The sequence below is a fragment of the Papio anubis genome, chromosome 5 (assembly GCF_008728515.1).
Source record: "Papio anubis isolate 15944 chromosome 5, Panubis1.0, whole genome shotgun sequence".
Classification (NCBI taxonomy): domain Eukaryota; kingdom Metazoa; phylum Chordata; class Mammalia; order Primates; family Cercopithecidae; genus Papio; species Papio anubis.
Window position 1 is genome coordinate 53,004,655 of NC_044980.1, and position 72,089 is coordinate 53,076,743.

The window sequence follows — 72,089 nt, forward strand, 5'->3', positions numbered from 1 at the left end:
CTTTCTTATCTTTTCAATTTCTCAGGGAGACCATCTTGCCCAGAGACCACATGTTGAAACTCCTGGTCAGAGGTTAGATTAATAATGACAGGGCCCAACCAGGTATAAGTTCGAGCCTTGCCAGTTTGATATTGGGTGCTAAGTGGAGTGGCTAATGTCTATGTTTGTCACACATATTTGCTCTGGTCAGCATGGCAAAAGATAATTTTCCTTTGTGTTGCAGCCTGGCCCCCGGGGCTACAGGGCAGTGAGCCAGGTCACTAGGGTCACTCAGGGAAAGGGAACCCAGAAGCCTGGAATGCTGGCAAAAGGGTAAGAATTTAACAGTCAGACTTCTGATCTCTCTCTTCTCTCTCTCTCTCTGTGTGTGTGTGTGTGTGTGTGTGTGTGTGTGCAAACCATTTGTATGAATGGTAAATATCACTGCTTATCTCCTGTAAAGTTTTGATTAATGGGAAAAAGGATTTGTGAGTCTAGTCTTAAGCTGCAGTAAATCTCATGTGCTTTGTGTGCCTTTCCTTATTGTTCTGTCATAAAAAGGGGTACATTAGGGTAGGATGTGGGCCTAGGAGACCTGTAAGCTTGCTGTTCAAGATGGCCCAGCAAATTTGTCAGTTATAAACTTTGCTGAGGTACCTGAAGGAAAAAAAAAAACAAAAAAAAAACACTTGGATGAAGTTTGCCTTTCATCTTGTATTATATCCTTGGGAGACTGACCTTGTAACGACGTGGCGGTAATTTCTCTCGGTTTCCACCATCCAGTAGGCAGAAATTTTCGGGTTCATGTCACAGTTAGCCCTAAAAATTATCTTGAGTAGTTAAAAGCTTTTGCAAGCTCAAAAATTGGCTGCTCTAGGCTCCTTCTGGAAAGGGCAATTGAAATTGCCCAATACAGTAGCTCAGCAGGTAAGGCTTTGCCATTTAGCTAACAGCAACCTGGATTCAATTCCCAGTTTAGGGAGTGAGTCCTTTCTGGTTTTATATCTGCGTGACTTTTTACCATTTGTTGATTCACTTCCCCTCCATGAATAGTCTTGAATTTTCCTTTCTCTTAGCCCAGAAATATGGGCAGTTTGGCACGGCTAACCTCAGGTAATAAAATATTTAAAATGACTTTTTTTTTAAAGAGCACTATAGTTAAACGTCAGCTTAATTAAAAGTAGATAGTCAAGCTCTAACAGCCTGAGACTCCTTAGTTAAAACAGGGGAGGCACCACAGACCCTGTTTTGGGGTAAAATAATGCTATTTTCCTCATGAAACCCCAGGAATTAAAAGTGGATAGGTCCGTCTCAAAATCTAAGGCTTTGTTCTGGTTTGCATTGCATTACATAAAATGGAACCCTTAATTTTGGGGAATCTGTTTTGCCTTTCAACTGTGCTTGCTTATTAGGCTGTAGAAACTCCATGCTTCCCTGGCCCTGTTCCTCCAAGGACTCTGCTCTGAAGTCAGTAATCCAATTAAAAAACTGACAAATGAAAAACCTTACAAACTACTGGATCTTCTGTCTGTCTGTGTATTTATATGTGTTTTATGTATAATGTTTATATATAAAAGAGCTCTGATTAAATGGTTTAAAAATAAGAGTTGCTAAGAGTTAAGATTGTAACATGCAATTGAGACTAGAGGAGAAATAGTTTTATATACAGTGTTGCAAGGTATAGAAGGAAAGTAGAATGAGTTTTTGGTGGGAGATTATAAGAAGGCATGGGAATGTGGTTTTTGATAAAGGGAGTGTTATTTTGTCTAGTTCAGAGGGTTTTAAAGATTGCCTTAACCTAAAAGAGTAGTGAAACAAAACTGAAGGTTTATGTTGAAAAGGGTTTGTGAAGGATTAATCTTGTAAAAAAGATTTTGTGCATATAACTGAGTTAACCAAGATTTAAAGAGGATTATTTAGTTTGTTTTTTCTCCCCATAAATTAAAACATTAAAATAAAAGCGTACTAATTTGGGGCCAGAATCTGGGCCCATGTGTCCAAATAACAGAGCTTTCTTAGAAAATTAATCTGTTTAACAAAAATTTTAAAGGGTTATAAAAGGTTTACAAGAATCTTACCTTATGGTCAAACTGATTAAGATTGAATAGATTTATCTAAAAGGTTTTATTAAAAATTGGGTTTAACATTAATAGTACACTAATGCAAAGGTGAAATTCAGCTTAGTAGGTATAAAAATCATATAGGAAGCATTGTCAAATATGAAATACTGTTTGACTTCCTTTGGGCTTTATTCACATAAATATATTGTTGGTATGTGTTCCAAAATTATGGGAAATTCCTACAATTCTGATATGACTTAGTAGATATTATTAATAATTACAATTTTAAGTAAAATTGTTGTATGCCACAGCAGTAACCAAAACTTTCTAGCCAATTGTGGCTTTAATAGATGCTGCCCTAATGCATTTTGACATCCATCAACAATTGTCGTCTTGTTTTGATCCTTTTTAAAAGTTGGTTTATAATCAGCTATAGGACTCTAACAGGTGTTCTTGAATGCAGATTTCTGATAACTTTGGAAAATGTGACATTAGAATAGAGGAAAAAACTTTCAGGATTCATGGATGGCTGAAAGGTTCATGAATATCAAGCAGGGCAGGAATTAACTGCATGGACTGAACTAATAGAAGAGTGAAGTTGTCTTTCTGACCTTGCTTAAAATGTTACTGATCCTTTGTTTTTCAGAGTCAAGAAAACTTTTCTTTTGAGCTATTTATAGCTTTTAACAATTGAGTAAAGTATACTCTTGTGAACAAAATTTGAAATATACTTGTTTCTCTCTCCCTTATTTCTTCAGAATTTGGAGACTATTTGTGAGTATTATTAACTAATGGCAATATAGTTATCTGCATAAGTGCAATAAGAATCTGTTTTCATTTGTTGAGGGACACAATTGGAGAAACTGATTATTTTACCAAAGTTTTAACTGGAATGGCATGTTTTCCTTTAAGGAATCAAATTTGACTCGTAGAGCCCATCCCATTCCCCTTGGGAAAACTGTCCACATATCTTGTCTACACAGCCCTTGTATAGGGTTCTTGACCTGTAGTAAGTAAAGAATGCCACTTTCTGACAGGCCCAGGAGCCTCAAGTTATCTTGAGACCTTGAGAGGAGAGGAATTAACCCTGTTCATAGGTATTTGAGGGTACAAACCCATGGCTGGGCTTGGCTTTAAAAAAGTCTTATCTAAGATTCCTTATGGAACAGAGTTCCATCAAAGCCAATTTAAAAAGCCTGTGTGAAAAATAATTATTCTTGCTGTACTTTATACAAATAATCAGGCCAAGTATAATAAAGCAAATCAGTCATACCATGATTTGCCTTTAGTAAAAATGGGAAACTGGAGAGAGAAAAATTATGTACTATGTACTATATACTATGGTATACCTGTTTTTAAACTCTAGTCTCACTGGTTGTTTTTGAATTTTTTTCTTGCCATTTAGACAGATCCAGCTTATTCCTATTAAGCAACCAGTGATCTCTGGCTGCAACTCAGAAAAACAAGAGGGATGAGTAATGTAAAAACAAAAATCTGAATCAAAATTCTAATTCTGGGCACATATTGGAATCAGCTAGCAACCCCACATCAGCTTGGTTCCAAGAATTGCCTAGCTCATGGGAAGCCTTCTTATTTAGTTTACTTGGGATAATTTTGCTATTTTGCTTCACTGTTGTTGAATATATTGCTGTTGTACTCTCTGTGTAGGAATACAGAATAAGTTTACTCAATATTCTCTTAAATTGAACACTTATTAATCTTCCAGATATCACCTTTCATTGGAACTCAGACCTCAACATACTGACACTTTCTGACTGAGCTCCTCACCGCTCCAAATACAAGAGACCCTAATGGTTAGGCAGGAATATCATCGCCCCTATTCAGCCAGAAGAAGTGACAGAAGATGGATCTTCCTGACTCTACAACCTTTAGGATTAAGGGTTCTCTTTTAAAAGGGAAGAGGAAAATATGTTAATTGTGTTTGAACCAGAGTGAATCCATCTTGAATTGGGGCTGGATAAAATAAGGCTGAGAACTACCGGCTGCATTCCCAGATAGTTAGGCATTCTACAACACAGGATGAGACAGGAGGTTGGCACAAGATATAGGTCATAAAAACCTTGCTGATAAAACAGGTTGGGAAAAGAAGCTGGCTAAAACCCAGCAAAAGCAAGGTGATGATAAGAGTGACCTCTGGTTGTCCTCACTGCTGTACTCCCACCAGTACCATGACAGTTTACAAATGCCATGACAAGGTCAGGAAGTTACCCTATATGGTCTAAAAAGGGGAGGAGCCCTCAGTTATGGGAATTGCCCACCCTTTTGCAGAAAATTCATAAATAATTCACCCCTTATTTAACATATAATCAAGAAATAACCATAAAAATGGGCAACCAGCAGCCCTGAGGGAATAGCCATTCTTCATTCCTTTACTTTCTTAAAAAACTTGCTTTCACTTTACTATATGGACTCCTCCCAAATTCTTTCTTGTGCAAGATCCAAGAACCCTCTCTTGGAGTTTGGATTGAGACCCCTTTCTGGTAACAGTACCACCTGGATATTTTAGTTGTTGATTGAGTTTACATAAGAAATAGGATTAATTCCCATGAAACTGAAATGTAGTAGAGACAATGTGGTAAAGTCATTTTCCCCTTCTCTGAGAAGTTGGGATTTGGGTTATTCAAATTATTTGTCTCATGCCAAGAAACTTGAAAGTACAGTGTAGAAAAAAAAAAAGATGACAAAAATGGAGAAATCACAGGGGTCAACCTATTGGGTATTCCAGGATGCTACATCTTTCTACTTTCAACTAACTCCAACATAAAAACAAGAAACAACCCAGAATGCAAAAATCTCATCAATAGATTTTTATTGAGAAAATCCTATCATCATGGGGCTAAATGCTGTGTAAAATATGACATTTGTGTAGCACCACAAAATATTTTATATGAACTATTATATTCTCATGAAATTCCTATGAAGTAATTAAAGCAAATAGAAAGTCTCAATCACAAATCAGTAAATAAAGTTTAAAGAATCTGTTAATTTATCCTGGACCCCAGAGTCAGTATGCTGTGGTAGGACTTCCAACTAGATATTCTTTACTTTTCTCTGTAGAACACACTATATCCCAAGGCAAGCTTAAGGTTAAGCCTCGAGAAAAGGAGTTCATATGTTAGTTTGGTATTCAAGATTGAGACGTAGGAAGCAGAGGAATAAGAAAAAAAGTAAGCCCAAATGTTGGCAGTGGGAAAACGTTAATGCAGTTGTTTGATTCTACCTTGCTCTAAAACCTACCGCACTTAGTCTACAGCACCCTGATCAAACCTAGGATTATAATCTTGGCTTCTCTTTCACCTAATTACATCACTCATCATATTCAACCATATTTTGGTGTGCCCATGGTATTGTCCCCTGCCAGACCTTAGGATTATTATGGAAGGGATGACTAAGTGACTTGCCTAGGTTCGCATGGGTGTATATGGCAGTACAAGGATTTGAAGCTAAGCTGGCAGAATTAAAAAAAAATAAAAAATATAAAATATAAAAAACATATTTTAACCACTATGCAATGCTATCATTTGTATGATAATCAATAATTAGGCAAGTATGCATGCAATTTATATACATACAAGACAGAGAGGAAAAGGTTATTACATTTTTCTTACTGACTCTTATTCAAAAATGAATAAATCCCTGCTGGCTTCTTTAATAAAGATTGAGTAAATATATTTAGTTATCTTAAATTATTAATCTATAAATCAGCTCATACTCAGATATATGAAATACTTTCTACTTTTACCTCATTGTAAAGATTATGCCAACTGTTTGCCTTTAAAACTTAATTTTAAAAACATAACTTTAAAATATGCTTTCTATTATTGGCCTCCAGAAGTAATTAAGACCCAGCCAATGCAGAAAGAGAACAAAACAAACACATAAAAACAAAAAACGCCAGGACAGAATAAAGTAAATGAAAGCTAACAAATTCAAGGTTTGTTTGTCTGGCTATCTATTTTAAACCTCATGTAGAGACTTAACCAAATGTGAGTTTATTTTTCTCACATAAGAAGATGTTCAGAAGTGGGTAGTAGGCCTTTACAGAGGTTTGGAATGTCACTAGGCATCTCTTATCTTCCCGTGCTGTTATCCTCAGTGTGGGGCTTTCATCTTCATGCTCACAAAATGGCTGCTGCACTCCTAGGCATCACATACACATTCCAAGCAGGAAGAAAGAAAAGGGCAAAAGGCAAAGGGAAGGATGCCTAGTGCATCTGTCCCTCTCAAAACACCCCCAGACCACCAGCAGATTTCTGTTTACGATGAGTTGATCAGAACTTTGTACTCTTGGCTCATTTACTTACAAAGGAATTTAGAAAATTTAGTTCAATATCTGGCTTTAGTGAACAAAATTAGGAGCTATCATAAGGATCATGAAAATGGATATAGAGGCAAGTCTCATTATTCACCATGGAAAGATATTATTTACAGACAATTGGTTTGTGGAATAATCTAAAAGAACCTCTGGAGGAATTACTAGCACTAAAAATACTAGATGTATAGATATAGATAAACATACAATTGAATTCCTATATACCAGTGACAGAAAATAAATAAAAAGGATTGCTACAATAGAGACAAATTTTATTTTTTTTGTTATTATTTTTTTCAGAGATAACCTCTCTCTTGGTTGCCCAGGCTGGAGTGCAGTGGTGCAATCATTGCTCAATGAAGCCCTGAATTCGTGGGCTCAAAAGATCCTCCTGGCTCAGCCTTGCTGAGCAGGTGGGACTACAGGCATGTGCCATCACACCCAGCTACTTTTTTATTTTTATTTTGCAGAGATGGGGTTCTCAATATGTTGCCCAGACTGGTCTCAAATCCCTGACTCTCCTGCTTTGGCCTCCCAAAGTGCTTGAATTATAGGCATGAGCCACCACACCTGGCCCCCAAAATTTATTATATACCTAGGAATAAATACATCTAATAAAACATGCAAGAGCTTATTAAGAATAATCTTAAGCTTTTAAAAATGTAAACAAATACCTATGTAAAGGAAGAGCTGTATCATGTTCATGGATGTAAAGAGTCAATATTATTGACATAGTAATTCCAACTTAATTTATAAATTCCATGCAACAAGATATTTTGCAGAGCTAAGTTTTATAATGCTATTTTCTGCCAAAGCTGATCATAAAATTGAATTTTGTAATGTACTTTCTTTTACAAATATTACTGTTTTTAATGTAGTCATTCTTTTCATCTATGGTTTGTGATTTCTATATTGTTTAATATACCTTTCCCTATCCTGAGGTCATAAAAATAGTCTCTACGTCCTTTTTAGAAGGACTTCCCTTTTCTTCCTTTCAGTATAAACCATAAGCTCATGAAACTTACTGAACAGGTTTCAGGTTACAAGGTGGAATTCTACAGAGCACATTGATGGAATGTATCTGCTAAATCCTCTTCAAGACCTTATGATTAGAAGAAAATACAAGCTGTTTCTAATCAAGTTCTCAGGAAGGCCATTTGCTTAGTTCAGGCAGCCAACATCAGCCTATGCGTGGATAACAAGAGAACCTCGTGTGTTGTGTTTTTGTCGTTAGACAGGAAGCTTGGACTCACGGAGACACACTGGCCACTCCTCCACACCCCTCCAACTCTCCTTCAAAACTCTGTCTTTGCCATGAGTATTCCCAAATTGGGGCTATATTATGTCAGCTCCCATTTTCATTTTTAACAAATAATCTCTTTCTCCTTAGGCTCCACAGTGCTTTTTAAAAAGAAATCCTTTAATAGTTCTCTAAACATCAAGTTTTAGTCACCCTCTTCAGCAATTGTTTCTTTAATTGCTCCTTAAGAAATCAGATATTTTGGCCGGGCGTGGTGGCTCACGCCTGTAATCCCAGCACTTTGGGAGGCCGAGGTGGGTGGATCATTTGAGGTCAGGAGTTTAAGACCAGCCTGGTCAACATGGCGAAACCCCGTCTCTACTGAAAACACAAAAACTAGCTGGGAGTGATGGTGCATGCCTGTAATCCCAACTACTTGGGATTAAAACAAAAACAAAAAGAAAAACAAAACAGAAAGACAGAGTGTTAAAAAGGATATCCAGGAATTCAACTCAGCTCTGCACCAAGCAGACCTAATAGACATCTACAGAACTCTCCACCCCAAATCAACAGAATATACATTCTTCTCAGCACCACATTGCACTTATTCCAAAATTGACCACATAGTTGGAAGTAAAGCACTCCTCAGCAAATGTACAAGAACAGAAATTATAACAAACTGTCTCTCAGACCACAGTGCAATCAAACTAGAACTCAGGATTAAGAAACTCAATCAAAACCACTCAACTGCGTGGAAACTGAACAACCTACTCCTGAATGACTACTGGGTACATAACGAAATGAAGGCAGAAATAAAGATGTTCTTTGAAACCAATAAGAACAAAGACACAACATACCAGAATCTCTGGAACACATTTAAAGCAGGGTGTAGAGGGAAATGTATAGCATGAAATGCCCACAAGAGAAAGCAGGAAAGATCTAAAATTGACACCCTAACATCATAATTAAAAGAACTAGAGAAGCAAGAGCAAACACATTGAAAAACTAGCAGAAGGCAAGAAATAACTAAGATCAGAGCAGAATGGAAAGAGACAGAGACAAAAAAAACCCTTCAAAAAATCAATGAATGGCCGGGCGTGGTGGCTCAAGCCTGTAATCCCAGCACTTTGGGAGGCCGAGGCGGGCGGATCACGAGGTCAGGAGATCGAGACCATCCTGGCTAATATGGTGAAACCCTGTCTCTACTAAAAATACAAAAAACTAGCCGGGCGTGGTGGCGGGCGCCTGTAGTCCCAGCTACTGGGAGGCTGAGGCAGGAGAATGGCGTGAACCTGGGAGGCGGAGCTTGGAGTGAGCCGAGATCGCGCCACTGCACTCCAGCCTGGGTGACACAGCGCGAGACTCCGTCTCAAAAAAAAAAAAAAAAAAAAAAAAAAAATCAATGAATCCAGGAGCTGGTTTTTTGAAAAGATCAACAAAATGGAAAGACTGCTAGCAAGACTAATAAAGAAGAAAAGAGAGAAGAATCAAATAGATGCAATAAAAAATGATAAAGGGGATATCACCACCAATCCCATAGAAATACAAACTACCATCAGAGAATACTATAAACACCTCTACGCAAATAAACTAGAAAATCTAGAAGAAATGGATAAATTCCTGGACACATATACCCTCCCAAGACTAAACCAGGAAGAAGTTGAATCCCTGAATAAACCAATAACAGGTTCTGAATTTGAGGTAACAATTAATAGCCTACCAACCAAAAAAAGTACAGGACCAGACGGATTCACAGCCAAATTCTACTAGAGGTACAAGGAGGAGCTGGTACCATTTCTTCTGAAAATATTCCAATCAACAGAAAAAGAGGGAATCCAGCGTAACTCATTTTATGAGGCCAGCATCATCCTGATACCAAAGCCTGGCAGAGCCACAACAAAAAAGGAGAATTTTAGACCAATATACCCAATGAACATCTATGCAAAAATCCTCAATAAAATACTGGCAAACCGAATCCAGAAGCGCATCAAAAAGCTTATTCACCATGATCAAGTGGGCTTCATCCCTGGGATGCAAGTCGGGTTCAACATACACAAATCAATAAATGTAATCCAGCATATAAACAGAACCAAGGACAAAAATCACATGATTATCTCAATAGATGCAGAAAAGGCCTTTGACAAAATTCAACAGCCCTTCATGCTAAAAACTCTCAATAAATTCGGTATTGATGGGATGTATCTCAAAATAATAAGAGCTATTTAAGACAAACCGACAGCCAATGTCATACTGAATGGGCAAAACCTGGAAGCGTTCCTTTTGAAAACTGGCACAAGACAGGGATGCCCTGTCTCACCACTCCTATTCAACATAGTGTTGGAAGTTATGGCCAGGGCAATCAGGCAAGAGAAAGAAATAAAGGGTATTCAATTAGGAAAAGAGGAAGTCAAATTGTCCCTGTTTGCAGATGACATGATTGTATATTTAGAAAACCCCATCGTCTCAGTCCAAAATGTCCTTAAGCTGATAAGCAACTTCAGCAAAGTCTCAGGATAAAAAATCAAGGTGCAAAAATCACAAGCATTCTTATACACCAATAACAGACAAACAGAGAGCCAAATCATGAGTGAACTCCCATTCACAATAGCTTCGAAGAGAATAAAATACCTAGGAATTCAATTGACAAGGGATGTGAAGGACCTCTTCAAGGAGAACTACAAACCACTGCTCAACAAAATAAAAGAAGACACAAACAAATGGAAGAACATTCCACACTCATAGATAGGAAGAATCAATATCGTGAAAATGACCATACTGCCCAAGGTAATTTATAGATTCAATACCAATGACTTTCTTCACAGAATTGGAAAAAACCATTTTAAAGTTCATGTGGAACCAAAAAAGAGCCTGCAATGCCAAGACAATCCTAAGCCAAAAGAACAAAGCTGGAGGCATCACACTACCTGACTTCAAACTATACTACATGGCTACAGTATCCAAAACAGCATGGTACTGGTACCAAAACAAAGATGTAGACCAATGGAACAGAACAGAGTCCTCAGAAATGATACCACACATCTACAACCATCTGATCTTTGACAAACCTAACAAAAACAAGAAAGGGGAAAGGATTCCCTATTTAATAAATGGTGCTGGGAAAACTCACTAGCCATATGTAGAAAGCTGAAACTGGATCCCTTCCTTACACCTTATACAAAAATTAATTCAATATGGATTAAGGACTTAAATGTTAGACCTAAAACAAGAAAAACCCTAGAAGAAAACCTAGGCAATACCATTCAGGACATAGGCATGGGCAAGGACTTCATGTCGAAAACACCAAAAGCAATAGTAACAAAAGCCAAAATTGACAAATGGGATCTAATTAAACTAAAGAGCTTCTGCACAGCAAAAGAAACTACCATCAAAGTGAACAGGCAACCTACAGAATGGGAGAAAATGTTTGCAATCTACTCATCTGACAAAGGGGTATTATCCAGAATCTACAAAGAACTCAAACAAATGTACAAGGAAAAAACAAACAACACCATCAAAAAGTGGGCAAAGGATATGAACAGACACTTCTCAAAAGAAGACATTTATGCAGCCAATAGACACATGAAAAAATGCTCATCATCACTGGCAATCAGATAAATGCAAATCAAAACCACAATAAGATACCATCTCACACCAGTTAGAATGATGATCATTAAAAAGTCAGGAAACAACAGGTGCTGGAGAGGATGTGGAGAAATAGGAACACTTTTACACTGTTGGTGGGGCTGTAAACTAGTTCAACCATTGTGGAAGACAGTGTGGTAATTCCTCAAGGATCTAGAATGAGAAATACCATTTGACCCAGCCATCACATTACTGGATACATACCCAAAGGATTATAAATCATGCTGCCATAAAGACACATGCACACGTATGTTTATTGCGGCACTATTCACAATAGTAAAGACTTGGAATCAACCCAAATGTCCATCAATGATAGACTGGATTAAGAAAATATGGCACATATACACCATGGAATATTATGCAGCCATAAAAAAGGATGAGTTCATGTCATTTGTAGGGACATGGATGAAGCTGGAAATCATCATTCTCAGCAAACTATCACAAGGACAAAAAACCAAACACCGCATGCTCTCACTCATAGGTGGGAATTGAACAATGAGATTGCTTGGACACAGGAAGGGGAGCATCACACACCGGGTCCTATTGTGGGGAGGGGGGAGGGGGGAGGGATAGCATTAGGAGATATACATAATGTAAATGATGAGTTAATGGGTGCAGCACACCAACATGGCAACTGTATACATATGTAACAAGCCTGCACGTTGTGCACATGTACCCTGGAACTTAAAGTAAAATAAAAAATTTAAAAAAAAAAAGATTTTTAAAACTTGTTTTTGTCAATTTTGGTCCCCTAACTCTTCCTTCTCACTTTCTGTTGACAATCATAGAAACAACTACCAAGGCTGCCTCCAGAAATATTCAGAGACCTCCAAGCTCCTCTTTGGGAAACACTGATTGGCAGAACTGGCTCTCAGCAGCCCTTATGAGAAAGGGTTTTGCTCTTCTCCCTGCTGCGTTTCCCAGCATCTGTTCATTCTTACTGCTTCCCCACCCCAGGTTTCCCAGGGCATAGCTCTCAGCCTCCACCTCCCTTCACCTCAAAATGCAGCAGTCCACCTTGCATTCCCTGTCTGAATCATTCAGCTAAGTTAACCTGATAAACAAATCTGCAGTGATTTGTGGTGCTGGGTAGAAAGTGGGGCTTCTGTCTTGCTCCTTCTCCTTGATATGTTTGCATTTTAAAGGGAATTTTAAGCAGTCCTCACTCATACAAATAACTGACTTTAATATGGAAATAAAATATCTCATTCAGAGCAGGTATAGGGAGGCTAAAGTCAGATCATGCATGTGAAAAATAATAAAGCCCTCAATAGATTTAAAGAGTGATTGGTTTTATTTCTCTCACGGGCAAGCAAAGGAGGGGGCTCTTTGTTCAGTTGCTTCTTAGGCTCCTTAAGGCACATCATTTAGGTGCTGCCTATTTCAGCACAGGGAGCTGGGATTATAGGTGCTGTTCTAATTCCAGGAAAACTGCGATGGCAGGAAAATTAAAACAAGGAGGGAAGATAGAATGCAAGATATATGCCTAGAGACCTCATCCATAAGTGTGGGAAAGAGTTTTGAGATAATCAGGGTGGTTTTATAGCATGACTTATTATGGATACAAAAGTGATCACCCAGGCAGCATGTGAGAAGGGAAGAAGACTTGCTGCCTCCTCAGGCTGGTTCCTAGAATGACTGTGCAGGGAGCTTACCTGAGTTCTGAGAAGGGAGGAGGACTCTGATTGGCATCCTGGGAAGCAACTATATGTAAGAATCAGGCCAGAGAAGAGCAGCTTGCAAGGGACATATTCAGAGAGGTGGGAAGAAAAGCAGGAAATAACACCACTACCAGAATCACCTATCGTTTATTAGCACTTTCTGTGTTAATCTTTTCATATGCATTTTCTTTCTCCTAGTTATCACAGCAACCCTGTGAGACAGGAATTATTATCTCTCTTAAACAGACATAAGTCAGAAACAACAAGTAATTTGCCTAATCTACAGAACTGAGGATCGTCTGTTGGGGTTCTATGGACGAACCTATTGGCTCCACTTCACAACTCCCTGTATTCACACCTTTTGCTATGTGACTTTGTGGTCTCTCTCACTGGAGGCATGGTGTACTTCCTCACCCCTTCACTGACTTTGAGCTTGGTTATTTGAGTTTTATAAACTAAAGGAATGTGGGCAGAGATAACAATGTACCTGTTTCAAACTAGGACTTAAGAGGCATGCCAGGTTTCCTCTTGCTCTCTTGTGTTTCTGGCATCACTCCAAGCTTGCTGCCTTCTCAGCCTGGTTCCTAGAATGATTATACAGGAAGTTTACCTGAGTTTTATCTGCAGCTAGCTGGATCTGCAGCTTGAGGTACACTCACCTAGCAGATCCCCAGCTGATCACGTGACTAAATCTGGCTGAACCATCCCAGCTGATGTTCTGACATATGAGAAATAAATTCTTATTATTGTATTCCATGAAGAGGATATGGTTGTTTGTTACACAGGATTTTTGAGGGAATAACTAACTGATGCAGAAGTGAACTCAGACAGTATGATTCCAGAATCCTGTGCTCTTTTTGAACCTTAAAGGTATCAGGGATATCAGAAAAGTCAAGTTTCAAGGAAAGGGTAGTCATCGTGCTATATGCTGCAAGACTAAATAAGGTAATTATAAAATGTAGCACGTCAGAGCATTTTCTGTATGCATAGGTTTGAATTACAATGCAATACTTCAGCCAAACCACAGACAAGCAGCAGGTACAGAAGTTTCACACAAGAACAGTGTGACAGGCAAGCAGATGTTTCCAGAAAGAAAAGTCTATTTGAACAACTGGCAGACATGAATTCTAGCTCCAATGCTGGAACATCTGGCAAAAAAGCCGTGAGGGGAGGTGACTAAGTAACAAGAAGTATGGAAATCAAGCATAAGCCAATTTGTTGTCCATTAATACTGTTACCTAGAAAATCTACGTTTGGTGATGCGTGATCCACATCCAATCACCATAGAGAGCAAGGCATAAACATAATCAGACAATTTAGGTCTTACTATTCTATCCTTTTTTATTAGATATAGCTATATAATGATCATTTTGAATTTACTATAGTTTTATTTTAATCTTTCAACTACAATCAAGAATATAAGATATTGACAAAATGGATAATTTCCTATTTGTACCACAGAAAATGTGTACATATTTGAACTTAGTCAAAGGCTATGAGGCAAGAAGAGCCAGAGAGAGCATCTGGATGCTTGAGTATTGAGTATTCACAAACACTGTGCTTGACCTTACTGTCTAGGCTGCATATATCTCATCTATAAGAGGAGAGGCAAATCAAGCATAGCACTTGCTTCCAACCTGGATTACTTATACCACAGCCTTTCAGCTCTAAAATTCAGTAAATCTCTTAAATATTACATAGAACTCTTATGATTAACTTCTTAGAACATGTTACTAGAAGAATGTAAGAATTCTTTAAAGAAGGAAGCTTGCAATCCCTAACAAGACTGTGATATGCAGAAGCTTACAACCATTCCACACCTCCACAAAAAAAGGCTAAAGAAAATAATTTTTAATGAAAAACTTTCTTCAGAATTGGATCTAAGGAACTGTGCAACCCTTTACCACAAAAGTTGAGGATTTTGGTTTAGATGGAGTGTGCTTGGAGTAATATCAAAGACTGACTCAAAAATCCTCTTTTCAAAAAAATTGAGCAATATTACAAAGAATAAGCAAAGGCGACCCCAGGAATGAAACCCTGGCAGAATATTCCAGAAGGCTTTATTTGGAGGGATTGGCCAAGTCCCAAAACGCACTAGAGAATAAAGCATCACGGCCATAGATTAACAGCAGCTTGAGTCTCCAGGAGCAGCATTCTGAGAAACAGTGGCAGCTATACCCAGTGAACACCATGGGAGAAGTGTAAGTCTTTATGACCCAGCTTCTCAGTGGAGTCAAGAACTCAGTGCAGTCAAGAACTGATTCCAGCATGAGATGGCACTTTCAAAAATGGAGACGAATCCTGTCACCTAAAGATGATGCTAGACTGCAGAGAGGTGGGGATCAGCTTACCCAGAGCTGCTGCAGTTAAAGAGCATTCAGGAGCAGCTGTCCTGAAGGGGGACAAGGTCACTGCTTCTCTGTGACTGGACTTTCTCCCCAGTGTGACCAGTTTGCTGTGACCTGGGAGGACCACTTTTAAAAAATAGAGAGATCCCTGGTGGAAGAGAGAATCCTCCTCTTCAATGGGAAATCTACAAACTCCATGAGGGAGATCCGGAAAAACATAGCCAACTTTGTATCTGGAGTACGGATTGGGCCAAACTGAAAGCCAGAAACAGAAAGCTGGTCCCTGGTGCAGAGGTCTTAACCAAGATTTTTTTAAAAACATGCAGAGCAAAAATTGCCCTCCTGAGACTCTATACCGCATCCTCACTCTCATTTCCCCTCCAATTATAGACACTCAAGTTCCAAATTGGTAATATAAAGACTTTTTTTCTTAATTTTCTTTCAGGATTCCAAATTAATTTTGAAAAGGAAGGCCTTGACAGAGCCCAGGAAAACCAGGAAGAAACCATAAGAAACAGAATAGATTATGTGGGGGCATCTACTAAGCCCAGATAACCTTGTCCTTATTCAAGAATGAGTAACCAGAAGAAGAAGAAGAAGGAAAGAACACTTTTGAGTCTATGATGGGTTCTGCAATACAGAAGAAGGCAAATAAAGCATGAAAAGATCAGGTGAAAGTGTCAGGTGAAGAATGATGAGGTTTATAAATATCAAAAGGAGACCTTGATTTCTCATAAAGGGTTGCAACCTGCAGGGTGGCTATTCTGACAGGCTGGGAAGCATAGCCTCAGCCAGAAGCTGGGAAGGGGCAAAGGGAACAGGAATTTATAGGAACAAGATGGACAAATATACATATTCAATAAGCTACAGGAGGAGTTATTAATATTTATGAGAGGAGAAATGTGCACATACGCAATGGAGTTCAATGCCCCTTGTACAAAAATGGCTGCATTAGCATCATCTGAGGGTGGCATTTTCAGTCCTTCGATGTCAAAAGGTGAAACAAAGGACACGAAAACCCTTACTGCACATTCTCCATAGACTAACCAGAATCACTTTGTGCTTGGTGGTCTCTTATCAGGCAGAAAAGGAGGGGCAGTGTCAGCTGGTTGGTTGATATCAGTGGTGGACTCTTGAAAGGGCTGGTTTCCGTTCAGTCCTTAGAGAATAACGCCTCTTCCTGGTTAGCAAGAGAGGAGGTACAATGAGGCGTGTCTGACCTCCCATCCTGTCATGGCTGAGAACTCAGTTTTCAAGGTTACTCTGGGGTCCCCTTGGCCAACGGATGGTCTGTTCAGTCCATTGAAGGGCTTAAAAGGTTATTTTTATTTCTCAAGAGTATACTTTTAAAGATTTACTCAAGGAAACAGAAGTGAATTTTTAGGTAGAAAATGCTCTGGCTTCTCAAAATTTAAAGAAAGAATGGTACAATAAAACAAAGATGATAACACAGAGGCTGGAGATAAAGTGATAGTAGGCAGAGCTGAGGTAAAGTTTTAAAAAGCACAACGATGGAGAATTTTCAATAGTATCAATAGAAAACACAATCTACATTGCAGAAAATTAAAGTACTGATCAATACTGCCTTGAAAGCAATCACTTAGATTTCATAGGAAAGAATATGAAGAGATTATTAGTACATCAGAGAAAAGATAATAAACATAAAAAACAGTAAAAATATAGAATTGCTTTTCTAAAAATATTAGAATAAATGACATGAAAATAATATGAAAAGCTATAGTAGAATCTCACCCCTCAATCTGATAAAAGAATCCTTTGGTTGAAAAGAAGACTCTTCATATCAGGCAAATTTTACAGTAATCAACTGACATCTAAACAAAACCTAGGAAAATCAGTGAATACATAGGATCAAGAAAAATGAAGATTCATACAAACACCTACATGTAAAAAAGAACACCTGTGTATCATCAAAGAGAAAGAAACAACCAGACACCTCATGTAGAACATCAGATATGAGAAGACAATAGATCAATATGCAGAGTTTTGAGAAGACAAGACTAGGATCTGAAAATTTTACATTCATTCAAGTTACTGTTCCTGTGTATAAGCAACAGAAAGACATTCCTATACTTGCAAAGCCTCCAAAATCTGGCCCAAAAATTTAGCCCAAAAAAGTGGATAAAATTAAATACTCACAAATGTCATAATTGATGAAGAACTAGTGTTGAACACAAAAATCATGTAAATTACCTTTAAAGTTACAGATGGAATGCACTCACATATTTCTTTTGTAAAACAAGGTGAATAACATGGTATTTATAAGAATGTAATAATAATTAATTGGCACAAAGACCGCAGAATTTATAATAGTCAAAAATGAGAGGTGAGTGTGCGGGAAAGAGATATTTAAGTATGCTACTTTCTTCATCTTAACTAGTCAAGCAATACCAGATGCATTTCATTCCTGGCATTGATAACTGGAGTCATTTAGATTAGTAGATTATATAAGGATCTTAGTTTTCTTTTGTACCAGTATTTTCTTTCTTTGGGGAGAATAATTAAGTGATTGACTTTTGAGTTTGCCTTCTAGAATACAGTTTGTTCCAGGCCAAGAATAAATTTCAGCCATGAAACCTGAAACCAGCTTCGTGAGAAGTATGAATTGCTTGATGCACAATGAAGCATAATCCATGATTACTGCCAGAAGATGTGCTTTGTTATCATTACCATTAATTTGTGAGGCATAAAAAATGCAAGTATTTTTGAAATTTCCTAAGTATTCTTCATATGACTTGCTGAAAAAGATTAATGTTAATTTAGCCGACTAGAAGATAAGAAAAAATAAAAGAAAGCAGAAGTGTTAAATATGTAAATTATGTGTATGCCTTTAATAGAAATTCATCTTTAATCTTGTTCAAAAATGTTTTTCAGAATATCAGATAAAACTCTCTCATTTGGCCACTCTCCCATTTTGCCCCTCTCCCATTTTGCCTGGCTATAGAATTTAGAGAAGGTAGCTATAAAATACCAGGGATAACCCGCTGCAGTGTCTAGCCTTTGTCTTTGAACTCTGACATATCAAGGTCAGGCAGTAGGAACAGTAAAGGTGCACACAGGAGTTCAGGTGATCATGCAAACTCCAAACCAGGTGATAGTACTCCACATTCACCCAAGCACCTTTATGCCTGAATGGAGACTTAATTAGCATTACCAAATATGTCCTGGAGTATCTTAAATGTCCATAGGGCAGCTGATCCTATTGCTTTATGTAATATCCTTTAGAGGCACACTGTTGCTGACAAGCAACCTTACCAGAGTTCAGAAGCAAGAAATACTCATCCTGAATAATAAGAAAGGAATAACCATAAAACACTAAACTTGGTACTTTACTCCACCTATAGCCAATGCCAGAAGAAGAGAAGTAATTTGGAAGAGGAAAGAAAACAGATACTGTGGAGTATGACTTTTGAAATAATAATAGACCCTGCTTAATGAAGAAAAATGAAGCTCAGAGAAGTTAACGTTTCCAGGTCAATATGGTAAGTGGTAACACCGGGATTTCAATCCAAGTCTGATTCCAAAACCTAGCACTTATCACTATAATCTTCTACCTCTTAAATTTGCTAGGGATTAAAAATTAAATTTAAAAACAAGTCAAAATTGATATATTTTTCATACTCTACTACTTATAATTCCTGGAAAGGAAGAAATTTTCAAAATATGGAAATAGGGTTTATATTTGACTTAGGCTCTTCAAAGTGGAAATCATTTGGTTTGGACCTGCTTTGAAATTTTAGAATAGACATTTGAAATGTTTAGTGTTTAACTCCATTCATTAATTGAAACTACATGCACATCATTAAATAAGGTTCAGAATCAGTCAACATTTCTCTAATTACATTAAAACACACAAATCAGGTAAGAGAAATTTTGCTGAATTTGATTTTAAGCAACTTTATTACCTACTACATTAATCAGGTTAACCAAATTACTGTGAACTTACTACTTTATTTTGTGATAAACAGATTGCTGGGGATAATCCCTGATTCACTTCCTGAACCCTACATGGCATTTTCAGTTTTTGCATCCAGTTGGGCATGAAGTCATATTCATTTTACTTCCATATACATAGGAAATATGTATTTTCATATTTATATCCACAATCCTGTCTCCTAGGCTACAATAATAGCCTCCTAATTACGCTCCTTGTAATTGCTCTAGTCCATTTTTTATATATGAAGGCAATAGTTTTATAAAGGAAACCTGATCATGTGATCACACTTAAAGCATATGACAACCCTTAAGGGAAAAGAAAACCCAGATCTGTTTATTAGCCCCTCCTCATTTCCCGGCTAACACTCACTCACCTTTCAGGTCTCAGACTTCCTCTGGGAAGCCTTTCCTCTCTGGCAGTTAAATTCCTACCAGGCGTTCCCAAAGCAGGCTGCTTTCGACATTGAAGGTGATTCTTGTTACACTGATGATACTTATTCAATGTTTGCCTTCCTGACCAGACTATAAGCTCCAAGAAGGCAGGGGCCTCTTTAGTCTTGTCACTGCTCCGTTTTCAGCCCTTCCAGCAATTCTTGGTGCTCAATAAGTATTTGTTGATTTGATTAATTGAATTATGTATATACTTACAGTTTATAGAAATCTGAGAATAAGCAGATGAGTATCTGTTATCTGGTATTCTCATTTAAAGATCAGAGGGGTCTTTGAGCTGTATTTTTTACAAATAGTGGTCAGTTTTATTGCTGGTTAACAAGGCATGAAGTATTATAAAAATCAAGGCTGTACGTAAATGCCCCTGAAAAACTGTTGAAATTCCAAGTGATCTACACAGTTTTAATTCAAGTGACCAAAGCACTTTCAACAACCTCAGGAAAAATCTACCTATGCCAACAATTAGATTAAAATGAGCTATTTCCAGAGTGTTAAGTCTCTGCATGCTCTACATTCTGTCAGGAATAGATCATTCCAATAGAACTCTTTGTCCTGAAGAGAAGCATGGATACTCTGATAATGTGCTTAGATGAGATTGTAGAAAAACAAATAAACATCCAGGTCATGGCCCTTACTTTTTGCATTCAGGTTATTTATATGCCAATGTTTCACTACAAGTTTTATGAATTTGTAAATTTATTTAGCAAATGTCACCACAATTTCTTTTGAAAACACATTATTGTACTATGAATAAGAAAGACCAGACACATTGGCTCATGCCTGTAATCCCAGCACTTTGCGAGCCTGAGGCAGGAGGATCCCTTAAGGCCAAAAGTACAAGACCAGCCTGGACAACTTAGCAAGACCCTGTCTCTACAAAACAATAAAAACTTCAAAAGAAAGAAATACATGTTAGAATTTCCCTTGATGAAGAATGAGAACTGGGAAGAAACATAGAGTGAAATAACTGTATCCAATCTAACTCTGATTATCCAAGGTTAGTGAAGGGAAACAATAATTCAGAAAATATAAAACTGGAGAATTCTCCTACCTGTTTTGGGGTGGCACCATACCACCCTCACCCTTTAGTAGGTGGCCTTAATCCTTGTTTGGTGGCCAGTCTATGTATTGAAGTCATGAGCATCACCTGATCTTGTCATAAAGCCAAGAGGAGGGCTTCTTCCTCCAGCTGCAGGCTAGATTTGGATTCTGGTCAGTGATCCTTTAGTTCAAAGCAAATGTTTACTGAACATGTCCTATGTACCAGACAAGCTCACAGGTTGTATTGATGCTGTCCCCCAAACAACCTTAAATTTTATAAGTCAGCTGTATCTCAGAAACAGCCCAAGTGATAGGTTCCAGGTCACAGAGAAATTTAGAGAGAGCCGGGGTTGGCACCCCAGCCTTTAGACTCCCCTGAACCATGACCACTCTGGGTCTGACCTCAGCTGTCAGCATCTCACAGATCCCTGGAGCAGGTAGCATTCTTCGAGAATGGTCTGGAAGCCTGCCACGATTGATCACAGAGGTGATATTTAGTGAGCAGGAGCCTTGGCAGCAGGGAGGTTCTTATGTATCCCACACTGAAAAAGGGAAGGAACTCCTTCCTCTGCCCATGGTTCTGGAGCTCCCACAGGCCTCTTATGTTTAACCAGGTTCCAGGGAGCAGAAACCAGCTCTTTCCACTGGCTCTGCTGGGCAGGCCTTCTGATTGCAGGCTCCCCTTGGGCATGGCTTAATGAGCCCCTTTCCTGTACACCCTGTCCCTGAGAAAAACCTAAAGGTAGAAGGAGAGCATTTTTCCAGTACACCTGAGCCAACCCCTGCCTTAGCAAAAATATGAAAACCTAAAGAATGGGTTTCTTTTCTATAATCAAGATTTCTTACAACTGCACTTCCTCAAAATTCTGAGAGTTATGGGTGTAGAACTCAGGAATAGGTATAAAGAGGCTTGATAATCAAACTTCTGATGAGCTTCATAGCAGGCACAGTGCCTCACTTATCTTTTTATTTCTTATCCTGCAAGATAACTATTGAAAACTTTGAATTTCATCAATAAACGTATACCTGAATGCTAGCATGCTTGTTTTAGAGTTTACGACAGATAAATTGAGCAGATAGATGAGAAAGATTATGATTTGGTTTTGCTTCATTTTGTCTTTCTCTCCATCAGTTTTTCCTTGCATTAAAATGGCATGATGTTTAACCCATAGATTACACCAGCCCCTCAAACATCGTTACAAATTTCTCTCCTCATACCCTCCCTTTGCTCACATCCAATAGTCCCAGAACCGGTGTCATTATGTATTTGAAAGACAGCAAGACCCCCAGAATTACACAGTTACTTAGGGAGTAGTCCTTTACAAAAATTCAGAGTAAAAGTGAAGAGGTAGGACAGAAGAACAGCTGGTACAGACGAGGAAATCTCAAGAAAAAGAAATAAAAAACTGCAGAAAGAAAAGGGAGGTTCTCCTCTTCTGATGTTAACGAGTTGTTACAAAATTCATTCTGTCAAATCTGTTTTATTAAGCTGTTTTACATTATATGCACATAGTTGTCATGGAAAATAAACTACTTATATGTGGTAAGTAATTAAAAATACTTCTTGATTCCGTACATTTGTGCCAACTAGAGAAGTAGAAGTGACCCAGAGTATCCCTGAATGAAAAAGAAGAAATAAAGGATCTAAATATTTTGACTCTTATTAGGCCACTAATGTAAATCCATCTCAGGATCACATAGTCTCCCACTAAGTCGTGTCTTGGCTTTATTTTCAAAGACTTTTGCTTTGCTAGCCCTACATTCATGTCTTAGAGAAAATCTTAAGGAGTTAGGTAATTTTATTTCCTGTGTCGTTAAGTGCTTATTTAAAATACTTGCAGACCTTGCTGGCTACCTCTGGAAAGCCTAGATTTCCCCCAAAGAAAATATAACATAAAACCACATAGTTTTATAGATCCTTTTCCCATAATCTTTTAGGTTTTTTTTTTCTTTTAGTACTTTCTGTTGGTACTATTTAGTTAATTCTATTAGGCTACTTTTGAGACCTATTTGTTCAAGGTGACTCTCATAGAATTAAGGCCACTAAATTTCACAACTACGGAGGGTGCCATGCACTTGGAAGACTCCAGATCTCAAAGCTATGGAGTCAATGAATTTCCTCATGGTTCTGTACAACTCTCCACAAATTGCTTAGAGAACCTCCTTCCCCAAAGTTTCACTGGAGTGTGGTTCTTTAACTATCAACCTAAATACCTACTATAAAATCTTATCAAGTCTAAATTTTTATTTGCATACAGATAAAGAAGAGGCTTAGTGTTGGACGGTCTTCTTGGCCTCCTAAATGTCTGACTCATGTAATGAGCACTGGCCATCAGTACGAGGAAAAATATATTCTGTGAGAGCTATGAAAAACATTGTCACTGTTCTAGGGATTCCTGGGAGGAAGACTTTGACAGGTTATCCCCAAATCGGGCATTCTTCTGTGTATTTTTCTGCACTTGGTAGTCCTGGAGAGTACCAGTGTGAATGAGCTTATATCACCTATTCAGCTCCAAGGACAGCAGCTCAGTCATTGACCCAGGCAGACATACAGGTATTACAGGATGGGTAGACTTTTCTCATAAGCCTTTTAGGCACAAAGAGGAAATACAGTCCATTATAATTGCTGTGACACTAGAAAATAAGACGGATACAGATCTTTAGATTTGCCTATCCAAATGAAATTTAAACATTTAAAAATCACAAAGCTTTATGAGTAGCGGTGGATTCTTACTGTAAAACTGTACCTGCATAATGAGACATGCTGGAACATGAACCACTATGAAATAATTCAAACATCTCAGTGCTCAGATCTCTAATGGAAAGAATATATGTGACATGGATACAACTCTATTGTGTAATTATATGGGTATGGAACCCTTAGAAACATGTTTTGTAAAAAATACTATATACACTTAACTGAAACCTTTTAGGTGCATAATACTAATAAATATTTCTTATTCTCTACCCCTCCCCACCACCCAAAAAAAGCCTGTTTAGATTTGTGCTTTTATCTGCATCAAAATTTTTCTTATTTAACACATGTTCATATGTGTTGGTATCACATATCCTGTTGTTTGTCTTTTGCATGCAAGTAAGTGTATGCAATTATTGTCAGATTGCAAACATGTGGTTACCTGGGTTTGGCACAAGAAGGTACAGATACAGTGTGATCTACCAGGTTAGGAAATGTCACATTTTACTCTCCTGATGTTTAGTTTTTAATTACTTGAAGAGGTTTAAAAAATTAATTTGCTGATAAAAATAAGGCTGCTTAGATACTGCCATTTTGACTAAGAAAACAAACTATCTGCCAACTAGTAAACTCAAAGCCCCACCCAACAGTAATCATCACTTTGTAGCTTGACACAGTGTTTTACTGGAAAGATGATTGTCTACTTCAGGGAATAGCCTCTTTGGAATGTGAATTCCATATGGTTTTATGAATAGAAGTTCAACCATTTCAGCAGCGCATGATTCAGAAGAAGTCAGGTAAGGCTATTAAACCAAGTACACTGTCAATTGCAATGGTAAATGTTTGGTGAACGGGGAAAAGAGAAGTGGCCATTGGTAGCTCTTCAACTCCAATTCTGGATGGAAACTTGTAATCAATTTATAATGGAGGAACTGGCAGTGGAGATAGTTCTCCCAATCCACATTACAAAACACAAATCTAGTAGAACAGCTTTCGAAGGCTTTTAGAAATAACAAGTTTTTCTGGGGATGTTTTCTTTAAATTAAGGACTGGGAAACTAGTTAGCATCTCAGAGTTGTCTTTGGCAAGCTGAGGAGCCCTAGCTTGTCAGGGAGCTTCACCCTTGCCTGCCTGTGCAGGCAATCGCTGACTTCAGTGAGGAAATAGATAATGCCTGCAGCAGGGGAAGAACCAGCTATTCAGTCTTTCTCTCTTCATCCTTATTTCCACTCCCTTCTCCTTTCTCAGCTTTCTCTAGTGCCAAGAAAAGCATGTGCATGAGGCAACAATAAAGTAACTCAACGACTGAGGTAGGAATGGCAGTGGTGAGTGTGAATGTCAGAGGGAAAAAATTATATAATATTGCTATCTTAGAGTTTTGATGTTTCCTCTCCCACTAAAAAGATTCAGAATAAAGCATTTGCTTTAATCCATAAGCAAAGAAGATAATTGCTGTAATATGGACAGTACTGAAACCCACCTAGACGATCCCTTCCTGGGTGGGTCTCAAAAAGAGCATCTTTGTGACTTTGTGAGATGTCTGCATGTGAGCTTGCATCTGTTAGCCCTTCTCCGAAGTTTAGCTTAGGAATCTGGTATCTATAACTAAATTTCAAATGTTTGGGTGTCCACTTTCTCTCTGCCTTTTTGACACACTCTTGTGTTATTTTGATTATGGTTACTTAGGACTTCCTAAGCTTTGGCAGTAGCAGACTGAGAGCTATGCCAAGCTCCTCTGCTCTTCCCCAGCTGACCTGCTCAGCACATTATGCATTTATTGGATTGGGGTTTGGGTACATTATTTTGCCTTTATAGGATCCATCACTTGTAGTGTAAAAGAGATTTTTAGACATTCATCCAACTCTATGATTCCACGACAGTTAGGTGATATTAGACTCTTCATTTGAAAATTGAATAATTCGTAAATAAGTCAATAATGAGCTCCATTACAGGAAGATATTATCAAAGACAAATTTGTGAAGTTAAGAGGGACAAAAAGGGGTTGTATAAATGATCTAAAACTCCAAAGACACTAAATGATATAGGCAGGAATTGATGCCAGATCTGTGTTTTGTTATCCAGGTCATGTATTTGCATTTAACTAATATTCTTGGAATGAAAATTCTTTAACATTAAAGAAAGTTTCTAACAATGGAATGTCAGGTCTGAGAGACACGTGTGGCTGGCAGGGGAGTTTTCTGAAATCCCTGAAGACCTATAACAAGTCAGTGGCCCACTCAGTCTCACTAAAGGATTCAACGCTGCCTTGCAGCCCTGCTTTGCAAGAATGTGGTGGAAATTTTCAGGCCTTTTTGTCTGCAATGTTACCTGATTCATTGGAGAAAATGACTTGGTCAAGAGATGTCTAAGAATTCACCTTAAGTACCAGCAGTCCCTATTGTTTTGCAAATCTCATCTCAACTAGAATGTTGGGGAAGAGTTTATTACCATATTTCCCGTGGCGCTTCTCAGTCAGCAAAGATCTTGGAACATTAGGTGCAGCCTACTTTCTCCAAACATTGTTTTAGGTTGATTACTAATGTGATTACAATGGTTACCTTCCCTTTCACAAGTGTACCCTATGTTACACCTATGTAAATGCTTTAAAGTGTCATGCTAATAACATTTTTTAACATTTGAGTCATATTTTAAATGCTTTAGATAATTTCACTATTTAAGAGAGTCTCCTCTGAAAAGCTCTTTCCAAGAAGGAAATGGTTTCCTAATTCAGCAATTTTGCCAATTATGTTTTCATATGTTGTATTTTTGTTAAAGAGGATTAAAATTATTTGGAGAAAAGTTCTATGCATGTTCTAGATCTTATAGTGGTGATGAGAAAGGTTCTATCCATACTCTAGATCTTATTGTGGTGATGACTTCAAGATACACAGTTTCTTTTGTTGAACTGGAAATGTTTCCTTGGTAAATACTTTAGATGAAAGGGTTTTCTGGTCTTGTCTTTTGTTACTCCTAACAAGAAAAAGTAAGCAGATTGGTAGTTACAGACTAGTGTAACTATAGACACTTTGTAAGACTAAAAGTGATTAGTTAGTGTGGAATCAGCAATAGGCAGAGGAAACTCGGAACTGGAATGCAGGGCTGTGGCTAGAAGACAGAGGGATGGCAAATGGAGAGGGGATGGAGGGATTTTCACAGTGCAAAAATCAGGCGAAGCCCACAGGTGCATACGAGTGAAAGCCACAAACAAGGCCAAAAACACTTTTTTCCATCCCAAAACTAATACACTGTTAGGAAATATCGGTGTATTTCCATCAATCAAACAATGTTCTTCCAACTACCCAAACTCGCAACCTTGAGTCATCTTTGAGTCAGGGATGCCAAGAACTTCAGAGCTGGGTAAAGTCTTAGAGTATACCAAATCTGATTCCTTGCAGACAAGGCTATGCAGTTTCAAGAGATCCTGCTTTCTGCAAATTCACATTACAAACACAACCAGGCCTGACACCCAGTCTCAGAAATTCATATCAAGTCTTCCTTTCACTGCTCAGCCTCATTCTTCCCTTTTCTTCATCAGTTATTCTGTCAGACACCAATTCTGTGGACTCCTCTTTAGGAAGGTCTCTGATGTCAATCCCTTTCCATTACCACCACCTTGGTCTATGCTGTGCTCCGAAATGACTTCCTAAAAATGCTCCATGCCACTCAGCTCTCTGCTCCAGTTCACCATAGATATTTTAATCTTCCTGGGACACTAATTTCATGATATTTCTGAAGAACCTCCTAGTTAAATTCTACTATCTTGGGACAGCAAAAAGTATTCAGGATTTGGATTCAGATAAACTTGGGTTCAAATCCCTTATCTGCCTCTAAACTTGGATAAGTTACTTAACTTCTCTGAAACTCATTTTCCTCATCAGTAAAATGAGAACTATGATAATAAATTTAAAAATAAAACTGGTGACTATAGTGCAGACGGAATGACTTCATGTATGTTAAATTGTTTAGCCGATGAAAGATGTTCAAAACATGTAAATTTTCTTCCTGGAATTCATACTCTTCTGCAGTCTGGCTCCTACCTACCTTCCAATCTTGTCTTTTACTATCTCACCAGACAAGTTTTTGTCTCAGCCAGATTGGCCTGTTCATTACCTCCTGAACACACTGTTTTCAGTTTTAACTGCTGGACTTTTTCCTGCTTCCTAAAGATGTCCAACCCTTTTTCATTGTTTGTATTAAACAAATCTTTCTGATTTATCACAGCCTGTGTTTTTTCAATTCTTACTTTTGCCCTCCAGGAGGAAATATATACATATATATTGTTCACACAGGACACAGGGGAAAGAGTCTAAAGTCTTTAATGCTGAGCTGCTCCCAAACATGCTTTGTTCTGGCAGAAGACTGTGGGGTCATGTGTCTTTCAGACAGGACCATGTCACCCTCTCTTTTCCAGAGAACCCCAGCAGTCACTCGTCCTCACCGTAGCCATCATTCCTGTGTGGCACTGTATGGTTTCTGTAGCTGCCCATCTGACATTTTTCATCCCCAGCATGGCCCTTGGCACTCCTTCCTTAGTCCATCCCCTTCTCATTGTGATGCCTAATAACATTAAATAATTTGGAGTCCATGGGTCACGTGTGGATATAACTCCATGCTCCTCACATCTTGATCTTTTCAGTTCTAGGCATATCAATCTAGTGAAAGGGAAAGATGGCTACAGTGATATAACCCTCAATATTCTATGAACGTCTCACCATCCTCTTTCTGAGGATAGTAGTGTGAAAGGAAAATAAATCTCAGGACCCCAAAGTCACTAAACCAAGAGAAAAATCAATCTGGGAACTATGTCAGGCAAACCTACCTCCCATTTTATTCCTAAGACAGCTACAAAGATGAGAAGCTACATACCTCACTCGCAGTTTGTCCACAGGAAATTCCTTGTGGACAAAGGACAGACAGAACTCAAAGTCATCCCTCTGAGGCTCACCTGAGACAAATACATATCTGATTGCTTCCTCTGCCCTATTGTTTATGTAAAAATGCAGATTCACTGAGCCGGACTAAATTGTGTATTCAGTGGAGGGCTGATCGAGGACTACAAAGAATGAAACCTTTTGTCGCTTATCTGCTTGTAGCCTAGAAGCCCCCACTTCCAATTGTCCCACCTTACCCAACCAAACCAATGTACATCTTACACATATTGCTTGATGTTTCATATCCGCCTAAAACATATAAAAGCACTGTACTCCCGACCACCTTGGGCACAAATCGCCAGGACTTCTTAAGGCTATGTCACAGGTGCATACTTAACCTTGGCAAAATAAACTTTCTAAGTTGACGGAGAACTGTCTCAGATACTTGGGGTTCATAGTAGGAACTGTTGTTATACCTCTTTTATTAGGCTTGCTTTCTCAGTTTCTCACAAGTACTGCTCCTTTCCTCCCAGGACTGTAAAATCTGGGCCTGAGCTCTGATGCATTTCAAGCTATGTTAAAATTTTCATACAAATATCAAGATTGCTGAGCTGGTAGAAGACACTTTTCTTCTATTGCAGGGTAAGTTCTCAGGACAACTGGGGCTCTACCCTGGAAACTACAAAGTCCCCTTGGCCCTTCCTCTTCACCACACTCTCTTAGGAAATTACTTAAGCTCACTATGTTTCCAATAATAGTTCTCAAGTCATAGAGTTTTCATCCTCCCAATCAAGTGGGTTAATTCACATAAAGCCCTTCACACTATGTATGAATGCGTCCATTGCACTCTGAAGCAGGGTGCTTTGCTGAGGGAGCAAGTCGGGGATAAAATCCAGCACTCTTCTCCAAGCCTAACATGGGCATGGGGCTGGATCTGCTCAGAGGATGAGGCACCTTTCAAAAATCTGGTACTATTGCTTGTCAAGCCCTAAACCCACCACCTAGAGGGGTTTTTTTTCCAAGATACATGAAGGCTCCTGTGGGCCAGTAAGGCCATGCTAGGATATGGTCAGTGTTTGATAAATCCTGGCTATTTTAACTGTTATTACTGAGTTCAAATAGTGACTGCCTTGAAGATTCTGTTTCAGAACAAACTACTGAAATACCAAGTAGTCAGGGCTTTAAGTTGATGGAAACATCCAGCAGACAACCGAAAAGAAGTACATTGTAATCTCACCAAATGCCCTCTCATCTATCCTATTTTTATTGTCCATAAACTAGCTAGAAATAATTCCTTGTTATGGTTGTCTTTATTCAAGCTTTTAAAACAAGACTCTTCCTTTAAAGATAATCTATTCCTTATTTTAATTTTGAAAAATAATCTCTCTGATTTAGTTATCTGCCAATTTAGATAATTGGCTCTAAGTCATATAGGCATCTCAGAATAACGATTGGGCATAGAACACATTTATTTTAGGCAAATGAGAAATAATATGGTGTTTTAAACAAAGAGGAACAAGAAAAAAAAACACTTCCTTTCCCGCTGTAAATGCTGTACAATGGAATTCTCAGACATGACATCATCAGTTTCTGGTTTCACAATGCAGAGTCCTTAGTTGATAGAGCTGGTCAGAGTAGAATGAGAAGCAGATGCAACTAGTATGAGAATATGTAACTTCTTTAGCATATAAACTTGTTAAACTCTGCAGAACTTTTACTTTTAAAAAGTACCCACTTGACATAAGCTCTTCAAAAATTCTAGAATCTCTTTGTGAAAACAAAGAGGCAATTAATGTGGTAGGTTTAAGAAAAGCAAGGTACTTCAGTTATCTAATTTCTAATATGTGATTATAATAAAAAAGTAGAATATTATGTTCTCATCTAAGACTTTGTTTTAGCTTCAAGGAAATTAAACAATCATCAAACAGGTTTAAAGAAATGCCTAATGCCTATCGTTTATGAACATTGCTAAGTAAATTGTACCACTTTCGAACTCCTGAAGAAAGGAGATAGAATATTTAAGTTTCAAAAAGCAGTTTAAAACATTTAGTTAGACATGCTGCACTAAGACTGAAGGGTTTTGAGAGGCATCATGAAGGGAGTACAAAGCGCAGTTCAATGACAGACACAGCACACATAGAGCAAGAGAGACTTTATGACCAAGTTTACTGCTCACAGTGCAGACACGACTTAAGAAACAAATGTGGAGAAAATATGAGGCCAACCTGTAAGCCAATTGAAATATGATGAAATATTCCTAATCCTGTCGTAAATTTAGTTGCTTGCTACCTCAAAATACATTCAACATTTGAGCTGAGAAAATGCAGTCTCCATAACTTAAATTGCTTGAATGGATTTTCATAAACCTCTGTGACCTAATAAACAAATAAGGTGTGGTGGGAACCAAAGTGGAAAATCAGGATCTCAGCCACCACCTAACAGCATGTTCTCTGCAATGGGATACACTAAAGCCAATCTCAACGAAAACACAGCAAAAAGTACAGGAGACTAACCCTGACTAAGAATAACTCTAATGTCTTACCACAGAGTTAGCAGAAATGAAGAGTCTCGTTTTTCCTGACCTCTGGGTGGGAAGCAGAGCCATTTCTTTTTTTCTGTCGAGTATGACAAGATGTATATCTGTCATGAATGCATCCTGCTTGAAACAACAGAAACTCTAACCAAGCAATGGCTTAAATAGTTTAAGGGTTTTCCTTCCTTCGTGTAATAACATGTCCAGAGGCAGGCAGTCCAGGGTTGGTACGGCAGCTCCACAATGTCATTCAGATATGTAGGCTTCTTTGACCCCTCTGTTTGGTCATTTTAGAAGATAGTTTTTACCATCACACCTGTTGCACTGTGGTTGCAAGATAACTATGTCCAAGCAGGAAAGGCAAAAGGAGACAGAAGGTCAAAAGCTTTTGCCAAGTGAGGCTACCACTGTAAAGAACTTTCCCAACCAGAGGCTTCCATGTGTATCTCATTGGCCAGAATGATGTCACATGACCACTTCTTGCTATGTGGGAGGATGGAAATATACTTCTGTATCTGAGCATATTACTTCCTTTTGTTAAATAGTGAGCAAGAAAGAGGGGAATGGATAATGGGCAAGCAGCAATCACTGTCTACCACACCCTGGTACCCAGCACTCAGCCAGTCATTACCAAAAGCAGAGAGTTCAGTTTGTGTGGGCCAACAGCCAGCTTCAAGCCTGTCTAACCAACTCCTGGCAAGTTCTCCTGATGGAATGCTGTGAAGTCTAGCACTTTACAACTGTGTAGTGCACCAGCGTAAACCCTCCAACTGCAACTTGGAAAACTAGGAGGAAAAGAGAAAGTCCAGAGAATGTTTCTATCTGCAATTGCAGATTCTGTTATTTTCTACTCAATAACCCCCAACCCTTTTCCATGCTAATAGTTAAACCCCAATTTGACTTGGCAGCAATGCACCAAGTTCTAGGTTAAAGGTTGGTAAATTACAGCTACAAGTCAAATCCCCTCCGTTGCTTGTTTTTGGTTTTTTTGTTTGTTTGTTTGTTTGTTTGTTTGTTTGTTTTGAGACAGGGTCTCACTCTCTCGTCCGGGTTGGAGTGCAGTGGCACATTTACTGCTCACTGCAGCCTCGACCTCCCGGGCCCAAGCGATCCCCCCACCTCAGCCTACCAAGTATCTGAGACCACAGATGTGCACCACCACGCATGGTTAATTTTTGTATTTTTTGTAGCGATAGGGTCTCACCACATTGCCCAGGCTGGTCTTGAACTCCTGGGCTCAAGCAATTTGCCTACCTTGGCCTCACAAAGTACTGGGATTACAGACATGAGCCACCATGCTGGCCTTCCCCTGCTTGTTTTTGTAAGCAACATTTCTTTTTTTTCTTTTTTGGACACAGAGGAGCTAACTTATTTACATATTGTTTATGGGCTCCTTTTCCACTGCAACAGTTAAGTAGCTGCTACAGAGACACCTAAACCGCAAAGTCTAAAATATTTACTAAGTGGCCCTTTACGAGTGGACTGACTCATGCCCTCGATGATGGGCCATTATTGGGCTAATCTAATTATCACAACATTGCTTTTCACTTTCTCACCCCTCTCGCCTAAGGGCGGCCATGAGACCACATAATTAGGCAACTGCTGGGGTTGCCTGAGATCCTTTTTTCCTGATAAAAGAGAGATCATAGCTGCTCTATCTCCTACCAACCCTTTCTTCTTACCTAGAGTGGAGGCATAACATCTAGAACTGCAGCAGAAAACTCTGGACCATGGGGGAAAAGCCAAGAAATCACAAAAGTTCAACCTGACATCCTTAATCCACTAAATTAATGCTGAGAACAATCTACCTCCAGACCTTTTGTTTTGTGAGAAACATAAATTCCTATTTGTGTAAGCACTGTTATTGGACTTTCTGTTCACTGCATGTGTCCTGTTTGAACAATCTTTTCTTTTCTCATAACTCTTAACTAAGTCCTCATGAGATGTGAAACCCAGCACATATTTTACAGTATTATATTATTCAAAGGACTGTCCACTTTTCTTAACCATGAATTTCATGGTGTTATAGAATCAAGTGCAGTACAGTAAATTAAACACAAAGTATCTGAGCTCTGCTTGGGCTGAACATTCTGTCTCTATTTACTATTTTATTACATTGAACTAGTTATTTGACTTATCTAGAAACTTCCTCATCTGTACAATGGTAAAAACAATACTTCCTCATATGATTTTTGTGAAGATTAAAATAAATTATGAATATTGTACTCAGCTAGAATGATGTAAATTATTGCTATCTGATTAATTGATTTTAATTATTTTAGGTAGCTCAATTCTTTCATCCTTAAGAAAACAGTGTATTTAAGAAATTACACCTGTAATTAGTCCAGGTATCCTGGACTAATATTAAGCACAGGATAAAAAAAAAATTTTTAGTTTTCTCTGAAAGAAAGAGCATCATTAAAAGACCTTAAATTTGGAAGCCTCACCTCTTAGAATTCTACCTCCTCAAAACCTTACTCTTCTGGAAAATTTATTGTGCTTCTGTCACCTTAGAGATACATCTTTTTCTCTCCATGTTTTCCTTTATCCCATTCATGCCTCATCTTTCTTGCTTCCAGCTATATTGCCCAATTATCATCAAGTCAACAGCATACATTGAACATCTATTATGTTTAGCACATAAGAAAGAGATCCCTTATAAAAGACATAAGAAAAAAAAAAAAAACAGAGGCATTTCAACTCTTCTTTGAGAAAGAAGCTAGACTTCGGTTGATAATTATGTCTCCTATCAACACGGGCCTGCAGCCCGACAGCTGACACTAAGCATCTGACAATTTGAGAGCCAGATATTTTTGTACTATGTGATTTTGTGAAATTTTTGAATCACAATATATTGCATCTACCAAATATCACAGAGAAACATCAGCAGTGATCCATCAGAGGTCTAGGGCATCATCTTATAATTACCGCACTACTACATTAAAATATGCTAATATTCACTCTGAGAGGAATGAAAAAAACATAAGCAGACCTGTGTCAATTCATGTCAACATTTACCACCAAATGATTCAGGCTAAGTAAGGTTTTGACATCAAACAAGTTACAAAAATCTTTTCAGTTTTTCAGATCTTTTGAATTTGGGAATTGGAGGAAAGGAATTGGAGACCTGTACCAGACATTTCCATAATATGTAATGGCATCTAGACAGATAAGCAAGCCAAAATGGTTTTTCTTTCAATAATCTTTTGATTATATAAACTAAGCGAAGAACAGACATACATGTGCTCAAATCCCTTGTAAACTATATAAAAGAAACTCAACCAGAAAGATCCTTTTTTATGCGTTATTTGATATTCTGCTCTCTGACTGCAAATTTCAACTTTGGAAAGCACGTGTTCTACTGAGAAGAGAATGTGTAAACAAATATGACAAATACCTACTCTTGTAGTTTGGAATAAGTCAAAGTAATATTTTTTCTTCCTTTTTTGTGGTCTTTAAATTGTGGCGTGAATGAGTAGAATAGGGGCTCCTGTCCATTCACCTCTTTTTCCTCTACTTTTTAGAAATGTAATGGATGTATGTCCAATGCCCAGGAAACCTGAGAAGAACCAATTTCAACATTCCTTCCCTCATAACTAGTGTAATTTTAAATTCATCTGGAGATTTGGAATACTAATCTATCCTTAGAAGGACATGTACCAAGCATAAAAGCTTTGAAGATCTCTTAAACCCAGCAATTACAAAGCTGGGAAATGAACTGTTGTTGTTGATTTCAATTATTAATTGAAAATCAAGGCAAGGTAACAGTTGCTAGAGTTACTCTAGGCTACACTAGAGTCAAAGTCAAAATAATAGACTTATTAGAAAACTTTTAAGTCCATATATTGGTCCCAATGTATTTAAAAAAATGAATAAACCTATCATTTGATTAAGAATTCCACTTCTGACAGTCTATTTTATTTAAATACTATTACAGGTGTGAGTAGACTGAAGGGAATACTGATGCCTTTATTCATTTCAGACTTGACCTCGAATCTCTGGCCTTATTCATCAGCTTTAGGATCCACAGCAAATTGCCAATTTTTTGCAGCTTGTTTTTGTGGCAATTTTGTGCAAATCACAAAGTGCTGCTAACTCCAGGAGGGTGAATTAGAGCAGAAATGAGGGCAGGATGTCAACCCTCACCTACCTCCTTAGCGGAGCACCTCTGTGCAAAGCACAAACCCACCACTCTGTATGGGGCCCAGTCACCAAAACCATAAATTTACTGAGGGTGATGACTTCACAGTTCAAATCTGTTTTTACAAATCTTTATTTAAAGTCTTTGTGTTCTCTGAATTTCAAGGCCCTGGGACAAAGCATTTGCTTTTCTACCTTAATTACTGGCACTAGCATCACCCTATACCTCGGCTCTGCTTCCCCCACCTAACCCTATCAATTATTGAGATTGTGCCTGCTGTGCTGGTCCTCACCCCTCCAGATCCACCTTCCATCATTCTATGCCCTGCTTCCAGCTCCAAAGGGCTCACCTTTTCTGATTGTGTCATCCAGGTCCCCTTGTCCTTCTTGTTGGGTTTGACCAATGAGAGATGAAAGGGCTGGAAGTAAAAGAGAGATAGAGGTATTGATTCCCAAGCCCACCGCTCACATCTCCCTGCTTGCCTATTTGCTGGATTTGGTAGTTTTCTAGGTTTATACCTTTTGAACTCTCAGGTGGTCTCACCTCCGTGTCTCCAGGTCTCTAGCTGCCTTGGAATCCAATAACACTGCTTCCACTTGCCTCCCACTCCCCATCCCACCCTATGCTAATGGTTTTCCACTGTTGCCATTTCCTGAGAGCTTCACCATCCATTGCTCCTTCCCTTAATTCAGCCACACCTCTGCAAGGAGCAGAGTTTATTCATGAAACTCTCTTCAGCTAAACCCTTTGACCATGCCAGCATGCGCCCTGCCTCTTCTCTTCATCACAGGAAGTCTCAAATTTGTCCCAGTCTTTTCTTTTCCAGGGCCCCTCATGGCCTCATGTTCTCTCTCCTAAACACTCCTGAATATCTGTAATTGCTTTTTAGCAGCCTGTTCTCATTAACACTGTATCCAAATGAAATTCAAAGTATATTATATCGGCAGTGGCGTCATTTAGAATGTGCTAGAGAATTTACACAATAAAAAAAATACAGGTTTTGATTTAAGGAACACTGGGTGCTTTTTTAAGGCTATTTATTTAACCAATACCTACTGAAGGTCTTTTCTAGGTACTTATAACAAAATTATGAGCACTAACAGGCACAATTCCAGTTCCTACTATAACAGAACTTATAGTCTAGTAGAGAAACAGACTTCAGCCAAATTTTACTTAATATTTATGTATTTGTTACTTACTATGTGTCAGTCACTATGCTAAACAGTTTACAATATTTAGTTCATGTAATTCTTTTAACAAATCTAAGAAAAAATTGTTATTATTACCCTCATTTCACAGATAATATAACTAAGACACGGTGCTTGAAACTACCTTGCTATGCTATAACATCTATACAGGAAATGGTCAATTACAAAAGCACCCCCAAATTTATTTTAGTGGTCATGAGAAACTTGAGTCAATGGCATAGAATAAATTTACTCTTATTCCAGACTTAAGACCTATCTAAAACACACCATTATCATATTTACCAGTTGAACCAAAATGTGCTGCCTGCTGGTATACACCAGACACTATCTTAGATGGTGGAAACACAGAGGAAAGAGACTCCTTGAATTGAAAATTTGTGGGGAGGTGAGAAGGATGTTGGGGAAGGCATAAAAATGCATGGCAGTTGACTTATATGTCAATAAAAATCTGTCTTTTCTGAGGCCCCAAATTTCTTTTTCTCCAAGGCTCTAACCTACCCTCAGTGACCCTGCTGATAATATGGGGGAATGAGATAGTGGGAGAGGACAATTGCAGTAAAACATAATTAATTCTGTCCTAACATATGCACTACCAGTGAAAGAAGCAGAGAGGAGGAACACAGACCCAGTGGGGTGGGTCAGGGAGCATACTGAGAGCTGTTGAAGAATGAACCAAACTTGCAGAACAGGCAAAATTACTCAAGAGAAGTGGGGGAACACAACTGTCCTCAGGTTCTGTCTAAACACACCGCATTTGATATTTTTAAACTTCCTAGTAGATTTAGATGCCATATTAGGTACAGATACAGCCTCAGTTCTAGGGCTCATATTTGAGATGATCTTTAGAGTAGCCACTTCACCATTATAAATAGTGGTGAAGAGTTTGGATTTTAGATTCATATAGACAAGGATATGAGTCTCTCTCTGTCATTTTTAACTGTGTGACTGAGTAAATTAATTTTCCTTTCCTAAGACTTGATTTTCTTATCTGTGAAAATGTAATTCTAACAATAGCATGTGCTTCACAAAGCTGTTGTAAAGGCTTCATGCCATAACACAAGAAATATGCTTAGCACATTTCTTAAACTATACCCATCTAGACACTTACTGAAGACCTTTAGTTACTACACTGATCTTTTCCTTTGACTAAAATAGGGAAAACCTCAAACAATGTCTTTAAATATGAAAAAGGCTCTATTCTGCCACTGGGCTTTGCAGATATTTAATATATTCTAATCACAATATTTTTTATCTTTGTGTTTGAACTTGGCTTCCCACTCCTTTAGGCTTCTCCTTTCTTTTCTGTGGCAATGAGGCTTGGGTCCTAACTGTCATGGAATAGTTCTCCATACCAGGATGTGATCTCAGCCAATTCCACAAACCAGTAGTACTCACTATGTATTCCTGATACCTGTGGAACCTGAAGCTTACCTCTTAGGTGAATCAGTATTCATATTGGTAAATATCACTTGACTCCAGACATCTTTCTAAAACCTTGGAAAATTCAAAGCATAACAAAGAAATTGTTATCTTGAATAATTTCAATTTTTGATCATGTTGTCAACACATTTATGGTTGCATTGTCTTTATTAGGATTCTTTCTTTCACTTTTTAAATCATTATTGTTATTAATATCATTTTTGCTCAGTCTATCTCCAGCTATTTTAAAAACTTAGGAAACTTACTCTATAGGTATTACCACTGAAGCCTGATAGGAAAATTTAGAATGTGTGTAGAACTCTGGTAGTTAAATAGAAGTTGGTATATCATCTTTCCATTAATACGAACTCAATTAATCCAAGTTTCACTTTGCAAGTGGTATGTATTTATTTCAGCAGATTAATCTAGCAAGGGAAGTGAAGACCGTATTTTAAAGGTATTTTTGTCTTCAACTCATAATTAAATCATTATTCTACTTTCAGCTTATCAATTCTCATCTAAAATAACCCAGAAAAGAAGATTCTGCATTCTTTTGGTCTGTATGCTAGTGCTGAGTACACAATATTTTTAAAGACTGAAACCAAATTGTTTTCCCTGTTCTGAAATCTAATGAACTTGGTTATAACGACAGCTTTCAATATCATGAGTTTTACAAATTCATATTATCATGAACCCTTAAATTGCATCTTTTCAATGTATTAGTAAATTTAAATGACTTTATAATTCATTTTTATATATAAAACATCTATATGATTCAATAATAAATATTTTATTGTAATGGTAACTTATATAATTCACTCTCACAGCTTATACCCTTTAAAGTTCTAGATTAGAAGGGAAGATGGTGGAAACTGTTGCCAGTTCATCATAAACAATTTCATTTCATTTTTTTCCACTGTATATATTGAGACAATATTTCCCAGGTGCCCTTTGCAGTTATCTGTGGCCTTGTAAACTGATTTCTGGCCCATGGCATGTAAGCAGAAATTATGTGTACCGTTTAGAAGTTTAAAAGTTTAAGATGTGGACACACCTTCCACACTATCTTTCTCATTGTTTGCTGGATCTATGGAAGTCCCCAAGAACCTAGACTAAGGTAAAGACACAAAATGGACGAAGCTTGGGCCCCTGAATCATTAGCACTGGACTTCTGCCTGAGAAGGGGAAATTGGAGATTTTAAGTTAAGTGTGTTGGGAAATTATTGGAAGGTCTTAAGCGGGGAGTGCTATAATCCCCATGGTAGGAAATGGGTTGCAAGGAAGTGTGGTAGCCATTCTCCAAGGTGGTCCCTAATGACTCCCACTTCCAGGAGTTCATACCCTGGGGAGTCCCCTCCCACATTGCACCAGGGTTGGTTTGCATGACCAGCAGAATACAGCTGAAATGATGGCATGACATGTCCAACATTAGGTATTAAAGACACTATCGTTCCCCTCTTGGTCACTCTCACTCTCTAAGAGCACTCATTCTGGAGAACATCAGCTGTCATGCGATGAGCAGTCCTATAGGGAGGCTCACATGGTGTGGAACAACCACATGAGTGACCTCTCTTGGAAACGGATCTAACTCTAGTTAAGTTTTCAAGTGACTACAGCACTGACCGGCAGTGTGACTGCAACCTCATGAGTTACCCTCAGCCAAACTCACCCAGCTCAACCTCTCCTGGATTCCTGACCCACCATACACTGAGTGGTATAATCAGTGTTTATTGTTTTCAGCTGCTTAGTTTGAGAGTATGTGTCTCATAGCAATAAATAACTAATATAAGAGACAAGAGTAGAAACAGGATGATCAGGCATCAAGACTATTGCAGTGATCCAGGGAAGAGATGGTTGTAAATATTAGTTAAGATAATGAGAAGATTATAGATCACTTTAAGAAAGCCTGGCCTTATACCAGTATATGTGAAAGGACCTGGAAAACCTCAACTCTCTCCATGCAAGATATTGGTGTGATGTGAGGGCAGAGAAAGGCAATTGAAGCTTCACCAAAACGTAAGAGTGACAACATTGATCGGAAAGTGATTCTTCTGTTCCTTGCACTGAGTAGGCCATTCTTGGAGCAATTTGTCCAATTCTGGGTGATACACTTACAAATAGAGATTAAGAAAAAAGACCCCATGCAGAGGATGCTCTAGAATTGTAGAGTGGTACAGTCATTACAGGAAATGATACGGAGATATGTCAAAAAACAAAAAATAGAACTGCCATATGATTCAGCTATCTCACTTCTGGGTATATATCCAAAGGAAATGAAACCAGGCTCTTAAAGAAATGTCTGCCCTTCCATACTCATTGCAGCATTATTCACAATAGTGAAGGCATGGAAGCAACCTCAGTGTTTATCAAGGGGTAAATGGATAAAGAAAATGTGGTGTATGTACACAACGGAATCCTATACAGCCTTTAAAAAGAAGGAAACCCTTTCATGTGTGACAACATAGGTAGACCTAGAGGACATTATGTTCTGTGAGATAAGTGAGGCACAGAATGACAAATAGTACATGATCTCACTCATAGATGGAATCTTAAAAAAGAGTACAATTCATAGTAAAAGAAAATAGAATGGTGGTTGGTTACCAGAGGCTGGGGTTTACGGAAGGTGGGGGAATCTTGGACTAAGGGTAAAAGCTTTCAATTATAAGGTGAATAAGTTTTGAAGACCTAATGTACAACATGGTAACTATAGTCAAGAAGAGTGTATTGTATATACTTGAAATTTGCTAACAGTGTAGATGTTAAGTGTTCCCGCACACACACACGAAGTGTGAGGTGAGGGACAGGTTAATTAGCTTGATTGGGGGAAACATTTCACAATGTATTCCTATATCAAAACATCACATTGGGCATCTTAAATGTACACAGTGTTAATCTGTTAATCACAGATTGATTTTTTTAAGGAACAGTAGAGTTTGGGGGAGTGGCAGAATGGAAATATAAGACTGAGAAATGATTGAGGGAATGAACATGTGGATTGAACACAACGGCTATTTGAAAAGTTGGAAAAAATTCAATCCTCACCAGTTCTCTGTATCTGGAGCTTTGGAATTTTCCTGAAAGCTTAGATTCTTAGTTGAAGCTTCTTTCTACCTCTCATCTTCATTATGAAAAGAGTTAGTGAGTAAATCTTGTCCCCCAAGGTGAAGCCAGAGTTAAAATCAATTCACTGAACTGGTATTTGTATAATGTCTGCAAGATGCAGAGATTAACTTGAGAGATTAACCTGTGAGAATAATTTGAGAGATTAACAATGTATTAGAGAGTTGCATCTTTGCTCTAAAAACTAGTGGTAATTAAATAGATATTTTATTCTAACATTGTGACCTTATTTTTAATGTGTGTTCTTTGTAAGAAATTATGGCAAGCTTTCTCTCATCATTTATAGAAAGTGCTAAAATGACTTTTTTCTCAATAGACAGAGGTTTTGTGTTCTGTTTCATATTAGTGTAGATCAAGTGTAGTAGTTTGTTCAAGAGAGGCAAAGATGCATTAATACAACTCCCAGGAGGCAGCCAGGCAGCTCAAGCTGGGTGATGAGAGGGGTCGCATGGAAAGAAGTGGATGGAGTTTTTGGATCAAGTATTCAATGTATGGGGAGTGGGTGTCAAGGATGGCTTTGAGCTTTCAGACTAACATAACTGGTTGTAAAGGTTAGTCACTGAGAAATGGAATAACAAAATTGGTCTGGGAATTAGGCAAGAAGATCATAAGTTCAGCTTTGGATATGTTGAATTTAATCAATTTGGGGGCTCTAAGATGACTGTTCAAATTCTCAGAAAAAAAAAAAAGGTCAGAGCTGGAGAGCACTGCTGTGAGTTATCTGTGCATGTATGTAATAATTGAAGCAGAGGTGGAGATGTGTGAACCTCGGGCTGCATCTTAAAGAACTCCAATATTTAAAGATGAGACAGAGAGAAAAGTCTTGTAAGGAACACTGAGAAGGAACGGCCAAAGAGATAGATGGAAAATCAGTACCGAATGCTGGGTTTTGGAAGTCAAGGAGAAAGATTATTTTAAGGATGAAGTTGTCATTGGGTTAACCACTGGTGAAAGATACACTAAGAAGAAAACATGAAGAATGGGTTCTTCTGTGCTGAATAGAAAGAATTCATAAAGCTTCTCTTTCAGATGACTTTGGTTCTACTTTACTAACTACCTAAATCTCATATTTATGAGACGGCTAAGAAGCTTTTTCACCTCTTAGGAACACCACGGAAGACCATAGGAGGCTCGGAATGATATATTCAGATTCAGAAGGATGCACAGTACTATTTTTCCCAAATATAGTTGAAAGTAGTTCTTGTAGGTTATGATTTTATCTGATTATTTGGTTATTTACATTAAATTTATAAGGGCCCCATAGTCATTATGCTGATTTCATTTTGAAAATGTAGATAAAGATAAGCTTGATATTTCTAAAAGTCCTGACAATTAGAGAAACAATTTGTAAGAGTGTGGGTAGGAAAATGAAAGGGCGGGAGAAAGCTGAAGAATGATACAGGCAAATATATCATTAGAAGACTCTAGATCACCCTCATTTGTTTTATTTGTTGTGAGGTATTGGGATGTATTGTAATAGCTTAACTTTTTCCTGGTGCTCAATGCTTATGACACAGTGCTTTTTAATAATGGTAAAGAACATATAAACTTGAATCAGACAAACCAGAATGTATATGGAAAGCAATAAAAAATGCACATTTAATCTTCAAAAGAAATACTGGGTCACTCTTTCCAACTACATGAAAAACTATATTTGGAAAAAAATTCAATATCTTTCTTATTACATAGTGTATTTCCTGATCCTCTTCCTTCTTTATGACTTATTTTTATACAAATATATGTAAAAACTTTATCTACTCTTTTGGCCAGGGACAGCCTCTCCTATGGAGTAAGAAGGAACAGGGCCAGAGAGCCACATTGTTCGAAAAGCTGCCTGACAGTAAGAACGGAGCTAGACCTTCTATGATGGACACCTCATTTAGTCCTCATGGTAAACTCATGAATTTAGTCTTAGTCTACATCATCTCAGAGATACAGAAAGTGAGATTCTGATTGGAATTCCATTCCAGGAGGAACAGTACGTGTTTTCACACCTCTGAGCCAGAGTTCATACACCGCACTCTATATCACACTGTCCACACAGAGCTTTAAGGCTACCTGGAAGAATGTTCTTTCACCTCAAATACCATCTTCTATATGAGGGATACATGTCCATTCTAAATTAGACTTAAAGAGGTAATGCATGTGGGTGAAAAAGCATGACATTGGATTGTTTCCTATGAGCAAGTTAAAATAAGATAGATAAAATTTCATTGGGCATCTGGGAGGGACAAAACATGGAAAAAGGAAAGAAAGGATCAAAAAGACCTTGGAATGCCAAAGACAATTTCCTCAAATGCTGCCTTCAGCTGGCACTGTTGAGGGCAGAGTCACTGTGTTGCTGATGGAACATTCTTTCCACCTGGAACAGTTAGCAAGTTAGTATCAATATCTTCCCCTCACACAGTGTCCAAAATAATTTTTCTCCATTTCTGAAGCTACAACCTTAATCCAGGGCATAATGAATTCTGGGTAAGTTGCCTTTGATAAGAGTGCAAATTACACAGATGGAACAATCCACAATCCATTCATTAACTCTGAACTACATTGATTTTTCCAAAGTTATGATTAAAAAAAATAAAAAGAGCAGAATAAATTCATGACCAGAGAGTGTCAGTTCTAGCTAGTGTTTTTCCTCAGAATTTCCCAAATAGAACCTCCAAAAACAGTCACCCTCTACCCAGCAGAATTCGATTTAGAAATTAACACCTGCCTTAGCAAAGACTTTTAGTCCCATAAGAAAAAATATTAGCGAAGCAGCTGTAAATTGCACTTCTACAGTTCTCAGATGTGCGACTGCTTCTGAACTACAATAGACTGCTCTTCCTTGTACCTAGTATGGCAATTCCAAAAGTAGAACGTGTCGTCCTTCAAGTGACTTCACTGTGGTTTTAAAATACTGTCTCATCATGTAAGTCAGTAAAGCTACAAAGCTACATATGTGATTCAGGGACCCATCTGCAATGCTCTCACATAGCCCCAGGCTTATTCTACTAATTATCCTGAACTCAGTACTTACTTTTTTTATGCAGCTTTGCAGTCCCTAGAATGAGAGATAGAGCCTGAAGGGGGCCCTGAGAACCATTACAGGTGCTTGGAGGAAGAGGCTGTTAGATGGCCGTTACCACATGTTGCTTCTCAATCTCTCTAAACGTTTCAACATTTGTTTTAAATACTTTGGTGTCATTGAAAAACATTTAAAGTACTTTTCAAAGGTCGTTAAATAGATCACTCAATTTTTTTATTTGAATGATTTTTTTCTTTTTCTCTCCTTCAGAGTTTAAGTTCTGCTTAATTGTAACTTCCCATAAATATCAAACAATAAAGGACTAAAAATAGGAATAGGATATATTAATATACTCATTGATTTAATAAATATGTAGTCAGAATCTGTCATGTTCTGGGCACTGTTCTAAATTTCTAGAAACTTATGTATCATGAGAGATAATCCGCATTCACAAATGTCTACAATATAAGGTCCTATGTTAAGTTCAAAAAATGGGGTATGAAGGAGATACTTTAGTATTTTAGAGAAATGGCTGGGCTGATGACTAGACTATTCAAGAAAAGCAGAATGTCTATTGTTTATTGGCAGGTTAGATCACTTTCCATTCTCTTCTGTTGTTCCTCTGCACCTCAGGGCCTAGAAAACTAGTAGCTATATTTTCCTGAATCCCTTGCTAGCAAGGTTTTAGGTTAGACTCTGCCAAAGACAGGAATGTATGCAAAATTCAGAAGCAAAGGAGACACAAAACCATATTATTGTTCCTTTGACAGTAGCAAGCTGTGGGGTGAGCTACACTATAGTTGAGGTTTGTCAGTGACTTTTGGCATTTTTTTGAGAATTACCTGTTTTCCCATTCCAGGCAGCAATGAATTTCACTGACAATTTTCTGTGGGTCTTTCACCTTCCTGATTTTAAGAATGTTAATGGCAAACCTAAGAACTAACAATAGCTTTCCTGGACCTTTACTTCTTGCAGTCCTTTCAAGCATCTATACCCTTTTCTATCTAAAATTTCTACACATGGCATTTTAGCTGAACTGAAAGCAGGAAGGAAAATTTGGGAATGGATGGCAGAGTAGAGAGTGAGCAGGAGCAGAGCTGTCTAAAGATTGGCATGAGCACCAGTGCATCCTTTCATCATCTTTACCATCACTGTCTTCATTGCCGGTATTTATAGAGTGCTTACTGTGTGTCAGGTACAATTCTGGGTACATATTCACTCATTTAATCCTAAAAACAATGATTTATAGGTGCTATTACTGTAAAAGATGAGAAAATGGGCGCCAAGAGAGGCTAATTCAACTTGGTCACAGAATGACCAAGCAGTAAAACCAGAAGTCATCATGTTTAGTCACGAAAAGGTACCCCTAAAACTACTGAAGACATGGCCAGAGTGGTTCTTAACCACCACAAAACGTTGTGAGTCGTCTTAAATATTGTGAGTGACTAATTTTCTTAAAACTTTTTGTTTAAAATATCTATACACTTAGAGAAAGTTGCCAAAAAGAAAAAAAAAAAAAACTGCAGAGACGTGTACCCTCCCCCCAGCTTCCCCCAATGGTAATGTCTTACATAATTGTAGAACAATAACAAAAACAGGACATTGACCTTGGCACATTCCTATGAACTAGGCAACAGATCTTATTCACATTTCATCAGTTTTTACATTCACTCTTGTGTGGGGGTTAGGGAGAGTGTGATCAAATAAATTTCTATTTTTAAACCCAGAAATTTAACTCCACGATGTTAGTATGTCCTAACAGATTTTCTAGCAGAGAGAGGTTTGCTTGGTATAAACTCGGTATGAGTTAATAATATAACATAATCATTGAAAATGTTTTTAGTCAGGCTCAATATTAATAGGTACTGAGTGCTCAGACCTTCAGGGATAACAGTGTCATTATGGTACTCATTGCTTAGATCCCAGCTCGAGAATTGTGCTCATTTGAACCAAAATAAACAAGACAAAGACCCCCAGAGAAAGGCAGCTATATGTTGAAGGGTGATAATAAAGAGTCTGAAGTCCCGGAAGTACCAAGGAGAGCAGGCAATGTTTATCTCTAAGAAGAGATGATGTAGGCAGACATGATGTCAACCTGCCTATCCAACCCTATGTCTTACAATTACACATCACGTTTAGTTAAGCAAAGCACCTACCAAATCATGAACATCTATACCTTCCTTACATACAAAGCCCTATTTTCAGAAATTCTTCCATGATTTTTATTAATCCTTTCTTGAATATACACAGCATTTATCCAATGACCAAATAATTTAGCCTAGTCGTTTTCAAAGAGTGATCTAGGATCAGCAGACTTAGCAACACCTGGAAATTTGTTAGAAGTATAAAATCTTGAGCCCCAACTCAGACTTACTGAACTTGAAACTCTAAAGGCGAGGCCCAGAAATCTGTATTGTAACAAGTCATTGTGTTAGTTGATGTATGCTAAGGTTCCAGATATACTGGTGTAGCTCTAAACCACTTGGGATATTGTTATTTTGTATATGAATATCATCTCCCCACAACTGTTGTTCTGTGACATCTGTATATACTCTCACCTGACCAAATATGATAAGATCATGGCCAAGGAAACCTATCATTCTCTTACCATGTAGCTCCTTTAGCTGGTTTCCCTATCAAAGCTCATGTCAGAGAGCACTGGACTGTGTCTTTTCATCCTAGTCTATCCTCTGCTTTCTAAAAACACTGGGGCTGAATGCTTCCATCAGAAGTTAACAATCCTGTTTTCACACAATCAAGAAGCATTTATTAAGTAACTGTTTCTAAGTGGCAAAAGACATGGCCCCTGCTCTCAAAGAATTATTTTTAGGTACATCAGGGGACACCTGAGATTAGTTCAAGGAAAAATTCTTCTTCCTCCCTTCCTCTCTCTACCTCCCTAAATCTACAGGTCGTAAGCAGTGAGGGTCAGGCACTCAGGAGTGGGTGATACTTTTGTGTATGATTCTATATTTCCTGAAGGGGTTTCTAGCCTTCTTCCCTAGCTAATGAGGCAAGAGCAGTGGTTCTTAACCTTTTGTGTGCCTAAGAATCACCTGGTAATATGTTAAATTTGTACCTGGGTCACTGTGCAGAAATTCCGATTTAGTATGTCTGTGATGAAGCTGGGAAATCTAAAATTTTAGCAAGTACCCAGGGTGACTCTGATATAGGTCTGTAAATGACACTTAAATAAATTGCAAGCAGAACAGCAGCACTTAGAATATTTAACACAGCCTGGCCAGGAGTGGTGTCTCACGCCTGTAATCCCAGCACTTTGGGAGGCTGAGGTGGGCAGATCACGAGGTCAGGAGATTGAGACCATCCTGGCTAACATGGTGAAACACTGTCTCTACTAAAAATACAAAAAATTAACCCGGCCTGGTGGTGGGCGCCTGTAGTCCCAGTTACTCTGGAGGCTAAGGCAGGAGAATGGTGTGAACCTGGGAGGCAGAGATTGCAGTGAGCCGAGACTGTGCCACTGCATTCCAGCCTGGGCGACAGAGCAAGACTCCATCTCAAAAAAAAAAAAAAAAAAAAAAAAAATTTAACACAGCCTGATTTCCCAATGAAGAGGCAGAAAGTAGAGATGGCCATTAATCTGTTTTCACCTTTTATCAGCCAGTCTTCAGCATTAGTGATACAGTGTCGCTGCGTTAGTGACAATGCACGGCCTGCATCGTAACATATATGAACCCATATGCCTTAAATACTATTGATTCAGCAAATCTTATTGCATACATTATGGGCCAGGTCCTGTACCAGATGCTGGGGTTACTGGGAGAACAAAGAGACAACAGTTTCTCCATTCATGGAAACAGAGACAATTATTAACTTTGCCAATATCAGGGAGGTATTACAAACGAAATACTGCAATCTGAAGAAACAAAGAATGGAATTAGCCTAGTGGCCAGTGTTGAGGGGCAATGGAGTGGAAAGGGCTGACAAGGGATCATACTTCATTTATTTAAATGACTAGCTCCCTCTGAGTGGGGATAATTTTTGAGATATGCAGAAAATCACATCATTATTGATCTCTTCCTTTGGAAACAGTCAATGTGAAGTCCTCTCAAGTCAATGGCTAAATGAAATGTTTCAAGTTTTTGTAAAACACACAGCCATGTAACAAATATGTGTATAGACATATACATTTGTTAAAAAATAAAGATTATGTGTAGAAATAAAATTGGAGAATTCAGCACAGTTTTGATCTCTGGGATTTATGATTACTGGTGATTTCCAAGTTCTTTGATACTTGTCTGTATTTTTCAAATTATAGTAAACAAACATTTTTATAATCAGATTAAAAATATTAGAAACAAAGCTAAGGCAGATTCTGCAAGAAAAGTAAAAAGCATTCATAAAAGGCAAGTATAAAAAATATATTGAGCCAAAATGCATTTATTAAGCATCTCCTCTGTAGATATTAAAATTCCTAAAACTGTACACTGTAGATCTTCTAGTTATTAGTTGTGTGGTGTTGGATAAATTACTATATCTCTGTGCATCCATTTCTTCACCTGTAAATTGGCTCAACTGCATCCATTTGGTTGTTGTGACAATTAAATGAAAGAATGCTTGGTAAGTAGTTAGAACAGAACTTTGAATAGAAGCTGATAAGCCCTCAGTAAATGTCAGCTGTAATTATTATTGCTGTCATATAAATAATTATTGTGTCATCTCATCTGGGAGTCTCTAGGCTCTTCTAGAATATGATTTGAGATCAGGAGCTCTTCACTTTCTACGATAGTTTTTTAGATTATTAAACAAGTCTACTTATTGACAAGCTCTGCCATATGCTGAGATGAAATATGCTTCCTTGGAGTTTCCACTGGACATTCTTCCTTCCATTATAGCACCATATAGCAAACTACTGCCACTTCTTCTCTCAGGCTTCTCCTATGCTTGGTAAATAGCTCCTCAAATGGCAAAACAGCAAGAGCAGTAACCCTTGTCTTACACTTTAGAAAGCTCTATCACTTATTTTATGTCATTTGAGCCTCTCAGTACATAGGATAAATATTACCACCATCATCATTTTATAGGTAAATAAATTCAGGCTTGAAAAGGTAATTGACTGATGAAATAACACCTCTGGAAGGTGGTGGTGCTGAGAATTAATCACAGGATGTCTAGTCCAAGTCTCTTTCTTCTATACCACTTCTATTTAAAGTGCCTGCCTTAAGTGCAATACTGCAGTTGCACACTGAAGGAATCTCCTATGTCTTCAGTTGCATTATTTTATTGCTCTAACTTAAGTTTATTATTAGTCAGAATTCAGCCACAAAAAATAAAAATCACTCTACAACTTCCAAACCTGGGAACCCTACAAGGAATTTGGTTACATATGTGACGAAAGTGTTAAGAAGCCAAACAGGGGATGCAGAGGTCATCAAGAGATTACCAAAAGCAGGAACTCATTACCATCCCTAGGACACAGAAGTTGAGTCCAGGAACCGGGGCTACACAATGGAAGCTGTGAATTAAGACCTAGCATGGACTTCCTGTGAGAATGATGGCCACAAGAAACAGATGTGGGGATTAGACATGCTCTTGCTCCTCCTCCCCTCCTGCTCTCCAGCCCTCAGACAGGTCTGGCATTGGCTGAACATAACTGGAAACTAGAGTCCAAAGGAACTTAGGAAATATGGTTCCTGAATCACCGAGCAGAGGCACAGGAGAGTGACAAGTGGATCTGAGAACAACCTGACTCTGTTGGAGGCACAATTTCTTGATGACCACATCATACTTCTAATTTATATTAAGTTCATTGTTAAATTAAAACCCAGGCCATTTTTCATGCAAACTCTTAACAAACTGGTTCTTTTATTTTTCTGTATTTGCCGATTGACTTTTTGAATGCAAGTAAGGGCTTTACTTTATCTTGCTTCTTTCCATCATTTGACTTTTGGTCAGCCTTTAAAATGCTGTGAACCTTTCTCTTTCTATACTTGGATAACCTAGAAATTAATAAACATAATTTGTACACTTATATTCAAGTTATTATTAAATATTTTGATCAAGAAAAGTCAGTAACTATAGAGTGGCTAGGGTGAGACAGGTAAGGTACTCACCTCAGAAGCAAAATGTAAAGTGGTGCCAAAAAACTCCATAATCAAGATAAATATTTCAGTGCAATTTTTAAAAAATCAAAATTAATATGAAATTTCATGATGAACAAAATATTGAAATTACAAATAAAGTCAGGACCCACAAGTGATACATATTTATCAATTTTTAAGCCAGCTGCAAATTCTTCACTTTATACCCCCATTTACCCCAGACTTTCCATTAATTACTGAAGAATACCATTTCAAAACTTTGTCAAATCAAATATCTTTCAAATGTTTTGATACATTTTGTTCTAGAATCTAGGACTCCAATTGGTTAACAGTGTAGAGAAAGAGAACAAACTCAGCATCAGATTTGAAGCTTGTATAAGTTGGGAGAATGTGTTTAAGAAAAAGAATTCAAAGTTGCTGTGAACTATATATGTATAACCATTTTATACTAAACATATCCCCAAATCAACATCCTTGACCAGATCCCCCAAATGTGACCACTCCAATCCTGCCTGACAAGATGGAAAAGATAACACAGGCAATGTAGAGGTGTAAAGAGTGTCCTTAAGTGATTATGGTTAAAGTATTTTGCAAACTTTATAAACGCGCACTCACATGACCACATTATGCTACTGCCAAGGCTGTGGGAAGGGTCCTTACTAGTGAAGCTTAGTTAATTTCAACTCTGAATTTAGACCAATCTTCAAGAAGAATTTCACTCAGGTAAAATAAAACCTAGCACCACCTAGCTTGCAGTGAGCCGAGATCGCGCCATTGCACTCCAGCCTGGGCGACTAAGCGAGACTCTGTCTCAAACAAACAAAAAAAACCTAGCACCACCTTCCATTGTGCATGATCACGCAGATCTGATTTCTTCCTATATCAAATCACATCTTCTGAACCAAATGCCTTGCCTACACATGAATAGATTGGAGCCAATGGTTTTGTAGGTGTTTTAATTTTAACATTCTGCTCCACTTTGTAAATTAAGAGCTGGCTATTTCAGTGATCGTATAGAAGAAAAGTGAGAGTCAATTTTCCCAACATAGGTTTTATAAAAGGAAGTCTGAATATAAAGCATCTTTCTATTGCAAAATGTTTCATTTACAAAAATATTGTCCCAATTAACAAGAAGAGATAAAGTCACAGTCAATTTTTACTAAAAGAGGCAAATATCTTGGTGTAGTTTACCATTACAAATGAGAAAAGTAACTGAGCATTAAATTTCCAAAATGTGGCTTCACCATTAGCGTTTACTCAAGGAGAACATGCCTAAAAATAAGCCCAAGTCTCTGGATAAGATTGGGGATCTTAAAGAAATGATTAAAAAATGCTAATATGAATGCTGTAAATCAAACCCATAAATATCTTAAGTTTAATAGTTTTAAATTGACTGTCTTCTAAAATAGGATCATTACTTTTTAAGTAAGTTGAACACAGAGAATGGCAAAATCCTTCACAATGAACATTGCAGCCAATGTGTTAGGAGGTATGATAAGTGATAAGAAGATCTGAACAAAATGATTTATATGTATGAAAGAGATATTTTTGGCCTTTAATCTTGGAAATGGTAAATACCCATTTTAGAACAAGAGATACAGTCTGACTCAGAGAATCTCAGTACATTTTCTTATCACTCTGTTAAAACCACCCACAAACAAGAGACAGCTCTTCTTTGCTCAAATCATAATAGCTTCTCTTTAAACTTGGAAACTGACAGTTGACTCTAATAAAATACAATCAGTATAATTTCCCACTGCTTAATATGAAAACACTAAATCTGATTAATTAATTGATGATTTTTGAGCCTCAAAATTTAAAAGACAATTGAAATATTAAGACAATAATTTAGAAGCATGTATTTGGCATCTATAATCCATGGTAAAAAAAATTAATGCAAAATGTACACCATTCTATAAAGAGTATGGAGTTCTTTTGACAAGGACCAGATTTTTTTCAGTATCATATAAAGAGTATTTTTTACTTGTTTTTCTTTCTAATACTGTTAACTATTATCTTGATAAAATTTGTAATTCTTCATTTGTTCATATTATGTCTGTCATTCAATCTTCTTAGTTGTTTTCAGGAACATCTCAAAATCTTATCAGATTGAGTATAAACAATTTGATTTCATTCTTTCTCTATAGAATTACATCTTCAATGGTAAATACCAGTGGTTTTACATAGCTCATGACATCCTATCTTAAATTCCTATTACCGCAATTGTAACAAAAAATGGGAAGAATTTACAATATGAGATTTGATATTAGCAAATACCATCTAATCGTTTCAACTGGCCCAAATGGAGGAAAAATAGACATTGTACAAATGTATGTGTAGCAATCTGATTCCACATGGTCTTGTTTATGCAAAAGAGGTCAAAAAAATCTGTAACAACCCACTCAGTTCAGCATTCACAATGTAATGATGAACTAGTTTATGTCTGTAAGATATCCAGTTACTTGTGGATAGAAACAAAAATTTGTATTAGCATATTCATCATTATACTTTGAAATAAGTTTTGGCATTCATTACTCATGAATAAAAGAATATTGATGCAATAAAATCCTCTGAGGCAATTTTCATAACACAAGGGTTTGTTTGTTCAACCAAAATCTTCCACTAGTAAGGCACATTTTGGAAACTAAACTTAATGCTTCAAAGTACCTGTTTGAAAAGAAGATGAAATTTAATTTTGAAGCTTAGTGGTTCTTAAATTTTTATTTCATGGATTTCTCCTTGAGAAGGTATTGCATATATAATTCAGAAGATAAAAACTAACCTCTGACCCCATAGACTCATGACTTGGTCCAAGGTGAAGAGGATGCCGTGAGTAAAACTTGAAATAGTTGTTTTCACTAAAATCTCATAAAACGGCAGTACTTTGATATTCACATGACACCATGCCGTTCAAAACAAAGATGAGTGGTCCTTCCTTCCCCTTCTGTTTACAACGAACCCTTTGCATCATGTATTCAGCCACTGAAGGTTCTGGAATATATACTCTCAATTTGGCATCTGGAAAATTTTGATACAAGAGCAGAATATTGCTTGATGGTACCTAGGAGCAGTAGTAATGAGTGGATGGGCATTGTGGAAGCCTGGGCATTTCTTCTAGAGGCTGGAAGAGCAGAAGAAACAAAATGGTTTCTAGCTAAAGAAACTAGATGCAAACCCATTCCTGCAAGCCCTTTTCATAACACCATTAATCCATTCACGAATGTGGAGCCATCATGACACATCTTTCGAAAAGTCCTACCTTTCAACATCACCGTTTTGGGTACTAAGTTTCCAACACATGGATTCTGGAGGACATATGCCAGTGAGATATCCCTGCAGACTTTAAAAATAAGAGGAGAGAAGCATTTTACTGGAAGATAAAGGCTCTGCAATAACAAGTATGGGTGAGAACCCAGGAAATCAATATCATAACTGTTTATCTCATTCTAATTTTACCTTTTCCTCCCTCCCTCAAGACTGGAGCAACATAAGAAAACACAAACTACACAAAAAGTGGCTTTCATCTCTACAATAGTGTGGGTATGTCCCCCAGAATTCATGTGTTGGAAACCTGATACCCAGAACAGTGATGTTGAGAGGTAGAACTTTTCGAAAGATGTGTCATAATGGGTCCACCTTTGTGAATGGATTAATGGTGTTATAAAAAGGGCTTGCAAGAGTGGGTTTACTCTGTCATGCCCTTCGACCATGTGAGGACACAGGATTCCTATGCTCCAGAGAACAGAGGACTTAGCATTTAAGGCACCATCTAGAAACAGAGAATAGCCTTTACCAGATACCAGTGCCTTGAACTTGGACTTCCCATCCTCCAAAACTGTGAGAAATAAATTTCTGTTTTTAAATTAACTACCCAACATGTGATATTCTCTAATAGCCACAAAATCTATGTATGGCATACCTTGGAGATATTGCAGGTTCAGTTACAGATGACTGCAAAAAAAGTAAATATTACATTAAAGGAAGTCACACAATTCTTTGGTTTCCTAGTGCATATAAAAGTTATGTTTACACTATTCTGTAGCCTATTAAGTAGTGTACAATAGCATTATCTCTAAAAACAATGTACATATCTTACTTCTAAAATATTTTATTGTTAGACAGGCCAATGGTCATTTTAGCTTTCAGCAAGTCATAATCTATTTGCTGGTACAGGATTTTGTTTGATGTTGATGGTTGCTGACTGATCAGATCGGTGGTTGCTGAAGGCTGGGGTGGTTGTGGTAATTTCTTAAAATAAGGCAACAATGAAGTTTGCTACATCAATTGACTCTTTCTTTCATCAAAGAGATTTCTCTGTAGCATGCAGCACTGTTTGGTAGCATTTTACTGACAGTAGACGTTTCTTCAAAATTGAAGTCAATCCTCTCAAATCCCACTACTGCTTTATCAACTAAGTTTATGTAATATTCTAAATCCTTTGTTGTAATTTCAACAACGTTCAGAGCATCTTCACCAGGAAGAGATTCCATCTTAAGAAACTACTTTTTTTGCTCATCTATAAGAAGCAACTCCTCATCTGTTCAAGTTCTGTCATGAGATTGCAGCAATTCAGTCACATCTTCAGGCTCCACTTCTAATTCTAGTTCTCTTGCTGTTTCCACCACATCTGCAGTAACTTCCTCTACAGAAGTCTTGAACACTTCAAAGTTATTCATGAGGGTTGAAATTAACTTCTTCCACACTCCTATTGATGTTGATATTTTGACCTCCTCTCATAAATCATGAATATTCTCAGTGGAATCTAGAATGGTGAATTCTTTTCAGAAGGTTTCAGTTTACATTGCCCAGATATATCAGAAGATTCACTATCTATGTCAGCTATAGCCTTATGAAATGTGTTTCTTAAAATAAGAAAATGTGAAAGTCAAAATTATTCATTGATCCATGTGCTACAGAATGCATATTTTTTCAGCAGGTATTGATCTCCTTGTACATCTCCATCAGAGCCCGTGGGTCACTAAGTACATTGTCAATGGGTATTAATATTTTCAAATGTATCTTTTTTTCTGAGCAGTAGGTTTCAGCATGGAGCTTAAAATATTCAGGAGGCCATCTCATAAACAGAAATGCTGTTACCCAGTCTTTGTTCCATTTATAGAGCACAGGCAGAATAGATTTAGCAAAATTCTTAAGGGCATTAGAATTTTCAAAATGGTCAACGAGTATTGGCTTCAACTTAAAGTCACCATCTGTATTACCTCCCAACAAGAGAATCAGCCTGTCCTTTGAAGTTTTGAAACCAAGAATTGGCTTTTCCTCCCTAAGTATGAAAGTTCTTAATGGTCTCTTCTTCCAAGATAAGGCTGTTTCATCTACCCTGAAAAAATCTCTTGTTTAATGTAGCCACCTGCATCAGTCATCTCATCTAGATCTTCTGGATAGCTTGCTGCAGCTTCCACAGCAGTAATTGCTGCTTCTCCCTATATTTTTATGCCACAAAGACAGCTTCTTTCTCTAAACCTCAAGAAGAAACCTCTGCTAGCTTCAAACTTTGTGCAACCTTTTCACCTCTCTCAACCTTTATAGAATTGAAGGGACTTATGGTCCTGCTCTAGGTTAGGCTCTGGCTTAACGAAATTTTGTAATTGGTTGCATCTTCTATCCAGGCCACTAAAACATTCTCCATATCAATAAGGCTGTTTTGCTTTCTTGTCATTTCTGTGTTCACTGAAATAGTACTTTTTTTTTGAGACAGTCTCGCTTTGTCACCCAGACTGGAGTGTAGTGGTGTGATCTCAGCTCACTGCAACCTCCACCACCTGGGCTCCAGCAATCCTCTACCTCAGCTTCCCAAGTAGCTTGGACTACAGGAATGCACCACCATGCATGGTCAATTTTTGCAATTTTTTGTAGAGACAGAGTTTCGCCATGTTGCTCAGGCTGGTCTTGAACTCCTAGGCTCAAGTGATCCACCCGCCTGAGCCTCCTAAAGTGCTGGGATTACAGGCGTGAGCCAATGTACCTGGCCTAGAATGGTAATTTTCGTCTCCTTCAAGAATTTTTTCTTTGTAGTCGCAACTTGAGTAACTGTTTGACAAAAGATGCCTAGCTTTGGATTTGTTTCCACTTACAATGTGCCTTCCTCACTGAGCTTAATTATTTCTGGCTTTTGACTTAAAGTGAGAGATATGTGACTCCTCCTTTCACTTCAACACTTAAAGGTTATTATAGGGTTTGTAATGGCCTAATTTCAATACCGTTGTGTCTCAGGAAATAAGGAGGCCCAAGGAGAGGGAGAGAGGTGGGGGAATGGCTCATTGGTGGAGTAGTCAGCACACACATATTAATCAAATAAGTGTGCTGTCTTATAAGAGCATGGTTCATGGCACCCTGAAAAAATTACGATAGTAACACCCAAGATCACTGATCATAGATAACCATAAAAGATACAATAATAAGGAAAAAGTTTAAAATATTGTAAGACTTACCAAAATGTGACACAGAGACACAAAGTGAGCACATGCTGTTGGAAAACTGGTACCAATAGATTTGCTCAACTCAGGGTTACCATAAACCTTCAATTTGTAAGAAGTGCAGTATCTATGAGGTGCGATAAAATGAGGTATATATGTGTATGTGTGTGTGTATACATATGTGAAATATATATGTATTCTCAAAATGTCTTTTACATACTGCCTGATAGTGTTTTAAATATTTTTCACTCTACTTTTGATGTCTTTGATTTCCAGTTTTTCATTATATGTAGGTTCACTGTGCATTATCAGTGGTATATCATACTATGATTAGCAAGGCCTGAGTTGATCTCCTTAATACAGCATGAAATTGTCTCCAGCCAAAGTATGCAACTGACATTGAGATCACATTCAAAGTTAATACATAGGTTTAGGAAGTAATGTAAGAAAACAGGTCAACACAATAGCAGCTACCTAGGTGCCAGGAAGGGGCTACACAGGAGCTGTTACCCAAACCTTATCATTGTTTTTTTATCTTGCTCTGTGTTTTGCTTTTTAATTTTATGCTTCTGATATCTTTAGGGGTCTATGGATGAGAACCTTTATTATGGCTATTCATGACTATGACCATTTCAGGGATTCCTGATATAAAGAAGAAAGTACAGGCATAGCCTGAAGGATTTTATTTTCAAGGCCTAAATTGTAGGCATGTTATGACAAGACACATCAAGGAGAAAAATCACAGGATACATGTGTGCGCACACACTCATGCACATGAATGGTTTTATGTGTCTTGGAAGGGGGCGGGCAGCTCTCTTGGCTTGGTGTCAGGAGTACCAGAGTGGCATGCTGGTCCTGATAGGGAGCTGAGACAAAGGAACCCACAAGAGAGTTTTCTGAGTTCCCAGGAATAATGCCAAGGTTCAGAGTCTCCACAGGTATGGAGTTGAGGGTCTGGGATTTACTTTAGACCCACACTACCTGCCCATGTACTTCCCTTGAATGAGGCCTGGCCAAGGAAGAATGACCCTGCCCCTCTTGGCCCAGCCTTTCTTTGGCCCTAATGGAGTCATGAACTTTGGATTCCTTATAGCTCTATAAAGATATCTTTACATTAGATCCCTTAATAGGAGAAGCTTCTGCCTACCTTGGCTTTGCTTATGATGGCCACATTGTTAATTGCACCTCATTTTGGTAGAATGCTTTGCATTCTACAAAATATTTCAAATCTGGTATCCAGTGCAATCCTCACAATACTCCTAATGCAGAGTTAGGGTGGTATTATCTTGATTTGCAGTTGAGGATACAGACCCAGGGAAGAACTTGGTTTAGGTCAAACAGCTCGTGAGTGGCAAAGCAGCTCTGGAGACTTCCAGAGACTTCCCTTGCCACAGTCCCATGCTTCCCCTCTAACTGTGGGCAAGCTTCTGAAAAAGATTATTATCTAAGCTGCTGGGAAGACTCATCTTTATGGGTTTTTCTTTCCAAATGAATTTATGGCAGTATGTCTTCTTCAAAAATTTTTGGAAGAAATGAACAAAGAGATAAACTCTGTTTATTCATATTCTTTGTCTCCAGGTTCTACTTACCTCTGACTCTACAATGATGAATAAATTGTTCACTTCTCTGATGATCAATTTCTGTCTTTAAAATGGAGAGGATAATACTTGCCACCCACTACCATCACTAGAATGAAGGAACCAATGCTTCTAAAATGTTGTGAAAGAGATGCTCTAGAAATAGAAATATAAGTCTTTTATTGAACACATTTAAATGTGATTTTTAACTGAAATTATGGTTTCATCAAAGATTCTTGCCACACTGAACTCATCACAATTTGTATTATTATTATTACTGTTTTTCCTGTTTTACTTTGAATGCCAATGCAGCAAATAGACTTTCCAATTTTATAGCTCTTGCCATTTTACAGACCACTGCTGAGGGCTGCAATCCCCTTATCTTATACTATCCACCCAAGCTTTGTTTTACCTGATTTGTTCTAGCTATAGACATAAACACTGACCATAAACATAAACATTGACCATGTTGCTCCACATAGGTAACAACATATTCTATAGAAACTGGCCCAGAAAATTGCCTAAAGTGAAGAAACAGGCTTTGCTTGGACACTAGAAGCACCACTTCACTAAATAATCCAGCAATGGCACAACAGGCTTGCTGGACCTGGTGACTGTCTTCATGAGTCAGGCTGGCTGGCAGACTTTCTGCGCAGGGGAACTAGAGAGTTTGTAAGCTCTCCAAACAGTCCCTGAGGTACAGCAGCCAGACGGCTGAGGTCTTCCTAATGAATGACTACTTCAACAAGCCAGAGTTCGCAGGGATAAAGCCATTAAGCCACAGAGACAGCTATGGCTTGTAAATTTGATGTGGTATGCTAACTCTTGAGAGGACATTTTAAGATAAGAAATGCAAACTTTCACATTGGGTTGGATTGTCCAAAGCACCTGAACCAACAAAATGTTTTCCATAAAGATGTTATTCGCTATCAAAGTTGACTGAAATGATACACAAACATTTTTCTCAAAGAATCTGAAATTCACAAATAAGAATTTTTATGAATATTATACTTTATCAACTATTTCTGGGGAAGTAATTTTTTTCTAATTAGTATCATTTAGCTTTTCTTTCTCTTGTTTTAAGGAAGACAATAAACTAATACACTACTAAAAGTCTTCTAAGAAATAATTATATTTACTCTGCAAAGTAATTTTTTACTTTACTCTGCAAAGCACCTGTCAAAGTGCTTCATTTAGTTGTAATAAGCAGTGTCTAACACACACACACACACAAACACACACACATGCGAAACCAGTTCATTCCTCGAAGGATTTTATTTGTTACCTTTCTTACATACAGGAAGTTCTAGCTTAAATTATTCAAAAATGTTCATTCTTCCTCATGGCAGCAGTCATATTTTGCATGCTTTGGTTACAGATGTGCTTTTTGTGTTGTTTTGTTTTATTTTATAAAGTGAGAAACATTCTTCCATTAACCGGTCAAGAAACTGTGCTTTTGTTCATCTCATGCCCACAAAAACAAGCACACAATGTTTGGAAAACAATCTACAATAATTTCAATGGGGTCAGTATGTCGGAATATAACCAAATATTGAGATTCTCTCTAATTTATTGACCTGAAATTCCTTCAGGGTCACAAGAAACTTGCCCTACAGACATTTGGTGTGTTTTAGTATCAGACTGGTACTATAGCAATAGTACTAGGTCAAATATCAGTATGTGTAATACTTTTTCTGAAAAGTTCACTGTGCTTTACTGAAAACGTCACTCAAACACATAGAGAAATTAAGACCATGCCTGTGTAACTGAAATAAATGATACTTTTTAAAAAATCAGTTACTTTAACCATTTCAATACTGAACTCACTAATGGAACAGAAGAATGAGAGCTTGAATCTGTTTTACAGGAATCTGGGGTACTGTGATATAACCTATAGTATCTGCTATTTTTTAAAATAACAAATTTTTAAATTTTCTATAAATATATTGACATATCCTAAAGATACTTAATACTATATTTTTGATTATTAATTCTTGGAAATCTTTAAATACATATAATAAAAGTCTCATTTTAAGTTATTAAAGCTCCCAGTCTTCATTTCTGTTTTTTTCTCACAAATAAAATTAAAATGTGGCTTCAATAATTCATAATATGCCATTCTTATGTCATAAGTGCTAAGAGAAAAACCATTTAGAATCAGGGAAGACCAAATGAATATTTTAAATTGTGATGTAGCACACTAGTGTATTATTTACATCACTAAAGCAAACCACCTGTTATATGCCCGGCATAAAGCACATTCTTACTTTTACTTCTCAAGGAACCCTATAAGATATATCAATTCAATTGCAATTCTAAATGTATCAGCAAATTGACAATGTTACTAAGTTCAAGGAGAAATTCTTTTGAAGTATCTAGGAATCCGGAATAACATTATTTTACAACTTCCTTTCCTAGATAAATAATTAGGACATCTTGGTGTGCTTAGTTAGCATTGGCAATTCAGCTAATATTGACCAAAGAAGCTAGTGTGACTATATTTAAACTCATATCTCTGCCAGAGTTTCACCACCACATCACAGCACATTTTAAGTATTTTATAATGAATGAGACCTATTATTCCCAGAGCACACTTCAAATTCATTCATTTTTCCTCTCAAATTATTTTTCCAGTTATGTCCACCTAAATTGTAGGAAATCATTTTATTTGAAACAAGGATTTCAAATTTCTATTTCAGTCCTTCCTCTCTGAAGCCAGGGTGAAATAATGTTGCTATGTAATACAACAAAACATATATGTCCAAGCTGAAATGACAAGTAATTGATTATGAGTCAGAGTCTGCAAAACATTAGAGAAACCATATCCTGCCTAAATACATTTCCTTCATTCTCATAAACCAGATGGTACCTTGTGTCATTGACTGTCATTAACAATTTTTACCACCACAGTCATAGTGTCAACAAAGCAGATAAAGTAAAAAATAATATAATCTGTAGTAGGATCTGAATAAAGGTCCATAGACTGAATTCATTTTTCTGCAGCTCTGCTTAATAAAGCCTAAAAGTAAGGTCATAAATGCTTATAGCATGAAAAAATTTTAACCTACCTTTATAGGAAAGGCAGTTGAAATCAAAGGTGTGGTAACATAAGTGGGTCATGCTAAATGCATCTTAGCTACATTAAACTCGCATGGGATAGCAATGAATATTTCATGGGAAAACCATATAATTCATCTTAGAAATGCATACTTTTTTTTCAGATGGGGTCTGTCTCTGTCCTCCATGCTGCGGTACAATGGCATGATCTTGACTCACTGCAGCCTTGACCTCCTGGGCTCAAGCAATCCTCTCACCTCAGCCTCCTGAGTAGCTGGGACTAAAGAAGCACACCAGTTGCACTCCCAGGTAATTTTTTTTTTTTAGAGACAGGATCTCGCTATGCTGCCCAGTCTGGTTTTGAACTTCTGGGCTCAAGCAAACCTTCTACCTCAGCCTCCCAAAGTGCTGAGATTATGCAGTAAACTACCAACCCCAGCCAAATACAGAGATTTTTAACTGAGACAAGGCATGATGAAGAGTTTCCCAGGTAAACTATGTAGTCATCATCCATATATATGCACTGTATCTTTGGCAGTACACAGCTGTTAAACACTGTGAGAAAAAAAAAAAAATCAGACTGTTTTATCAATAGCAAGCCTAACATGTTCCAAACCATGTAGTGGACATTGAAGGATGCATCTCAGTTGAATTGAATAAAGTGAAACTGTAAAGTTATGCTTTATTTTTGTATAATAAACAGTTTAAAAAGTATTCAATTAATATTTATTGATTTTCCTACCGAATTTTATTGATATGTCACTTCTGGATATAGAGGAGGACTAACTCCTTTCTTCATGGTGCCATTAAAATAAATTAATTGAAGCTTACTTTTCTACAACTACATTAAATTTTAACTTAAAAAATCTTGCTTTAATCACTTCTTGGCCTTTTGGCAAAGAGCAAGTGTAAAAGTCTTGCTCTAATGTACTAAACGTGATATATCCTCTTGCTTTGTTAGTTAGGTTCTTCCTCAAAAGTGGTTTATGAAGAAGTCTTTACAGCTTCTACATCTTTACAGTTCAGTGCAAAGGACTACCAACACGCTCTCTTTTAAACACAAAATGCCTTTGCAAACCACAGTGGACATGGACCAAAATTTATTTTAAAACATTTCAATTCTGCCATTATAAGAAAATAGAAATTTGCAAAAGTCAACTGGAAACCACTCTTTATGATCTGGAGATGGAATATCTACATTGCAAAGTTACCTTAACTACCTGGCCATCCAGTTGATCACTGCACCATAAATTTCTCCCTCTAGAAGCGAGATTTTCTTACTGAGTGAGGTTGTGGATAAGACATTTAACAGCTCTGGAACCACAATGCAATGGTTTGAATACAACACCCAGATTTCATGTGTTGGAAGCCTAAAATTCATATGTTAATTAGAGGTAGGGCCTTTGGGAGGTAATTAGCATTAGATAAGTTCATCAGGCTGGGACCCCATTATGAAACTGATTGCTTTAAAGAAGAGGAAGAGAGACCAGAGCTTATATACATGCTCTTGCTCTCTCACCATATGATGCCTTCCACATCTTATGCCACAGAATGAAGATTCTCACCAGATGCTAGCACTATGCTCTTGGACTCCCCAGCCTCCAGAACTGTAAGAAATAACTTCCTTTTCTTTACAGATTACCCAGTCTGTAATACCCTATTATAGAAATGCAAAACAGACTAAGACATATGATGTCAAAGTTGGTGCTAAATTTCCTGTTTACCTAATTATTGTCCTACTACAAGAAAGATCTGAACTTACATTCCAACCTATCTGACAGGTTCAGGATCTTTTTAAATTAAATGTATCTTATAAAGGACAATTACTTACATATACTGACAAACTATGTTCCAGGGAATATTCTTTGTGATCTTAAAAGTTACTCTAAAGAAAAATAATGCGTCAGTGTGTGTAAGTTTGGAAAAAGCTTTGCACTCTATTTCTCTCTTGGAGATTCGTAATGCAGATTTAGGATACGGAAGTTCTAGAAAAATCTTGACTTGAAGAAATCTGTTCATTTTATTTAAGCCACCAATTCCCAAAAGAATTTGCCAGTAAATATGTTTTTCAGGAAATATTTTATAATATCAAAGAAATTTGGTATTCCTGAAAATACAGTTGGAGAAATTTTTTAAAGATAGTTGAGAAGGGACAATAATAAGAAAAGGCAACATAAAAGGAGTCAAAATGTAGGAAATGCTTATATGACTTACCTTTGATTTTGTCAGTCACAACAGAGTAAACTGGCTGGGTGTGGTGGCTCGTGTCTGTAATCCCAGCACTTTGGGAGGCTGAGGCCATTGGATCACCTGAGCTCGGGAGTTCCACACCAGCCTAGCCAACATGGCGAAACCCTGTCTCTACTAAAAATACAAAATTTAGCAGGGTGCGGTGACACGCATCTGTAATCCCAGATACTCAGGAGGCTAAGGCACAAGAATTGCCTGGACTCAGGAGGCAGAGGCTACAGTAAGCCAAGATCGTGCCCTGCACTCCAGTCTGGGTGACAGAGCAAGACTCCATCTCAAAAAGAAAAAATGGAAAAAAAGAGTAAATTGCTTTCGCTTTGGAATATTCCTTAATTTGATTTCCCCAGGAGGATGATGAAGGAAACAATTAATAACCAAAAAATTCTAATAATAAATTAAGTATAAGATATGCTATTTATTGAATGACAACAGTATAACATGACATAAATATCAATAACTACTGACGTCAATATAAAACAAAGAGGTAATATGAATAGAGAAATATTAATAAAGATATAATATTAAAATCATTAGAAAGGGGAGGAAGCTTACTTCCTAATTTCTCCTCTTGCTATTTTTTCGAATAAGAAATGGTTTTGGTTGTAGGTCAAAAATGGTCAAATACTCTCGATATTATATTGTTTTATCTAATGAATTCTAAGACACTTTTTATTATTATATTTGTTTTACCAAAAAGAAAAAATGGGATCAGTGTCATCTTCATGATTGTTCAGCAAGCAATTGGGCCAGTTGCATCAATCTTGACATATCCGATTAAAATTCCAAACGTTTTCTGCTATATGGTTTTAACTTGAGCAACTGTAGGATGATTGACTTAAAATAAGCATATGTGTGTGTGTACCCCCAGAGGAGAAAAAATCTGAGAGAAATATGTTAGATTCTACAAAACTCAACTGTTATTCTGTTTCTTTAATATCTAGGTAGAAAGCTGTATTCAGAGGAAGATTTAATTGCTTCAATCCAGAGCATATTATTTATTTAAAACCAAAAAGCCTAGTGCTTCTCTTGGGTCTACTGTCAGTCACTGGCCCTTCCCTATGACTAATCTGTATTGAGGATATTTGGAGTTTAATCCTGAGTCACTCTGTAGCAAAACTGCCAGGTATACCTACAGGATAGTGAATAGAAACATGAAAGGTTTGCTTCATTAAAGAATTCATGAGGTTAAATCCATATGTAACAGGTGCAACTTGCTGCTATAGCTGCCCCTTTGCCACCCATATATGTTACTTTGCCTCAAATGATGTTATTCTCTCTCCTAATGTGGTAAAAGGAATGAAGAGATTAGCCACATAAGTTCACACAATCCAGGTATTTCAGAATCAGTAAAGTGAGTCTATTCACAAGCCTAACAAAGGAAATGAGGATAGATTATGGCAACTGCTAATGGAATTTATATTTCAACCAACAATACACTTAAGTGAGGGATGAGCTCTTGTTCCTAGTTGACTAAACAGCAAAATTCACCTTTATCCTAAATCTCATTATGAATTTAAGAGAATGATACGAGTTGAATTTAATATCCTTATGTTGATCAGGTGAAAATCCAGGAAGAAAAGAAACCATCTACATTATGGTGGATGCCTCGGCTTATGAAAACTTTAGTAGGTCTTCATTTGTCAGACTTATTCTTCCATTTCTTTTCAGTGCTACCAAAACGGGAAAAGTTCCCTTGTCCCCCTGGCAGGGTGTGCAGTGGGGGTGTGGCCTGCTTCTTTGGTCAAATCTCTAGGGGGAACATGCAGACAGGCTCTGGGGCTCTGACCTCACGGCAGCATCTAGGGGTGAATGTTTACAGCTCCTGAAGTTCCAGCGGGCATGTGTTACCATATGCTCTTTTAGTTTGGCCATTTGTAGGTGGCTTGTGTTTATCAGCTCAATTAGACCCCCTGACTTATTGCAATGAGTCCGAAATTTATTCCTTCCGGTGGGTTCTTGGTCTCGCTGACTTCAAGAATGAAGCCATGGACTTTCACAGTGAGTGTTACAGCTCTTAAAGGTGGTGTGTCCAGAGTTTATTCCTTCATATGTGTTTGGAGTTTCTTCCTTCAGGTGGGTTCATGGTCTCCCTGACCTCAGGAATGTAGCTGCAGGTCCTTGAGGTGAGTGTTACAGCTCATAAAGGTAGTGCAGACCCAAAGAGTGAGCGGCAGAAAGATTTTTTGTGAAGAGCAAAAGAACAAAGCTTCCAGGGCGTGGAAGGGGACCTGAGTGGGTTGCCACTGCTGGCTAGGGTGGCCAGCTTTTATTCCCTTATTTGGCCCCACCCACATCCTGCTGATTGGTCCATTTTACAGAGTAGTGATTGGTGCATTTACAATCCTTTAGCTAGACACAGAGTGCTGATTGGTGCATTTTTACAGCATGCTGTTGGTGCATTTACTATTCTTTAGCTAGACACAGAGCGCGGATTGGTGTGTTTTTACAGAGTGCTGATTGGTGCATTTACAATCCTTTAGCTAGACATAGAGCACTGATTGGTGCATCTACAATCCTCTAGCTAGACAGAAAAGTTACTCTAAGTCCCCACTCCTAGTCCAGCTGGCTTCACCTCTCAGCAAGGACGGAGGGCTTTCTGTATCCTGGGGTTTCTTGCCTTGATGTACCAAAAGATATCACACCTAGGCTTGGAGAAAGAGTGCAAAGGTTTACTGAGTAGAAGTAGCTCTCAGCAGATGGGGGAGCCAGAAGGGAGTTGGAGTGGGAAGGTGGCTTTCCCCTGGCGTCGGGCCATTCAGTGGCTTTCCTCTGACCGCCAGGCCAAACTCCTCATCCTTCCGCAGATGGATGGCCTGAGAGCCTCTGCTGGTGCCTGTCGATGTGCTTTTCCGTGGTGCGTTCCTCTCAATGTCCAACTGCTTGTGTCTTCTTCTGCCCGTGTGTTCCTCTCCACATACAGGTGCTTGTGTGTGTACCCGCTAGGGTCTTGGGGTTTTAATAGGCACAAGATGGGGGTCTGGTGGGCTAGGGTGGTCTTGAGAAATGTGACATTTGGGCAGGAAAACAGAAATGACTGTCCTCACATAGGTCCGTGGGCACAGGCTCAGGCATGGAGCCCTAGCCAGGAACCTGCCTTTCTCTATCCAGCACTTCCCTGCCCCAATCCCAGATCACTACCTGACCGTTAACTCCTCTTAAACCAATAATGCTTAAAAATGCCAGAAGGTAGCTTAGGATGAAGCCCACACTTTCCCTAAAATCATCCAAAATACACTTTTTGGAACTAAAATCAGCTTTTGTAAACAGAACTTAGAAATAGACAAGCCCCCTGAAAGTTTCACCTGATTTTGCACTAGGCTCACATTCAAACATCTGAGGAACCAGCTGAGTGAGTCAGTCAAGTGAGGTCCATGGAGAGAGCTGCCTCTTCTCTGGGGGCAGGCACTTCTCAGCTCCAGCTGATTGTTGATATGTAGAAATGTCTGATCATATTGTCTGATCATGAAGTTTCGCAAAGGAAGTCAGAAATTTTAATTTTCGTCTGAAAGCTCCCAGTGACTAACTGATGATAATTTCTTGAAAATATTTTAAAACCCACTCTAAAACTCGCTGTACTTCAAGCAGATGTCTATTCTCTGGCAATATCCAATCTCAGCTCTAAAGATTTACCTTATTCTCTACATGGATTACATCTTTGCCTTTCATTTCTACTCATGTCATGTTCTCAAAAGAATATTACTGGAATAAAATTACATGCTTGTATCAGAAAATTATATTGACATTCATCTACAAACACAAATTCCCAGGAAAACAGATTGCAAATGAGATTTTGTGGTTTGTTTGTTTGTTTGTTTGTTTTTGAGATTGACTTTTATGCTCAGAAGTGGATTTGGTTTTAAAAACCTGACATTCAGTATACTTAAATATCTAGTTCTTCTTTGCACTTTTAAGTTTAATTTTAAAAATTTACATTGTGTCTTTATATCTCAACAAAAGACTAAGAGGACTCTATTATAGGATCCCAGTTAAAACTTAATTACTTTCCCTTTAATATTTTATATTGCATTTATAATATAGTTGACTTCCTTTTTAAATAGTTTTGCAATTGTCTGCTATAACAAGTACTCCTAAGTATGCAAACATTGAATAAATTAAACTTACAAGATGATAAATTTAAGTTATCATATATTATAATACTAAATTTAAATGTCATAAAGCTTCAGCTTAAATTTCTAAAGCCATGTCAGTTACTTAAATTTCAGTTTTTAATTGGGATTATAGTACTAATACATTACTATATGTGAAGTATTAACATACAGTTTCAATGTTAGGGTTAAATGTAGAGATTCTTTCTGTAACAAAAATTATTAATTCCATGATTCAGATTATCTTAAATACTTATGTACTTAATACTAAGTCTTCTTGAGATTAAATGGTACTTCACTACTGAAGAAGCTAGTATGCTATCTAAATTAAACTTTCTATTTGTAACCTAGGCTGGCTGAGATTTTATATACACAACCATAGCTGTAGACCGAGATATTTACTGCAGTGCTGTCTGAGATGTTAAAAGAACATACCAAGACCTATTAATTATTCAGAATATAGGAGTGATATCCTACTTCTCAGAGCACATATAGTTCATGTCCCCAGGTTTAAATTATTAGTATTGCTATGTTGGAGCTGGTTTAAAAAGGTTCGTGAGGAGTGATTGTTAAAATTTCAGGAATTGTGCAAGCCAGTTGTTAACACAATCATTATGTAATTATAGAAACTTACAATTAAATGAATTATGTTAAAAACAAAGGCAACAAATACTCTAAGCTCATCACTAATTGTTTCCCTACAATTTATTATTATCTATTTCTTGAGGTTATTTATGTCTGTTACATCCATATGCTGGAAATACTTTATAATAATGTACTGCTGTGCATCTCTTTCCAACTCCGCATTCGGTGACATCACTCTGGTAGTGAGAAGTTCACCATGGTAAAAGAAATTATACCACAGAAATTGGAAAATGCAACAAATCAAGGTTCTGGTCACTTCTGAAAAAGTTAGCTGCCAAGCATTTATTAGTACACCAGTAGTTATGTTATTATCTCATTCTCTGTCTGCACTCCCCTCCAGGATACCCTATCACATGTTTGGATTTTACATTTCTTTATCTCTTGAAATATTTAAAGATCTTTCATGTAGTTTCAAAGTTCTTCAAAATTCATATAGCTCTGTACTTATCATATTTTTTCTATTTAGTAGGATCACATAAATCACATAATAAATTTATATCTCATTGAAACTCTTCTAACATGTCTATATGATCATAAGTTTAAAGGTCATCCTGCTGCCACCAATTTCAAAGGGGTATAAAAGAAAGGCAATGTTAGTTATTTCACTGAAGCCTGTTGCCTTATTTATTATCTGTTTGTTTATTTATAGAGACAAGGTCTTGCTCTATCATTCAGGTTGTAGTGCAGTGCCGTGATCATGGCTCACTACAGCCTTAAACCTGTGGGCTCAAACAATCCTCTCACCTCAGACTCTCAAGTAGCTGGGACTATAGGCACGCACCACCATGCCCAGCTATTTTTTAAATTTTATGTAGAAAGGGCGTATCACTGTGTTGACCACGCTGGTCTTGAACTCCTGGCCTCAAGTGATCCTCCTGCCTCCCAAAGTGCTGAGATTATGAGCGTGAGCCACCATCCCTGACCCAGGCCTGTTGCCTGATTTCTTATAGTACTAATTTTTTTTATAAGCTTGGAACAGAGAATGTGTTCCAACTTGCATGGCTGGGCTAAAACATCTAATCATTTAGTACTTCATAGCAGAGATAGATCCATAGTTTGTAAATTTAACTCAACTTAGACGTGACGTTTTTGTACTGCAATCATTAAAATCAATTTTGTTTTACATATAAACGTATTATCAGGCTAATCCCAGAGCAAAATCTATTTATTCTATTCAATTGAATTCCAGACATTGATGAACCATGATATTATTTTCTAACACTGCATATGGAAGTTTGCCTTTTTAATTTGAGCTCACTAATATAATTAAATTGTGGCAATTCAAACAAAGAGATGCCTTCCATTAGTAAAGTGAATAAGACATAACGAAGGGCTAGAACAAAGCATGAATCTAAACATGTATAGACCAGGGTCTCTTCCAAGTCGGGAAAAACAAAGTGGAATCTACAGGTTTCTGTGTATAGAAGAGTTTATTACCAGGTTTAGAAATATACTGGTTCTCTCATGCATGGAATAGCCATAAAATACCAACATTGGTTTTTCTGTGTACCTTGAAGAAGCAGCTATTCATTTTTAGTCACACTTATTTTCAGTAGATTAAAATCTCTATAAGGTAAAAATGGTCTGAAGATGTTACAAATCACAGAGGCCTAAAGCAGGAATGACTCCATTCTTCATGACCACCCACGCAATTTTGTTCCTTCTCCAACCTTCTACTGCCTGTCATCCTGCTGCTTAGCTAACTATAGCTCTTAGCAATTATGTCACTTCGGTATTTAAGAGAAGGAGAAGGTAGAAATGGTACAAGATTCATGGAAGAGAAAAACTAGGAAAGAAAGGTAGGGTGTTAATATGCTGGTTAAGGCTCAGATTCATTCTCTGCCCTTCCTCTGCTTTATTTTGCAATATTACAATGACCTTAACAACTGTATTTCCAAGGCTATTTTTTTCTACTGGCTTTCAGCTCATTTGGTCAATGGGAGATTGGAGGGCAAGAGGAAGAAAGAATCCAAAATATTTTGTCCCCCTTTTTTCTCACCCAAATAGGCACAGGGGTCATCTCAAGCAGTGACGACATTTGTCCCATGATCTCAAAATCCTGGTAAGCAGTGACCATCATGATTCTAGTTTCTCCCAGAACACTCAGTTCTGGGCTCTGGTAACACGACTTTTTCTCTGGGTCTCTCTAGCCATTGGGATAGTAGTGCCTTCCTGCTGCTGTGAATCTCTGCGTTGCCTCACCACCGATCTCTTCCACCATCTGTATAACCAACAATCTCCATTAGATTCCTTCTCTCTGAGAGTCCCAAAGTGATCCCAACTGGATCACGACTTACACAGAACTGAAGACTTGATCACAACTTACACAGAACTGAAAGCGGGAGAAACAAGAATGAGTCAGTTATTTTCTTTTCTAGATAATTAGGGTTCCTGCCATTACAGATGTGGAAAGAGGCAGAAGAAACAGAACAAGAAGAGGAACAAATACTTATTGAGTACCTTTGATGTGCAAGTGTTTTATTATTATTTTATCTTCACAGATGAGAAAACAGAAGCTTAGAGAGATTAGGTATTTACTGAAGATCGCACTATTAACATGTGGTTGAACAGAAATTTGGACTCAAGACTTGACTCCAAAGCTTTTCCACTGGAGTATGCTTCCTCCCTAGCTGACATGAGGTTACATTCAGACATATTTCTTGAAGGGTTGACGGGACTGAGAGTTAAAAGTCGTAAATGTTAAATAACCTAAGATCAAGGTCACTGTCGTGGCCACACCAAGTTTAGTTGAGGGTATGTGTTATTTTATTTTTTAAGAAACAGGGTCTCCCTCTGTCACCCAGACTACAGTGCAGTGGCATGGTCAAAGCTTACTGCAACCTCAAACCTCTGGGCTCAAGCAACCCTCCTGCCTCAGCCTCCCCTATAGCTGGGACATACAACAAAACTACCAAATCTTTAGGATTTGTGAGGGCTAATGGAGAAACATTCCTGGGGATCAAACGTGTTCATTAAAGAAATCTATTATTTTACTGTTGTTTTGTGTGGAATTCAGGGTACCCTTATTTGGAAGGGTAATTTATCTGGGAATCTTTTATTCTCCTCCCATGGCAAAGACTTATCAACACTGTTATGTTTTATGGAGATGTCCTCTGTACTCCTCCCCTAGAAATGCAGGTGGGAAGAAGGGGTGACAGAAATCCATCCTTATGTGTTCTCGTTCACTCCCATGATGTTCTCCAAAACTTAGTTACTTCCAAATGTTGCTTTCTCTTGAGATGTTAATCTGCATATCCACTGTTTTCTGGACCTATGTGGGAAGCCTCATACAAATCTGATTTGATATTAAAAAACTCACTCTATTTTTCCATCAAGCTCTTCCTTCTATATTCCTAATTTACTATAGTTAATGGCCCAAGAATGCAACCCTTCCCCCACTGACTCCCTCAGCCAATCCTTCTACACCTCACCTTCTTTCTTAGGCACCACATTCAACCAGGCTCCAGATCCTGTTAAAATCAACTTTCTAAGTTCCTCCCAAATCAATCTTCATTTCCTCATCATTTGATAGTTGACTGTCCAGTACCAGATCTTGTGCTCTGTACTGGGAACATTGAAATGAATTGGGTGGGCCAAATGAGGTACTGCCTAACTCTTCCTTTGCTCCTTTTCATTAAGTCTCAGGTCCTTTCTCACCTGAGTCACGGCATTAATTTCTTTACTGTTTGGGCTGTTTCCACCTTGTTCCCCACCCCTGTCTCCTATGCTCCCAGAAAAAATTTTAGGAATCTGAAATACTGTCACTTTCCTCCTTGAAATTTCTCAGTAGTTTGGCATAGCCTTCAAAATGCAGCCTAAAAGCCATGGGTTGCACCATTCATGTCTTCCAGCCTTTTTCTGTAATACTTCAGACTTGCACACCCACTTCTGTGAACTCTTCCATCCTCCGGGCTTCTGTACATGCTATTCCCACTGCTTATAACACTCTTCCCCATCGCATACTTCTATTTAACCCCCACTCATTTTCAAACCCAGTAAAAACAAATTTCTTCTCTGGAATCTATTCACTGAGCCCAGCCCACGCCTGGAGCTTCTTCCTCATGATTCCTGCTGAGTTCCCACAACATCCAGTACACACCTTTATCATAAAATCACACCACTTATCATACTAATAGGTAAATGCCCTGTCTTCTCCACTCCACTGTGACTTCCTTGAGGGCAGGGGGGCCTTGGGTTCACTCTGTGTCTCCAGTGCCAGGCCCTGGATGTGGCACACAGCAGATGCTCAGTTCATG